Genomic DNA, 72,089 nt, shown 5'->3' with positions numbered 1-72,089 from the left:
AGCATTTCTTGTGATGCCTAAAGGGCTTCCTGGTCACTGACCACTCAGAGCCTCTGATTCTCACCCGCACAGCGGCGCCCTGCCTGCCTTCCTCTGTCCCCTGGCGCTGGCTGTGCTCTGCCACTCACAGGACCACAGGTTGGCCAGAACACAGCTCGACGGGCAGAAAAGCAAACCGGGCACGCCAGGTCCTCGCAGTGTGAATTCCCGGGGGGGCATGCGGGGACAATCATTTTTCTCCCCCTTGTTTATAGAGAAGCCAGACCCAGGAAAGCAGAGAAGAAAAAAGAAGGAAAACATGTATGTACAGAGGACCTTCTCTAGATGCAAGAATTAATTATTAGGGTCTTGTGCTGAGCACAGAAGTAGTTCCTTATTTCTATCATAGGGAAACTGAGGCTCAGAGAGACTAAGGAAAGGAGTGGCTAATGTCCGTCAAACCTGGCAGTGACAAGTGTTAGCCATTTATTACTCACCAGGCCCATCACAGAAGCACAGTGGTATCTGTTCTGTAGATGGGAAACCAAGACTGGAGACACCTGGGAACTAATCCATAGTTCTAAGCTAATCAACACTGGAGCCAGGACTGGAACTTAGAAATTTTGACTCCAAAGTCCGTGTATTTCACCGCCCTGCTGTGCTGACCTGCAGATCACGAAGTCAACAAACACAAGACTTCGAGTGCCCGTGTCTGTCCTCTGCTTACCTGGTCCTTAACAACCAAGGTCTGAGGCGAAATGGGTCCTCCCTCAGCCTGGGAGGATGCTCCAAACTGGCTGTGTCGGGAAAAAAAAAAGCATGATGCAGCTGCCAGCCACATGTGCAGCTGGCTCCTCAGTCTGGCCTCTGAGGAAGGTGTCCCCACTGTCCTTGGGCACCTGTCACTAACACTGGATCCGCACGTGGACAAGGGTGGTTTTTACCTTTCTCTGTCAGTGGGGCGACCTCAGGCTCCTGCCTACTGCCCAGGTTGCCCTGAGGGCTAGCTGATGAGCTTGACAAGTCACTCTTGGCCAAGAGAACCTTGGTTCTCCTGGGGGCCACCCCTCTGTCATCACCCCTCCTTGGCCAGATGGGGGCAGGCAGTGTCTCTGTGTGTAGAGGGAGGTGCCCCGTCAGCTTTTCTCCCAGATGGCAGGGCAGAAGGCCTGAGGAGCCAAACCCAAAGCAGAATAAAGGTGAACTAGACCACAGGGAGGGTGTGGAAAGTTAGGACAGATTCCTGAGAGAGCCTGAGGGTGCGGTAGGGGGACACTGGTCCAGGCTGATGCAGATCCAGCGTGCAATTCTGAGCAGAGAAAATTGGGTCCAGTTGAGACCAGAAAGTGCTAAGGTTGGAGAAAAAGACTTTTCTGTTCATCTTGAGTAGCTAAAATGCACTGCTGGTGAGGCAGAATTGCTAGTCAACACCTCAATATGCATTCCTATTTGTTATTAATTATTTATTTATTTACTGTTGACAGTATTACAGATGTCCCTCATTTCTTCCCCCTTTGCTCCCCTCCACCCAGCCCCTGCCCCACCCCAGGCCTTCGCCACACTATTGTCTGTGTCCATGGGTTATGCATATGTGCATATGTTCTTTGTAATCTCTTCCCGTCCCCTCCACCCCCACCCCCTCTGAGATCTATCAGTCTGTTCCATGTGTCCATGCCTCTGGACCTATTTTGTTTGTCAGTTTATTTTATTAGATTCCACATATAAGCCAGGTCATGTGATACTTGTCTTTCTCTGACTGGCTTAGTTCGCTTAGCATAATACTCTCCAGGTCCCTCTGTGCTGTCTCAAAGGGTAAGAGATCCTCCTTCTTTACAGCTACATAGTATTCCATGGGTTAAATGTCCCACAGCTTTTTTATCCACTCATCTGCTGATGGGCACTTGGGCTGTTTCCAGATCTTAGCTATTGTAAACTGCACTCCTATGAACATAGGGGTGCATATATTCTTTCTGGTTGATATTTTGGATTCTTAGGATATATTCCTGGAAGTGGGGATCACTGGGTCAAATGGCAGCTCCATTTTTAATTTTTGAGGGACCTCCACACTGTTTTCCATAGTGGCTGCCCCAGTCTGCATTCCCACCAGCAGCGTCTCAGGGCTCCCCTTTCTCCACACCCTCGCCAGCACATGTCGTTTGTTGATTTGTTGATGGAGCCATTCTGACAGGTGTGAAGTGATACCTCATTGTGGTTTTAATTTACATCTCTCTGATTAATGACTTTGAGCATTTTTTCATGTGTCCTTTGGCCATCTGTATATCCTCTTTAGAGAAGTGAAAATTCAGGTCCTTGGCCCATTTTTCAATTGGATTGCTTGTCTTCCTTTTGTTAAGTTGTGTGAGTTCTTTATATATTTTGGAAATTAACCCCTAATCAGATGTATCATTGGCAAATATGTTCTCCCATACAGTGGGTTCCCTTTGAATTTTGAAGGTGGTTCCTTTTGCTGTGCAGAAGCCTTTTATTTTGGTGTAGTTCCATTTGTTTATTTTTTTCCTTTGTTTCTCTTGCCCTAGATGATGTATCAGTGAAAATTCTGCTACGTGAGATGTCTGCGATTGTGCTGCCTATGGTTTCATGACTTACATTTAAGTGTTTTATCCATTTTGAGTTTATTCTTGTGTATGGTGTAAGTTGGTGGTCCAGTTTCCTTTTTTTTGGGCACGTACCTGTCCAATTTTCCCAGCACCATTTATTGAAGAGACTGTATTTTCTCCAGTGTATGCTCTTATCTCCTTTGTCATAGATTAATTGAGTATACTTTAAGTGACAAGCATGGCACTCCCGTCCAGGTCCATCTGGGCCGTGCTGTGTGAGGAGAAATTGGTCTCGGGGAGCCTGACCCCTCCAGGCATAGACGAAACAATCTCTCATGGTCAAGGGCCAAAGCAGGTCACCTCCCTCTGACAGCCATATGTGTCTCCTCCTGCTTTTCAGAGTGGTGGTCTTACCCCGTCTCTTCAGGTTAGCTTCTCTGAGAGACCCCCCTCCCTTAGAATAAATGTCTTTGTCTCGTTGCCCTTTGGTAAGTGGTAGCTACCTCTCTCCAGGACTTCTCTTTTCCTGATGAGTTCCTTCTACACCTGACCTTCCCCCCCATCCCCATGGGCTGCCAGTAACTAAACGGGCTGCACAGGGGGCTTTCCTTTCCCAGAGAACCTGAAAAATAGGTGGAAGCTTCCCAGTCACCCAGGGTTAGCACCATCAAGTCCAAGCCAAAGCCCTATTACCTTTTTTCTGCTTTCAATGTGGAATTTCCTGATCAAGCGAGGGTCAGGGTAGAAGGAGATCCCCACTGTCCCCTCCTCTGCCCATGTACAGAATGAGTGAGCAAAGGCTCATTATGCCACCAGCTTTGTCTCAACTCCCTCTTCTGTGAAACGGGGATAGTAAAACCCCTCCGGGCTGATTCTTGAGTTCCCTGCCATCTGAGGACTGCAGTTCTCTTGGCTTATTTACTTAGAAACAACCTCAAACTTCTACAGAAAAGTTGCATGTAGGGTAAAAGTATTTTTCCAGAGCCATTTGGGAATACATTGTTGACATGATGCCCCATGGCCCCTGAATGTTCCAGCGTGTATTTTCTACACACAAAAGCATTCTTCTGCGTGACCACAGCACAACCATCAAATCAAAAAGTTAATGCTGCTCCATTCCTACCATGCTATCACTGTCTCCTACTCAAGTTTCCTGTCTTCCCAATAGTGTCCTTTTTAGCAAAAGGAAACAGCTCAGAAATATGTATCCCATTTAGTTGTCATATCTCGTTAGTCTCCTTCAATCTGGGATGTGTTCCTGGGTCTTTTATTGACTGAAAGTTATTAATCTTAACAGTTTTGAGCATCTCGGACTCAGCTGTTAATAGAGTTTGAGTTTTCTGACACTGTGACTCTTTGGTGGGAGTAGCTCAGGCGTGGTGCTGTGCTCTCATTGGGTCTTCTCGGGCAGTGCAGGCTTCCCGTTGGTTCCATCGCTGATGTAACTGATCCCCTCATTAAGGCCTGTCTGCAGGTTCTGAAATGAAGCAAATTTTTGTTTGTAATTAAGTATTTTGTGGGGAGGTACTTTGAAACTCTGTGAATATACAGTTACTCATCAAATAAGGACAGTTGTTTAATTCCAAATATAATTGTAAATATAACTAATTAATATAATTAATCAATTAACATATGTGTGGACTTGTGTTTTCCTAGTTCATCCCATGAGTTATGACTCATTATTATCATTATTTATCTGATGCTCAAATTGTCCCAGGTTTAGTCAGTGGAGCCCATTCAAGCTGGCATCTGTGTCCTATCATTCTTTTAACATTTCCTGACTTTCTGGCACAAAAATATGTCCTAGACACATCTTGTAGTTTCCCTGCGCAAGTTCTGAAACTGGCCTCCTCTCAGGAGCCCTGGATCTTTTCAGTTGGGAACGAGGGGTGTGACTTCATCAGGCCCCTCCGGGCCTGGCTGGGCCCCCCTCTGCGCTGGCAGAATGCCGTTGGAGCAGGAACCCTGCTAAGGCAGTTTATCAAAAGCCTCCCCGCCCTTGGTATCTGACCACCTTGGCTACCTGATCAGATCCCTCCTCCCTTATTTCCTGGCTGCCTTCACAAGAACTCTATCGAGAGGGTCCAGCAGGAATGCCCCTTCCCCTGGTGTTTTCCATCCTCTGACCCCCGCCCTGCTCCCGGGTTCTAAACCCCCACCTGTCCTTGTTGGAGTCGGACTTGAGTACCATCTCTCTCCCATTTTATACATCTCCACTGTGGGAGCTCTCCTTGAATGCTCTGCCTGACCCTCCCTAACAAGTGTTGCGAATCATTTTTTCTTTCACAGTGGTATTCCGAAGCCAGGATCTGGGCGCCAAGTGTGCTCATGGATAGTGCAGTGTCAGTGGACTGAGCTTGGGAACATGCATTACACACATTTACGCTTATGTTTATTTCTACGTCTATCCATGTAGACTGAAAACCTTGAGTCTGAGTGTACATCAACATCTCCATTTCCAACCCAACACCAAAGGGTCCTTCTGGTTTCCTCCTTGCCGTGGTGTAGCCCCCTGCTCAGGTAGGGAAAAAGCTGCCTCCCACCATCCTTAATGTATTGACTTATTGGTCACTCCCTCTATAGGTGATTAACTTCTCATTTTGCTGCTCCCTCCTCCAGGAGGATGCCATCCCTACACCTGCTCTCTCCAGGCTGACACCCTGTCATAGGCCACCTGCCCCACAATAGCTCTCCTAACCCCCTTCCCCGCCAGGTACCGTGCCCCCAACCCCACGGATTCCTAAACTTCCTTCGCCCCCACTCATGGCTTTTAGTCAGTATTGTGAGGGAAGGGAGCTGGTGGAAGAGTCTATGAGAGCCTTGGATAGCACAGGATACTCCATCAGGGGTGACAGTGTTTGAAATCAGAAACCTGCGGTGACACCTCTCGCGGCTGTTCTCTGGGCCTGAGGCTTTCTGGCCGGTGCATCTGTGACCCTGCCTGTATTTCTGAAAAAGAAGAGCCTTGTACAGCATTCAGGAGAGGAATGAGCCCTTTTCTCCTTCTGTGCTTCCACTTTAGCTTCAGGTCTCGTGTGTGAGCTGGGTGGGTTACATTTTAAGGATCTGTCGGCTTCAGGCTGGTCAGGGAATCTTATTCCTCCTCTGAAAGCAGGCCTGGTGTGGTGGCTTCTGGTCTGAATCACCCAAGCCTCACTTTAGGACCCCCTCCACCCCCAGAAATCCAGATTCTAGCGCTGGTCTCCAGAGGGTGCTGAGGGCCGGTTGTTTTAGGATTTCCCTCAGATCCTCTTGCAGTTTACCCTTCTGGGATATAGTTTCTCTTTCCCAGAGGAGAGAGATAAAGCAGGTGCCAGAGCACAAGAAATGACTCCAGGAAGCCCTCGTGAAGATATTCGGAGACTGATGGAACCAACAGCCCTGGAGGTCACCAGGGCAGGGGCCCATTTACATGAGGCCAATGAAGCTTAAAATTCAGGGACCCTTGCTGGCATGGGCACTTCCAAAGCCTGTGCCATTAGGAGTCACCACTTTGTAGATTTTGTCTTAAGGAAGGGCCCCCCAAATTGTCTCAGCTGCAGGCCCCACAGTCTAGGCTGGCCCTGGACCTAATGCCATGGGAAGCATGACCCCCACTCCTGTGAGTCCCAGAGGGAAAGGACCGTGACAGGGCCCTGTCTGTGGGAAAGCAGCTTTGGTGTCACAGTTAAAGGCAAGATAGCTGGGGTTCAAATCTCAGCTCTGACATTTACCAGTGTGGGATTCTGGAAGTTACCCAACCTCTCGTGCCTCAGTTTCCATCGGTAAAGTGCCTACCTCACCTTACAGGGCTGATGTGAAGATTTAATTGGTTCATGTATATATATGAACTCTATCTATCTATCTATCTATCTATCTGTCTGTCTGTCTGTCTGTCTGTCTGTCTATCTATCATCATCCATCTATCTAATCTATCATCTACCTACCTACCTACCTACCTACCTACCTACCTACCTACCTACCTACCTATCACCCACCTGAAACGCCGAGGGGGCCGTGGAAAGCGCCCCGGGACCAGCCCTTAGACGGATCCTCTCTCCGCTCGGCTCCTAGGAAACGCGGCCGTGAAAGTCGCGCGTCCTGCAGCTCTCGCCCTTCCCCTCATTGCTCAAGGCCAGCGGCTGGCCCCGGCGTTCCAGGCCTTATTTAGGGAAGGTTTGGAGGACCCGTAAGGGTCTCAGAGTATTTCCCTTTCCGGCTCGTTTGCCCGGGCTCCTTTCCCAGGAGCAGTGGGGTCCGCCCGGCCCGCGCCCTCCCCGCTCGCTCCGCGGAGGGGCCCGCGGTTCCCTCCTCCGGGGGGGAAGGGCGAGGACGGCGGCTCGGCGGCCCAGGGTGCGGGTCGGGCCGGAGGATTCGGGCGTCCGCCGGCGGGCAGCGGTGGGTGTGAGCCGCTGTGAGAACCCCCGAGCCCCAGCCCAGGGGAGACTCTCGCCCCGAGGCGCTCTGGCCGGGGAATTGGGGGCCGCCTGCGGGGTGACCCTGTGAGAATCCGACCCCTCCGCCCTCTTCCTGTGGCCAGAGCTGAGTGCCCCGCACGCACTGCATGCGCGTTTCTGCCTTCTTCCAGGCCAGCCTTGGGACGCCAGGAATGAGTCACAGCCACCGCTGGGGGACACGGGCCCGCAAGCCCAGCTCCTCCCTGCGCAGACACCCTCCCTGGGTGCCGCCTGTGGCCCTCAGCGCCTTCTCCTTCCACCCCGCCCTCCCCGTGCTTGCCCTCCAGGCCCCCCCCCCCGTTTCCTCCCCCCTGCTCCTCCCCCCTTCACTACCCCCCCCTCCGATTCTCTGCCCCCCAATCATCTTCTCTTCCCCCACCCCTGCTTCAGACCCAGGGTCTGGGGAACCAGAAGGGCTGTGGCCCTTAAACTAGTAGGGGGAAGTCCTATAATTTTCATCCAAAATGAGGTACTTTTGGAAATAAAAGGGGCTGTGGACCTACAGGCACAGATGGGGACCATGCGGTCAAGCTAGGCTATCTGGTCACCCTGTCCAGCACCGATCATCCCATACTCCCCTGGCTCAGTTAATGCTCTTACTGGGCCTGCACTGTCTTTCTTCCTTTTCTTCTAGAATAACTGCAACACTTGCTTCCACTCAGCTCAGGCAGAGCTCCTGCCTTCCCTGACCCGTCCTGGTCACTTGAGCCAGGTTGTCCTGGCTGGCCAGACCCATTGTTAAATTTTCAGGAATTTTACAGGCCAGCTGTTCAACACAACCATAACCTTAAAATTAAATGAGACGAACTTATAATTAAATAAGGTAAAAAATGCTCTACATTCATCACTTCCTAATTCCATTGCTACTTTCATGTTCTTGATGTTATTTACTTATGTCCCCTGTATCTGTTCGGTGGAAATAGCATGGACTGATTGACTACTTATCTTCCCAACTCTGTGTTCAGTGACATCAGGGTGGTAGCTGGAAATTGGTCACAGCGAGAGTAGTTACATCACTAAAATTGGCAAATTTCCTGGACCTTGATTTGTTGTTCTGATGACTGTCTCTACATGTAAGATAGAGAATGTTAATAATGCAGATTCAACTTAAAAGCGTATTATTTCTGTAGCCATTACATTGTGAATAACATGAGCAAGGGAGGGAATATTTCCCCCCCTTTGAAACTGTTATCACATTCAACAACAAAGTTGTAAATGTTACTGACAAATGAGTTAAGTTCCAAATTATATACAATATGTAAAATATAATAAATTATATTTATTAAATGAAACCTCTTTTGGCTTTAGCAGTATGGAGGAGTGATGTCAGCCACTTTCAGATAAGGCCCTCCAGATGCCTCTCCCTTCCCTGCTGCTGCAGGGACACTGGAGGCCACATGTTCCTGGGAGTGTGGCCATATGATGGAGGAGAGGTGCCTGACCCACAAGGTGCCTTTGAGTAAAATAGGCTGTTATTTCATTAAGCCACTAAGATCATAGGGTTTACTTGTTACCTCAGCATAGCCTCATCTATCCTGACTAACTAAATGAGGAAACTGAGATGTGGGCCAGGTTGCATAGCTTGTTGGTAGCAGGGCCAGCCCAAGAGCCCATCTTCATTTTCCCTATACATACTGGCTCCCCCAACGCATTTCTTCCCTCCCAAACAGTTTTTCAGAAATAAAGTGTGAATCTGAGGTGGGTTTGGTTTAAAGCTGCATTTCAGAGATTAACTGGTTGGGCCCCACTCATGGTGAGGCCTTCAGAGTCACCAGCCAGCAGGCACACCCACCAAACATCCTCTTTCATTAGAAGATCAGCAAGTACAGCTGGTGTCCGGGATTAAATCTCCCATTAACTGTCATTAGCCTGGCTGCGGTTTCTCCCACAAGCACCCCTCCCTGGCCCTGTCATTTATCACTGCCCTCTCAGCTTATTGGGACAGGTCTGGTTCTTGGACAGAGAGAGACCAACCTTTGGAAATGACATTCTCAGAGCATAGCACTCGGGGCCTCTTTTAGAAAAACTCAGTTCTTTCCTCCCATGTCTCCCCTTTACTCTCACACACTACCACACTCACAACACCTGCTTGGTTTTCCCCACACCAAGCAACTCTGAGACAGCAGCTGGGTGTCCTACAATTTAACTCAATTCTGACACTTAGATCTACCTGGAGGCTGTGTCAGATCCCACAGATTAAGAAGGGCTCAGTCCAAGAGACTGCCCCCCATTTCAGATGCCCATAGAAGTAGTAGGGCCCCAGGCTACTCACAACTTCTGATTTGGCTACAAATTGGAGGTTTCTGTAGCCCCCTCCTTGGGTTTGATTAATTTGCTAGAGCAGCTCACAGAACTCAGGGAAACACGGTTACCAGTTTATTAAAGAACATGATAAAGGATACAGATGAACAGCCAGATGAAGAGAGACATAGGGTGAGGTCTGGGAGATGCTCCTAGCACTCTTATCACTTAGGAATTCATAAGGGTTTAGGCGTGCTGTGTCAGGGACAGGGTCAAAGAGCAAATTTTAGAACAAGAGATGCTCCTAGTGCTCTTTTTTGGGAACTCTCTGCCAGGAACCCAAATGCAGAGACCAATATATGTATTTTCTCTTCTGTCACAGGCTCCAAAGGCCAAGCAGAGGAGAGAGGGCCCCGTTCTCAGCTGGAGAAGCCTTAGCTCGGTTCTACAAACATTTATTAAGTGTGGATTGTGCGCCAGGCATAGGCTATTTTGTAGAGTATAGTATGTGTGGTATAATACGTATGGCATAATGTAGCACATAGTATATGTAGAGCTTAGTGAAGCACACATACTGCATGTACAGCGTCTTACAGTACATATAGTGTAAGCGTGTAGGATCGTATTAGTATAGTGTGGGAGTACAGTGTTAGTAGAGCGTAGTGTAGTGTGTGTATTATACTCATATAATACTGTGTACTAAGATAGTATTAGTTTAGCACAGCATCGCACTCTTTCTGTCTTGTTGCTTCCTGCCCCCAAACGTGGTGATTTCCCCTTTCTTTGATTGCAAACTCTGATGCTAGAACCCTATGGCCGAAGCCCTGAGTGGCGGGGTGACGTAAGGAGCGAGCCGGCCTGTTCCTGACTTCTCTCTGGTGATGACATGGCCTTCCCTGTCCTTGGCCCACCCATATTGCGTTTTGTTTGTACCCCTCTCCCAAGCACTGTTCTTAGCTTTGCTATTTGTTTCTGTCTTTGCCACTAGAATGTAAGCTCCTTAAGAGAGGAGTAAGCGTATTTGTCTTTGTTTCTGTTGTGCTGTATCCCAGTGTCTGGAAAGGAACCTGAGTGTTTGCTGAGTGACAGCTAGGCTCAGGCCGTGTGGGCGGGCACTGCACCCCTCGCGCGTGGTTCCGCCACTCCCGAGGTTTGGATCGGTGACTGCAGCTCACAGATGCAGCCCACCCTAACTGCCTTAGCTCAGACTTGTCTCTGGGTCTTTGCACAGGCGTACCGTCTGCCTAGAGCTCCCCTCACCCTCTAGTCCCATTAACTCCCGCGTACCCTTCAAGTCAACTTGGCCACCTTCTCTGCCCGCTTCCCCCTCCTCTGTGCCCCGCCTCTGTATTTCCCCTTACAGTAGTACTGTCGTGCCTTCTTGCGAATACATTATTTGTCTGTTTTGCCCCTTGGCCGCCAGCTTTGGAGGACGGGACCATGTATGCGCTGCTCACTGCTCTATCCTCAGTCCCCGGGGCACACATGACAGGTGCTCAAATATTCACAGGATGAATCAATGGGTGGCAGCCAGAGCTAACATGTAACCTCTTGATCCATTCAGGGAGACCCAGGTATGCAGCTGGGGATACGGGCCCTTGTCCTGTTGAGGGTTCCCCCGATCATCTCCCCCAGGACCAAAAAATGGCCCAAGTCAATTTTTTCTCTCTCCTCACCCCCTTCTTCAAATAGCATTATCTGCTTTCTAAATTATAAATGTAACGTTTATTCATTATAAGACTCCTGAGCTACTTTTTTCTTTTACTGTTGACACACCCATTTGGTGGAAGACCTATTAATTGAATACCTACTGTGTGCCAGATGCTGGGGAAGCAAAGGTAAGTAGGACCTGGTCCCTACCCTCCCGGATGTTACAGTGCAGCACCTATTCTGCATCTTAGGGTACTCTGCCTAGCTGTGTACCTTAGAAGAAAGGGTCTGTTTTCTGTTTACTATCCCCGGGCATGAGAATCACATGGAATATTTGTTAAACTGGATTCCTCAGTCACCTCCAGAGTTTTTCATTCCGTTGGATCTGGGGTGAGTCTGCTAATTTTCATTTCTACAAATTTCCTGATGATGTTTATTTTGCCAGCCAGGGGACCACACTATGAAAACCACTGCCCTAGACCCTACCTCTCTTTCCATTTTCAGAAGTTTTGCACACCCGTTGTCTCAGTCTCCAGATCTCTCACCAGAGCACCTTAAATGCACACAAGTGGCGAGAGCTAAGGTCAAACCTTAAGCCCAGGTTCCCATGGAACACTGTCCTCTGAGTGGTACCAGGTGGCCTCTGAATGGTCTCCCACCGTAGGGGTGCTGAGAAAGCTGGGATGGGTCCAGGTGGAGGAAGTGAAGGTTGCGTGGCAGAGGAAGGCTCTAGGAGGACATTTCTGGGGCGGGGGACAGGGCAGCAGAGCAGGGAGAGAGGGGGGCAGAGTCTGCTGCTCCATCCTGGAAGGAGAATTGTCTCTGGGCAATGCAGGCTGAGAAGCAGCCACTTGGAGGAAGAACAACTAAATCCCTCTATCTAGACCACAGAGGAGAGGAGGGTTATGATGCTGCAAAGGAAGGGGCAATGCTGGTGGACCTCCTGAGCAGGGCAGGTTTAACTGGGGCCTGGGTCATTCCACCTGCTTCTCAGAGGCCTCTCTGGGAGCTCTGGCTGCCAAGGCCACCCTCCTCCTCCAGGTCCTGCCCCAGCACCTCCCTCCCGGGGGCTGGCTGGGAGTGTGCTGGATGGGATGGAAAGTCTGAGGGCCTCAGCCTGGCCAGCCCAGCAACTCAAAATAAATACTTCCTCCTCGGCAGCCTCAAGGCGGCCAAGTGGCTCTGGCTGGACAATCCCCCAGTGTTCCCTGGAGCCTTTGGGGCGCTGGGCTGGGCTAGGCACTTCCTCATCTGGGAGGAGGCCTCGGGAGGGAGGGCCCAGCTCTGAGAGGAGAGAGGAAAGGAGACATGGAAAAGTGTGACTTGGATGGGGGAGTTCTCCGACGTTGTATATCTAAGCAGGAAGCCAGACCTGCCTAGCCTCAGGGAAGGAAAATAAGCTCTGAAGACCTATTTTTAGAAAGTGGCAAAACCCTGCTTCTCAGTAGGCAGTGGAACTTAAAACTAAAACTTACTTCTTTGCCAAAGTAATTGGAGTGACCACTGGACTGCACGTACGAACGGGGCCGTAGTGATCCGTGGTGCCTGATGAGGCTGTTAGGCTGGTGCCAGCTCACTCTCCACGCTGCTGGGCTCACGCAGGCCACCCCAGAAAGCTGGATAGGAATTATGGTGTCCTTGGTGGCGGCAATGATGCTGCTGATGGTGATAATGACGGTAATGATGACGCTGATGACCATGAGATGATGCTAGTGAAGGTGTGTGTCAGGCATACACTTGACATGTGTGGTCTCATTCAGTTCTTACCACTCCCTATGAGGCAAGTATGGTTTGTTCCCATTTTTTCAGATGAAGAAAGTGAGGCTCCAAGTCACACAACTAACAGTTGAAGGACTGGGATTCAAACTCAGGTCGGGATAACAACAGTGCCAGGTCTATAGGAACCCATGACCAAATCTCAGAATCGGAAGGGGTGACACTGAGTACAGTTCCTGCTGCTTTCCTCTCACAGAGCACTCACCGGTCTCTGCTTGTGCCCCCATGAGGGGAGATGGGAGCTTATGTTCCAGCGAGCAGCTCTTCCATTTTCAGCGAGCTCTAAATGCTATAAAATTTCACGTATGGAGCTGCAACCTCTCCACATCATCTCTGTGGCCACACAGAATTGTCTATTTATGACAGCCCTTTAAGCCTCTGGAGGTGGCTCTTGTAGCCTCTCAAACACTCTATTTGCAGGTTTGGCAAGCTCAGTCCTTTTGGCTGTCCCTGCTCCTTAAAAAGCATCTCAGGTTTCAGTGTGGAGTCTGGAATCTAGCAGACTACACTTAGAGCAAAATATAGCTTTGAAGGTGGATCTGGTTTCTAGAAAGAGCAAATGGTCATTTGGAATCAAGACTGTCTGAGTTGGATGATTGAGCTGAGAAAAAACTTAGTTTAAAAGATAAAATTGAGCCGAGCTGGTGTGGCTCAGCAGTTGAGCATTGACCTATGATCCAGGAGATTGTGGTTCGATTCCCCAGTCAAGGCCCATGCCCGGGTTGCGGGCTCGATCCCCAGAAGGGGGTGTGTAGGAAGCAGCCGATCAGTGACTCTCATCATTGATGTTTCTATCCCTATCTCTCCCTCTCCCTTCCTCTCTCTAAAATCAATGAAGGCATATTAAAAAAAAAAAGATAAAATTGAGCAATTTAAAAATCTTGCCCAAACTGGCACTGAAATTCCTTGAAGAAATTTTCAAAACCATAATTTAAACAATAGCAACATTAGTAGATGAAGTGTAGAGGCTTGCAAGGCAAGGAGATGCTCAGTTCCTTAGAAGCAGTAAAATGTAGACAAAAATTTTACTGTCCCAATAAAATGTAGACAAAAATTTCAATAGTGCCACTTACAAATATTGGCAGAGTTGTAATAAATTATGACATGATTGGAGAGGGAGCACCAGTTTACACTGCAATTGTGTCATGGTTGGAATGTGGCTCGAAATTTAAAATGGTGAAATCAAGTCTAGCCCCAGCACCCTCCTGAGGCATTCCCGCCCTGAGCTGGTGGCCTCTGCTGGAGGTGAGGCTGGGCCTGGCACTGGCAGTGGTGGCTCTACTTTGCCCTGCGCAGAGCACTCCTGCTCAGTGCAGCCGGGTCCTGGACTTCCCACTGAAGCTTGCTTGCCTTTCCAGTAACATGCACAGCTTCAAAGGACTGCCAAGGAGGAGATTGGGCAACTTCCCCCCTGAACTCATTAGCTGCGCTGTGCACTGGAATCTTGCACACGGGGCTGTTGGAAACCACAGCTTGTCTACACCAGATTCCAGAACCAAGGCCTGAGGAAACAAGAGGGATGGAGCCAAAGGAACAACTTCAAACTGGATCCCCCAAGGCAGAGGTCATGTGCAGCCGATTCAAGGAACCCCAGCCCAGCTGGCAGGGCCCTTCTGAGGCCTGGGACACAACCTGCTCCTTTCCCTTTCTAGTTCTGTGCCACCCACGGGAATGCACTTCCCACCAAGTCTGACTTTGCAAAGACAATCTTCACCTGTTTTTCCTTCTTGTCCTTAAAGACAAGTCCCCGGTCCCTATCAGCTGAATCCTAAGTACAAACAGGGAGGAGCTGTAGCGGTGGGGGGGGGGGGCAGAGCGTGAGGCCAGGACAGGAATGGCTCCATGGGAGACAAGAATGGCTCTGTGGAAGAGAGACAAGGTGGCAGTCTGGATGACGCAGAGGAGGGGTAACCCGCCTCACACACTCAGGAGAAGGGAGAGGTGGAAGGCATCAGCCTTGCCCAGCTGCTCAGAAGGCACGGGAAGCACAGAGTTTGCAGCCCCTGCAGCCAGGACCCGGACCCAGTAGCCCCAGGAGGTCCTTGTGAGGAGGAGAGAAGCTGCATTTTCTCACGGGTAAGTGGGGGTTACAGCCCCACCGGGTAGGCGGCCATGAGGAGTGAGCACCACTCACAGCAGATGGAAATGACGCAACAATGTGCCGAACGAATGAATAAATGTTGCCATATTGAGCTTCACCTTCTAAGCTTCACAAATGAAGACAAGTTTCAAACAGCTGTTTTACATTATAAACACTTATATTTACTTCATTTGGCCTTTAAGATTGGACTGAAAAATAAAAGGCTTTACTAGGTTTCACAAACTCCTGGGTTGTGAGGTTGGAAGAGCACGATCAAGGCCACCCGAGCTCCGAGTTTGGAAAGCAGGCCCCAGGAAGACGAGGTACCTGGGCCGTCAGGGCCCTCGGAGCGGCCACAGCGTTCCCGGCCGGGAGGGCAGGGGCCCTCTGAGCCTTCCTTCTCTTCGAAATGATCTTTACTTGACAGTTTTTTCCCTCAAATTCAAAGTGCTTAGACACCAAGTAAATGGCCAAGTAAAAGGACAAATTTGATCCTATTTCATGGACCAGGAAATTGTATAACAGGAGAGCTAGGTGGAAGCCCAAGAGAACCGTGTAGCATTGCCATCCCAGTAACTTGTCAGGGGTGTGGGTTCTACGAACAATTACCTAATTCTATAAAGGCCACAGAGACCTGGACGTGTCGTTAGTGACAAGGACAAGGCTTCTGCTGCAGGTCTCAATGGTCAGGGTGAGTATACAGCAAAAAATCAGAATGCCAAGGATGGAAACCAACCTGTCTCTGAAGGAGGAAGTGTGTAGGCACGTGCAAGCACGCACACACATGCAAGCACACACACATGCAAGCACACACACGTGCAGAGAGCTCCTTTTTCTCTGGAGCCCTTTACGCTTGACACATGGATTCCTTGTTCATTCAGCCCCACCCCTTAAAAGTATTTCCAGAACTTAGGTTACTCCCCTTGGCAGCTCTGCTTCACACACAAATACCTGAAGTTTATGAAGGGTGACCTGTTTATCAATGACTGAGCTCCATTAACCTCAGCTTCCACCCCTTTCAGGCCAGCACAGCTGTACTTTACTGGGGGCAGGAGGAAGTGGAGTGGGGGAGATCACTGAATCTGAACCTAAGCCACCAAGCTAGGAGCTCTAGCACCCAGAAAGGAGACCCCCAAGGCCCTCCTCCAAACGGGTGGGTTTCCCCCTTGAAATGCTCTACTGATCCTCTCTCAGCAGCCACGTTCTGCTGGGGAACTAGCTGGCCTGAAGGGTCTTGAAGAAGCCACGGGAGTCAAGAAAACCTACACTAAATTCAACCAGTGAGGCTCGGGATTCCTCCTGACTCGGCTCTGCTCCAGATCCCAGTGTGTCCAGAGCAAAGGGCCTGTGTGGGGCCATGGCAGACAGACCTAGGGGACTGCCGAGGAGCCAGTAGGTGAAAAGCATACTGGGAGGGTGTCCTAGGGTTGCTCAATTCTCTCGGAGCGGGTGGGCCCTGCTCCCACCTCCTGCTCCTTAGGGCAATTTTTGGACCCCCACTCACGTCAGAGAAATACTGCATTTGTCACTTAGGCTTTCCAGGTCCTTTCTGGAAACCACCACGTTCCCCCTTTTAGCTCATTGTTGAATAGAAAGTTCAGGCCGTTTACATGAGAAGCAAGCCTGAAGTAAATCTGTACCGAGCACGGTGGCCAGGGCTGAAGCGATGGCACCCTACGGGCAGGCTCCACCTGCTCCTGGCGTCATTGGTGGCCCCCTAGCAGGACAGTAACCAGGAGGGAGAGTGAGCCTGCCGGTGACAGCAGTGATGGGCATTTCTTAAATCCTATGAATTTGGAATGCGTAGGAAAGTTATCTTCTTTGAATAAAGAGACACAAAGTCTGGTTGTTTTTAAGCTAAAAAGTGTGGGGCAGGGAGTGCACTTCGGTTATCGTCCTTCCCTTGTGCAGACAGGCGGGTTTTACCCCCGCAGCCCCTTCACTCTCAGCGGAGGGCAGGAGGAAAGGCAGGAGCCGGGAGGGACTGGGGTCAGCGGCCGCGCCCAGGTCCTCTGTTTCCAGTTCAGTCACAGAGCTCCAGTTTTCCCAGGACAGGGCAGCACAGAGCTCAGCTTTCTCTTTTCTCAGATATCTGAAAGCAGGGCTTGTCCAGCGAGAAGATTAGAAAGGATATGGAACTTGTTCCCCATACTTTAAAGCAGGGAAAAAGCCTTGTTGTGAAGAGAAGAAACAAAACCTGTTTGGTGACTTGTCCTTTCAATGAAAACACGAGCCTTTCACAGGTGAGCATTCCCCACACGCCTCCCCTTCCCCCTGCCACCCAGGAGCTCGGGGATCACAGGCCACAGGTGGGGGCAGGAAGAAAAACAGAAAGCAAGCCCTGCTCCTTCAGAGAACACAAGGATTTGGTGCAAACATTTAAGACCCAAGGGAGCAATTTAGGGAAGGAAAGTTTATTAGGGTTGTCTTGTCAGGGTGATAAATACACTCAGAGAGAAACAGTGCCTCATTCCGCAGCCTCCATTAGGAAAATGGCATAGCAGTTACGAGGTTCTTGATAAGAGTAAATTGTTTTCGTATTTATCTTAGTTCTCTCTCTTCATTGCTCTTGAATAAACATAAAGAACTGATTTCTTAGATCCCTTGTACAATCACCGCCACCACCAAAGCCTCTGAAAGGTCAAATTTCACACAGCCAGCGCTGTGGGAATTTAATGAAGAGAATACATTTCTGATTTTTTACAAATAAAAAGGTCAGTCCTAAGGGCTCCATAAGGCCTTGCTTATCACCTCCGCGAAGCTCTTCATGAAAGCTCATTCCAAGTGGGGGGCCCACATGGGGAGTGCTCCCCTGCCCCCTGGGATTCTGAGGGAAGAACCAGAGATATGCAGCCCCAGGGCCACGACCTGCGCCGTTCTCCTCAACTAGCCTCACAAGGGGAGAATGTGGGCTGGGTGAGAACAGCAAAAATCAACATTTCTGCTAGTTTTATAAAGATAAGTGTACACACCAGGAACCAAACATAGGAGGGGGAAAAGGGGGAAGACAGACTGAACAGACCCCGTTACCCTGGCAACTGCAAAGTATTACAGTCTGCAGAGGAGACTCTAGTTGGGCCATTTGCACATGTCTTCCTAAAAGCAAAAGAATTTTTTCCCCTGACTTCACGATAGAGAGTTTCATAAAAATGGAGACTGACTTACAAATATCACTTAAAAAAAAACCTGGGCTCTTAAGATTCATCTTTCCTTTTCGTTACAATTTTGCTGTGAATTATGGTCCTTAAAATTCCTTTGAAGGTGACCCTTTAAGAGTGTCCTATCACATAGTATGGCAAGAAAACTAATGCCCTTCAGCAACTAGTTGATTTGTTAACACAATACATACACAAGTTACTTCAGTAGCAGCTGTAATTTGAACCTCATACAAAATGTATGGCTTTAATTTCTAGGGTTTGGGCACAAGAAATGTGGCCAGTAGGTAGAAGTAAGTAGTAGAAGAAATTATGAATAAATATAAGGAAAGGATATAACCATCTGAAAGAAAATAATTGAAAAGAAGTATAAAATGCAAAACCAAAGTTGTTTATATGTAAGATAAATCTCAATTTATTTTTCAAAACTGTCATTATGAAGGCAAATATACCACATATAGTCAAGGTTTTAACTTAATCACAATGACGTCATAGGATAAGATAAAAAGAAATCAGCCATATCAAGACCCTCTATTTTAAACACTGTGTAAGGCATCTCACTTTGTAAAAAGATAATACAGCCCTCAAGAATCCTTTAACCATATCCAATATAAACAGGAGTAAAATAAAAACTACTTTAAAAACCTATTTAAATTAAGACCATCAAGAATCCATGAGATTATGTCAGGTAGACAGGGCTGGCCAAGACACTAAGTACTGTAGTTCTAAGTTAAAAAAATTACAATCATTTTATGTAACTTACAAGGCAAATTGAATACTATGAAAAATGTCCTTCATGGTACATTTGAATTTAAGTAATACTCACCAGGAAAGAACCAGATTCTGTGACAGTGGCTGAGCCATAAGAACAAAGGGGTGTGATATCCAAGTGTGGCCCTTCCCAGTCTATTTTTAGAATTTTAAGATGCCAGCCTTAAATAGTTTTGATAATAATGTTTGTGGCTACAACTCAGCATGTAAGACACAGTCTGGGAGCAAACCAGTTTTTTTTATGCTGTGTCACCTAGTTTGCTATTTTTTCCCTTTTAAATTAATCCTGAGACCTTGCTCACAGAACACAGGGGATCTGAAGAATCTTTTGTTTCCTCCTGTTTAGTAGCTACTTTGGAAGATGCAGAACTAAAATTAGGTCATAAATTAAAATTATGTTAAAATTAGGTGATAAATTAAATCTCTGAAAATGTTCTTCACTAAAGAATGTTAAGAACTATCTTATCTGGAACCTTACTTGGAATATTACTTTAATTGGGAACAGAACACACATGGCGGAGGAAAAAGCACTTGGGTTCACCAAAATATCCTGGAGACATGTCCTTGAAAGATTTCCATGTCAGGAAGTAACAATTTCTGATACATCCGTCCCAATGAGACGGCTGTATTATCAAGAATATAGGGTTTTAAGAAGTTTATATATAAGTAATGAATGTGTATGTGCCCCCACAATGCCTATATATATGTTAACATATGTTTCTATAAACATATTATGTACATGTATATACACAATAGGTGCTCATACACATATCCCCCAACAACAAAGACCCTTCAGTGTGATGAGACTTGCTTTCTTTAAATTACCCTTTTCCACACTCAACCTTTCTGTTCCACTCCCATAACTCAAAATTATAGTACATCATACTCTAAAGAGGTTTCATTTTAATTTTTAATTAAAAAAACCCAAAAAATTAGGCAAACCAAATTATATCAAGAAACAAAGGCATATTTAGGGCTAACATACTGTCCTTTACCCTTCAAAACCAAAAAGCACAAATGAAAGACACTATGAAAATTTAACACTCAGTTTTAACGTTTTCTTAGAAAAGGAGAAGAAATCCCTATCTTAGAAAATTGAGTGTAAGAGACCTAAACTGGCCTTCATGTCCATTCGCTTGGGATGGAAGGCTAGATTAGAGACTCAAAAACAGCAAATCAATCTCCCTCCTCCTGAATCCACAAAACAGATGGCAGTTACAAATCACAGAAACCTATAGGTCTTCAAGGCTATTCTTTGAGTTCTTGGAAAAAGGAATATATAGTGCTAGCGCTTGTTTACAGAAGGAAATCCCAATTTAGTAGTGGGATAGGAGGGGCAGTCCTAACTGTTCTCATGCACCCCGCCTGGACTGCTAAGTCCTGGTACCTGTCATCACTTGTCCTCAGCAGGGCACAGCTGTTGGTGCTGTTGTGATTGCTCTTTACAACACACAGCCATTCTAGGCTAAACAAACCTGGCCATCCTCCTCCTCCAGCCCCCACTTGTTCTCTATTACGAGTTCTCCTTCAGCAGGCCAAGCTTCCGCAGGGCCTCCCGGCGAGCTTCCTCAGTGGAGCCTCGGCCAGCGAACTGGACGGTGATGCCCTGAGGTCTGAAGCCCACAGCCCTGGGCAGCGAACCTGACCGCTTCCTAGCATCCTGGCCACAGTCCGGCTGCCGGTGCTCGTACAAGCTCTTGCTGGCATTCTGGCGTGCAAGTTTACTTGTGAGAGCCGTGTCCGGACGGAAGGTGACAGTTTTCCCAGTAGAGAAAAAGGCACTGGGCTCACTCTTTAGGACATCGTGGATGCTCTGGAAGCCATTGGCCAGTGGTGAGGTCTGCTCTGTCTGCACGCCTCTGGACTGCTGGCTGCTGGTCTGCCCACCTGCCCGCGTGGACACAGCTTCATGGACTGGGCCTGGCTTGCTCTGGTCGCTTGTCCCCTGCTCTGAAGAGACGCTTCTCCTCTGCTCAGGGAGATCACCCTTTTGGGCCCGATCTTCTATTTCTCCCATGGAGAGGAAAGACACACCATTAATGTTGGCTAGGACCCGGGCTTTTCGCTCCTGCACGTTGACCGCTGCCTTGGAGATGGTCTTGTTGAACTCCTTCCCGGCGCTGTTGGTCACACTGATGTTGCTTGGAAAGCGGTGGATCTTGGGTGCAGGCTGTGCCGTATGTCTGTGCCACAACAAGTGGTCTCCATTTTGAGGGGCCGTAGAAGTCAGTGTCCTCCATTCTCCAGGCCTGCCCTCCTTGGAGGGGGAGGTGGGTGAAAGTGCTTCATTTCCTGCCAACCTCTCAGAAATTTTCTGGGCGATAACAAGTGGAGTAGGAACTGAGCGGGGCAGTTTTGGGTGCTCTGCTGGAGGAGAAGGAGAGAGCAGCTCTTTCCTGGGGTGGGCTGGTGCTGTGGTGACAGGCAGGGAAGGCGGCCGAGGAAGGGCCTCTGGAGCTGTGGACTCTGGCGGGGGAGAAGTCTCCATACCTTGTGTTTCAAATTCCAGGACAGGAATATCTTCCTTCCCAACAGGTCCAGACCCTGAGAAGTAGGGAGAATCCTCATAAGCTATGTAACCTTATGTAAAAATAAACACATTACATTTCCTTCCCACTAAATTGAAAAGGGTCTCTAAGGGACATTATGCCATCTTCAACACTACCTCCTGTAAACTGAAGCCCTGTCCCTGTTGCCTGGACTAATGAAAAAGATTAGAGTACATGGTTCTCATAATCACAGGATGAGAAGAATGAATTAGTGATGGTGAAAGACTGCCCAGGCAGAAATGGTCAGTGCCTGGGAAGCATATCGTGAAAGCAAGCTTCTGAGGAACCATCCTCCTGAGGCATTAATAAGAGGAAGTAGTAACCTGCCTTATCAGGGATTTTTACAAAGGGGAAATGGAAGCTGGAAGGTGGTGTGGCACACCAACTACTCTGTCACTTTCCTCTATGAAACAGAAATGTTTCCTAACAGTCCCAGGTGGGGTTTTAAATACCAGGCTTGGAGCCTTTACTATATTCTGAACATACACTGATTGCAGATCACCTAACACTAGGTTTACACACCTGTCTCCTGCTGCAAAACTGTAGGCTGTGTCTTATTTACCTTTGTATTGCAGAATCTCACACAATGCCTTCCACAGAGTAGGCACTTAAAACTGTTATAAAAAATCACGTTAGGGAATTGATGGGCAAGGTGGATTACTTTAAAAATGTGTTTTCCTTGGCACCATTATATGATTGGACATTTTTAAAGGAACAGCTGGTTCAAATTAATTTTAGGAACTGTACTTCAAAGAAGTGTGATAAAAATGGGGAATTCATATTAAGTCTCTTCTTTGAAGAGATGGCTGCAAACTAAGCTCCATCTTTGGAATCTATAACCGAAGCAGAAAAATTCTGCTTACAAATAAAAAGGAAAACATATTTCTAGAGGCCCATGACAAATGGCAGTGTTTTGTAGTTAGCATAGCAAAATTATTTTCCCTGCTATTTTTTCCTCATCATTACCAATACTTATCCCCTTGACCACATTTATTTCCAATATCTTTTCCAATTAGGAAGAAAAATGGAAGAAAATTTTCTCCTGTCCGCTCCTCTGGTTCTATCACAGGACTTGGTGGACCTCTCTTTTGATGCCATACTGAGTTAAGCAAATGTACAAAGAAGATGCTCAGCTGAATTTTTCTTCTGATCGTTTCCTGTGTTCCTGAACCAGTTGACTTTTCAGTTCAAATATTCCCACCTTGGCAACCATGCTATAGCTGTAGGGGTATAATCTTGCACAAAAATTCAGATTAAACTTCAAGGGCTAAAATATAAGCACTTTCTATAATGAATTGTTACCTAGAAGCCACTTCGAATTTTCTTTCTTTTTACTATATATATAAAATTTATCTCTACGCCCAATTAGTTTTATCCTTCATTCTAGCCCTTCTGGAATTTCCCTTCATGTGCTGTCATCCTAATATACTGAGAAAACATCTATGTAGTTGGACAAACTACCAAGATGATGCTTTTAACCCACAAAAATCTGGTAAGTCCCAAGAGCTCCAGACTGGTAGACACAGAAAGCAGTGCCTGTGTGTCGCAGAAAACACTAACAAAGCAGGCCAGGGGCTGGGGGCCAGTGCTTCACTCCTCACCTGCTGTTTCCGTGACATCCGGAAGGCGCTCAGGTTCCCCAGCTGCAGGTACTGGCTGCACTAAGTCAATGACATCTTCTGGCTCCGAGTGGCTGGAAGTACTCTCTCCCAGAGACCGTGGGGACTGGCAGTGTACCCCACTATCACACAGGATTTGCTCTTCAAAGTCGTCCTCCAGGGAATCAATAGTCTCTTCAAAAAACAGGATGACGTCCTTTTCCTCGTGTGTGAGGTACTTCAGGCTCTCGTCATCCTGCAGAGCAGGTGTGGGGTTGGGGATGGGAGAGAGAAACAACAGTGGTTTAACTGGAGAAGACCAGGACCAAGTCTGGATCAGTAGAGAGCCCGGGCAGGATTCACAGCACTCTAAAATTTCCCGCCTGGGGAGAGCCCGCCATTCAGGTAACCTCACTGACATACCTGTGCCTGTATGTCCCGCACCCTTTCACCTGTATGAAAAAGGCGGCTTTCAGAAAAGTACAGAAATAAAGGATCTTAGACCCCATTATTAACTCTAGTCCCGGGGTTCCTAGAGAGTTGATGACAAGAAAGCAGGTCTTCTTCAGTGCCTCCTTGGGGATGCTGTTTGCACTTACTGCTTTCAGACACACTTGCTTTTCCCATAATAGGAATGTGGGAAATCTCTGGTTGAAGATGGTGAACTCATATTTATTTCTCCCTCCAGAAACCTCACTAAAACAATAATGAGACTTATTTATTTATTTATTTATTTTTTAAATATATCTTTATTGATTTCAGACAGAGGAAAGGAGAGGGAGAGAGAGAGATAGAAACATCAATCATGAGAGAGTCATTGATCGAGCCCACAACCTGGGCATGTGCCCTGATCGGGAATCGAACCCTGATCGTCTGGATCCTACGTCGATGCTCAACCTCTGAGCCACGCCCGGCCAAGCGAGACTTATTTTCTTTAAAAAGGCACAAATCACAAAGACAAAAATAACAGGAAAAGAGTTGACAGCAATAAAACTTCCAAGTTATACAGCAGGAAAGGTGTAACTGACTGAGAAAGATGAATTTTAGTCAGCACCCGGGAAAGCCAATACTCAATCTGCTGAGTACTTGAGGGCTTCCCTCTGGAGCCCAGCTACTGGGGGTGCTGAGCAGTTCTGGAAGTATGACAAAGATGATGTTGTCAAGAGCAGAACAGGTTAAAAGGCTCTTTCAGAAGCAATTAGGTTATCCAGGAAGAAAACTAGACATTTTTAAAAAAAAAATATCTTTATTGATTTCAGAGAGAGGAAAGGAGAGGGAGAGAGAGAGATAGAAACATCAATGATGAGAGAGTCATTGATCGGCTGCAGCCCGCAACCCGGGCATGTGCCCTGACCGGGAACCGAACCCTGATCGCCCGGATCCTAGGTCGATGCTCAACTGCTGAGCCACGCCCAGCCGGGCAAGACATTTTTTCTTAAAGAAGATAAAAGAGAGATTTGAAGTGGGGAACTTCAGTGAAACAGAGCTGACGGTGAAGGACCGTACTGAAAATGGAGATTAAATGACGCCAAATTGATACTCTCTGCATAGAAGACTGCAAGAGTCTTCTTTGGGGATCTGAATGACCCAAGGGCCAAAAGACGCTGAGACCACAGGTCCCCAGTGAAATAGTTCAGCCAGATTGCTCTATAGTACAGATTAGTCAACAAAACCCAGTAGAGAATTTTTAATCAGGTTCTTAACATTCGACTCCTAAATATTTGCATACAGCTAATGATCAAGAAGCTGCAACAAACCTCTAACATGAGAGACAATATCAAAACAAAACAAAAAAATAAAGCAACTTACAAGAAACAAACTATGCAGATGATGAAAATTTCATAAAGATGATCATTAGTATTCTCAGAGAGATGAGATACTGAATCCATAAAAAATATGAAGCTATTAAAAAATAGAAAACATAAAAAGAGCTCTTAGAAATTAAAATTATGACAGCAGAAATGAAAAACTAAATAAAAGCCTATAAATTGGCCATACTGGAAAAGTGCTACAATAGTTAAAAAATAAAATAAAAATCTTTTTAAATAGAAAAGAAAACTAGAGGGTAAGTGTGAGAGAGCCAACATCTTAATAATGGGAGCTCCAGAAAAAGAAATCAGAAAAAAACAGAGGGGAAGGAATTATCAAAATAAATAAATAAAACAATACAAGAAAATGTCCCCGAACAGAAGGATCAAAAGGGGCCATCAGAATAACCTAATGAACAAGAATAGCATAGACTGTGACATATCAGTAAACTGAAGACCAACAAAGATCCTAAAAGCTTCTCAGTGAAAAAAGAGGCCACACAACACAAATCAAAAAGAGGTCACACAACAGAGATCAGGAAAGTTTCTCAGGAAAAAGGAGGCCACACAACAGAGATCAGGGATCAAAACAGCACTAGACTTCTTAACAGCAATATTGGAAACCAGAAGACAACAATGTGATTCCTTCAAAATTCTGAATGATCCACAGAGTTTCCAGTCAAGATGGCAGTGTAGGTAAACTTGGTACTCGTATTCTCCCACAATCACATCAAAATTACAACTAAACTACTGAACAACCATCATTCAGAACTGCCTGAAATCCAGCTGAACAGAATCCTGCAACTAAGGCTATAAAGACGCCATACTGAGGCTGGTAGGAGTGGAGACATGGAATGGGCTGGTCCCACACCCATGTGTGACTGATAAAAATAGGGAAAGATATCTTGGCTGGGGAGGTACCCGCTGAAGAGAGAGAGGTCCCAGCCCCACACCAGGCCCCCCAACCCAGAGTTCCAGTGCCAGGAAGAGAAGTTCCCCATAACTTCTGGCTGTAAAAACCAGCAGGAATTGAGGCTAAGTGAGAGGGAGGGCTGCTGGAGTCTGAGGAGTGCCTCTTTTTAAAAATTTTTTACTCTTTTTAATTTATTGGCTTTTTTAGAGGGGGGGAATAAGGGGGAAAGAGAGAGAGACAGAAACATCATTTTGTTGTTTCTCTTATTTATGCATTCATTGGTTGATCTTGTATGTGCGCTGACTGGGAATCAAACCTGCAACCCTGGCGTATCAGAATGATGCTCTAACCAATTGAGCTACCTGGCTAGGGCCCCAGGAGTTCCTTTTAAAGGGCCCATGCATGGACTTACTTGGACTCACTTGCTCTGAGCTCCAGTGCTGGGGCAAGCAGCTTGAAAGGCACCCGGGACATATGGGAAGGAACTGAAGTGTCTGGCATCAGGGTGAGAGCTGCAAGGGCAGCTTTCTCCCAGACAGAGGTGCTGGCAGAGGTCATTGTTCCTTTTCTGAGCCCTTTCCCCGCAGAGTTGGCAGGTGGGCACAATATCCGAGACTCCATCAACCTGGCTATCACTGTTCCACCCTGGTGATTCCCTGAGATCCTGTCCCACCCAACTTGTGGGCCCACCCAAGCTGTTTTCAGTGACTTTTCCATACAAATGGCTTATCTTGGTTCATGTTTAAGACTTTCCTGAAATCTCTCAAATAAGCAGCGTCTGGCCTCAGCGTGCTTTGTACCTCTCTCTAAGTGGCCCCAGGCATGGCACTTGTGGCAGCACGCCTTGGTTTGCTGACCTCTCCTGGGAACCTCTAAGCCCAGCACAAGTAACAGCCACCAGCAGATTGCTTTGTAGCTCATGCTGGGTGGCCCTGGGCAGAACACAGGTGGTAGCCGACCGTGGCTTGTACCTCCTGGGAGGCCCCAGAGCCAGCACACCTGGAGGACAGCTGCAGACCATGTCGATGTGTCACCACCCAACTACCTCCGCAAGCAAAACACTCAAGGGGGTACTCAGTAGGCACCAGAGTCCTGCTGAAGTAAGTCCTGCTCTGTGAGGTGGCCCCTGGACAGCTGATCCTCCACGGTTGTCAGTAGTCGCAGCCAGTGCTTGTAGTAGATGAGCCTGGGGGTAAATCCCTCCCATTGACAAGCTAACAACAATCAAGGCTGAACTACAACAGGAGGGTGTACACAGTCTATGGATGGGGGTGTGCATTTGGAGTACCCAGCTCAGGTGAACAGGGAGGCTGTGCCACTGGATCCTACAGGACACCTACTATGTTAGGCCACTCTGCCAAGCTCGAGAGATGTAGCAGCTCTACCTAACACATAGAAACAAACGCAGAAAGGATGCCAAAATGAGGAGACAAAGAAACATGCCCAAATGAAAGAACAGAGTAAAACTCCCGAAAAAGAACTAAACAAAATGGAGACAAGCAATCTACTAGATGCAGAGTTCAAAACACTGGTTATAAGGCAGCTCAAGGAACTTAGGGAAACAATAGATGAACTTAGAGAGAACTTCAACAGCATAAAAAAGGACATGGAAACCATAAATAAGAAACAGTCAGAAATGAAGGATACAGTAACTGAAATGAAGAATAATTTATAGGGAATCAACAGTAGAGTAGATGAAACAGAGGATAAAATCAACAATTTGGAAGATAAGGAAGCAGAAAACACTCAATTAGAACAGCAAAAAGAAAAAAAGAATCCAAAAAAATGAGGATAGCGTAAGGAGCCTCTGAGGGACAACTTCAAGTGTACCAACACTCTCATCACGGGGGTGCCAGAAGAGAAGAAAGCAAGATATTGAAAACTTATTTGAAAAAATAATGACAGAAAATTTCCCTAACTTGGTGAAAGAAATAGACATACAAGTACAGAAAGCACAGAAAGTCCCAAACAAGATGAAACCAAGAGGCCCACATCAAGACACATCATAATTAAAATGCAAAAGGTTAATGACAAAGAGAATCTTAAGAGCAGTAAGAAAAAAGCAGTTATCTACAAGGGAGCTCCCATAAGACTGTCAGCTGATTTCTCAACAGAAACTTCGCAGGCCAGAAGGAAGTGGCAAAGTGATGAAAAGCAAGTACCCAAAACCAAGGCTACTTAACCCAGCAAGGGCAAGGCTATAATTTAAAATTGAAATAAAGAGCTTCCCAGACAAGAAAAGGCTGAAGGGGTTCATCGCCACCAAACCAGTATTACATGAAATGTTAAAAGGTTTTCTTTAAGAGGGGGAAAAAAAGATTAAAAAATATGAACAATAAAATGTTAATAAATACATATCTATCAAAAATTGAATCTAAAAAACAAAATAAATGAACAAGCAGAACAGAAACAGACTCACAGATACAGAGAACATTTTGATAGTTTCCAGATGGGAGGGGGGTTGGGAGGATGGGCGAAAAAGGTGAAAGGATTAAGAAGTACAAATTGGTAATTACAAAATAGTCATGGGGATGTAGAGTACAGCATAATATTGTAATAACTATGTATGGTGTCAGACGGGTACAACATTTATCAGGATGATCACTTAGTAAGTTATGTAACGTTTAATCACTGGGGTGTATGCCTGAAACTAATATAATATTGTATGTTAACTGTAACTGATAAATAAAAAATGATTTAAAATTTTAAAAATTCTGAATGAATTCAGAGCTAGAATTTTATACCTAACCAAATTTAGGTTAGGTTCAAATGAATATGTTTTTAAGAAATGCCAGGTCTAAACAATGGATCTCCCACATCTGCCTTTGTCAGGAAGCTATTAGGGAAGTGGGGAGTTGGGTTGTTCCCCTAGACAAAGGAGAAAACCAAGGAAAAGATACAGGAGCCAGAGAAGGGGAGAATAAGAGGAATCCCAGGGCAATGGTGGTGTCCCCAGGATGTCATCCATGCAGTGAATGACCAGTCTAGTTCAGAGCAGGCCAGAGGGCTACACAAAACATGAAGAAAGCAAATAAAACTGAAATAATTATTAACCACAGAAAAAAAATAAAGCTATGAGAGAAAGCATATACCTATGAGTCAGTTTACCTGTAGCAATACACACACATGCACACACACAGATACATTAATTATATTAATATTTATAGTAGCAAGAAAACAAGAAAAACAAGAAACAACTAAAATGTCCAATAATAAGGGCATTATAATTAAATAAATCATGGCACATTCACAGATGGAATATTATATAGCCATTTAAAACGGTGTTTTCAAAAAAATATAATGCTTTTCCCCAAGAAAAGAATTTTCATGTTTCATTGTTCCCAAGTCCTTGTCCACATGCATACATATTTTACACAGATAACATGTACAAGCTACTATGTATTTTGCTTTTTACCTGTATAGTTATATTATAATTGTTTTTATATGTAGTCTTCTGCCAACAGCTACTGACTTTGATAGTTATATTTATTAACTGGCTTTTACAAATTCAAGGAATATAATGTTTAGTGAAAATAATGCATACAGAAAAACAGAGTTGTCTTGATGGTTTAATTTAAATGTATGCATACTAGGAGACAGCAAGATGGCGGCGTAGGTAACAGCGGTACCCACTACCTCCCACAACCACATCAAATTTACAACTAAAATACAGAACCACCATCATTCAAAACCACCTGAAACCTAGCTGAACAGAAGTCTTACCATGAGGGAACTGAAGAAGCAACAAGACCAGTAGGAGGGGTAGAGACGCGGGCAGATAGGGGCTGAATCGCAGAGAGGCGACTGTGGTCCCACACCCAGCGCCATGGTTTAAAACTGGGAGGGATATTTAGGTGGTGGAGGTTTCCCGGAGGACCTAGGGGTCCCAGCCCCGCATCAAGCTCCCCAGCCCAGGGTTCCAGTGCCAGGAAGATGTGTCCCCACAACTTTGGGCTGTAAAAACCAGTGGGGATTGTGGCTGAGTGACACACAGGTTGCAGGAGTCCCAGGCAGCTCCTTTTAAAGGGCTGGCTCACTCAGATGTGTTCCCTCAGAGCTCCAGTGCTGGGCAGTAGCTTGAAAGGAACCTGGGACATTCAGGGAGGAACTAACTTGCCTGGAAACAGGGAGAGAGCTGGAGGGGCAGCTTTCTCGCAGACAGAAGAGCTGGCAGAGGCCATTGCTTCTTTGGGAGCCCTCCCCCCACAGAGCTGGCAGGCAGGTGCCATATTTGAATCTCCAGCAACCTGACTCACACCTTTTGCCACACCCTGGTGATTCCTGGAGACCTTGCCCCTCCCTATTTGCAAGCTCACCCAAGCCATTTCCAGTGGCTTTTCCATGCAAGTGGCCTCTCTAGCCTCATGCTTAGGACTTTCCTGAAATCACTTAAACAAGCAGGAGCTGGCCTCAGCGTGCCCCATAGGGCTTGATAAGTAGCCCCAGGCCTGGCATTAGCAGCAGCCTGCATTGGTTCATACCTTGGCCTCTCATGGACACCTCCAAGCCCAGAACAAGTAGCAGCCAACTAGAGTTTGCTGTGTAGCTCACGCTGGGTGGTCCTGGGCAAGGCAAAGGCAGAGGCTGATTTTGCACATCCAGGAGGCCCCAGAGGCAGTGCACCTGGTGGTCAGCCTCAATCACACTGGATTACAACCCTACCACATGCACGAGTGACACAGTCAAGGGGTGCAATTGGTGAACACCAAAGCTCCAATGAAGTAAATCCTGCTCCATAGGGGTGTCTCCAGCACGGCAGTTCTTCAGTTGTAGCTGCAGCTGGTCCTCACAGCCCATTGTCCTGGGGGCCAAATCCTCTCAGTGACGCCAACAGCAACCAAGGCTCAACTACAACAGGACAGCGCACACAGCCCATACAGGGGACCACCTAGAAGGCCCAGCTTAGGTGACTGGGGAGGCTGGGCCACTGGACCCTACAGGACACCTACTACACAAAGCCACTCTACAAATTCCAAGAGACATAGCAGCTCTACCTAATACAGAGAAACAAACACCATGAAGCAGCCAAAATGTGGGGGCAAAGAAACATGTCACAAAGGAAAGAACAGAAGAAATATCCTGAAAAGGAAGGAAATGAAATAGAGCCAAGCAAGCTACTAGATACAGAGTTCAAAATAATGGTTATAAGGATGCTCAAGGATCTTAGTAAGACTCTTGAGGAAACTAGTGAGATCATCAATGACATAATAAAGTACCAATCAGAAATGAAGGCTACATGAACTGAAATGAAGAATAATTTACAGGGAATCAACAGTAGAGTACAGGATGCCGAGAATCAAATCAGCAACTTGTAATATAAGGAAACAAAAAACACCCAACCAGAAGAGCAAAAAAAAAAAAAGAACCCAGAAATATGAAGACAGTGTAAGGAGTCTCTGGGACAACTTCAAACAGCCCAACGTTGATATTATGGTGGTTCCAGAAGGAGAAGAAAGAGAGCAAGAAAATGAAAACGTATTTGAAAAAATAGTAACAGAAAAGTTCCCCTATCTGGTGAAAAAAATATACTTACAAGTTCAGGAAGCACGGAGAGTCCCAAAGAAGAGGAACTCAAGGAGGCCCACACCAAGACATATCATAATTAAAATGCCAAAGGTTAAAGACAAAGAGAGAATCTAAAGCAGCAAGAAAAAAGCAGTTAGTTACCTACAAGGGAGCACCCATACGACTGTCAGCTGATTTCTCAACAGAAACTTTGCAGGCCAGAAGGGAGTGACAAGAAATATTCAAAGTGATGAAAAACAAGAACCTACAACCAAGATTACTCTACCCAGCAAAGCTATCATTTAAAACTGAAGGTGAGATAAAGAGCTTCACAGATAAGAAAAACCTAAAAGAGTTCACCACCACCAAACCAGTATTATGTGAAATGTTGAAGGGTCTTCTTTAAGAAGAAGCTAATGAACAAAAGAATCTGACAGACAAAACAGACCCAGAGACATTGAAGCATGCAACAGACGGTCATATCTCAGAGGGAAGAGAGAAGGGTGTTGGGTGGTGGGAAGAGATTAACCAAAGAAGTTACATGCATATATGCATGACCCATGGAGAGACAATAATGGGGTGAAGGTCTGGGGAGGGGGTGGGATGAAGGTGGAGGGGGTGAATGGGGGGAAAAATGGTATCCCTGTAATACTTTCAACAATAAATATAAATTTTTTAAAAAAGGATGCATATTTAACTCATACACACATACAAAAAATACTTAGAGGATATACAGTCAAATTTTAATAATGGGGGAAAATGAAGGTAAATAACAAAGAAAACAGGTATGAATTAAAAGTTGTTGCTTAGGGTGAGTGGGAGATGGCAGAGGGACTCATGCAAGACTGATGCTTTTCATAAACCTTATAAAACTATCTGACTCTATACTGTGCTCATGAACTTCGATAAAACCGCAAACAATATGGTGGAAGCAAAGACGACTAAGAGCTGCTCCATCTGGTATAGAGTACTGCTTTACCTGCTGTGATCCAGAGGTACACTCACATGCCCTCCTACCCAAAGCATCTAACTTCCAGGTCCATGACAGGGCCTGTAGTCTCCAAAATGTGAGTGGCTTTTCTTTCATTTAAAGCATATACATATTTCTTTGGGGGATGATTAACACAAGAATACAGGCACATTTCTCAAAATAGCCTGGCCATATGAGCTGAAGAAATGATGACTTGGGAAACTCTGTACAGCATGGGTTGTTAGGTCAGAAGATATGAAGATTGTAGAGGGATATCTATAGCATGGAAGGAAGCAGGCTGACTGGAGAAATTTTTTTTTAAATTCCCTTTCTATATATAATGAACAAAATAAACTGATGAACAAAATACATCCAGAGGCACAGAAGCATGGAACAGACTGACGAATCTCAGAGGGAAGGCGGGGGTGGGGGAGTGGGTGGGGAGAGAGTAACCAAAGAACTTATATGCTTATATCAAAACCCATGAACACAGACAACAGTGTGGAGAAGGCCTGGGGGGGAGGGGGTAGCACGGATTCAGGGTGGAAGAGGTCAATGGGGTAAAAAGGGGACATCTGTAATACTTGCAACAATAAAGATAAATTTTTTAAAAATTCCCTTTCTATAAATGGTGTTTTTAATGCACCATTTTGGGCTGTGGAGTAAAAGGAAGTCCATTAAGGCTACAAATCTCCAGATGCTGAAAGAATTACATTGGAAACCATATTTTACCCATTCTGCCTGCCACGTTGACTTCAGGTAATGGCTACAAGTATTTAAGGGGAAAAGTGCATACATTTTGCCTAATATGTATGTTGTAAGAAATAATATCTACTATGTTCAAAGTAGAAAATTCAAAATGCTAAACCTACTAAAGGAACCATATGCATGCCATCCACGGCTTGATGAGAACGAAGTCCTGCTCCCGCTGGTGGCTGTGCACCCTGCACAGACAGGAGATAATGTCCCTGTCCCACTGGCACATTGAGGAACATCCAGATAAGGTGGATGACAAACCTTTACAATGAATGTTACCAACTGTTAGAAAACTCCAGTCCTACATACACCTGTGGGAGTATACATTTGGGACAGGAGTGTTCATTTTTAAAATACTCATACTAAACTAACCTTTACCTAAAAAAACTTAAGTGCTTAGGCTTCTTTCATTTTTCTTTTAAACAAAGAAATTTGGTTTTACTGCAGACTAAGACAATTGTGGCAGCTCCTTGTGAGGGAGAAAGCAGCAGAACTCATCTCTGTTCTAAACAAACAAATCATAAAAACGATTATGATGGCTAAAAATATTTCTTGAGATGAACCAAGATCTCTTAACCAGTAGTCTCCTAGGCAGGCAGCCTTGGGCATTTGTTTTGAAGGAGTTTGATTAACAATTTCTTCCTACAGACCCCAAAATAATCTCCCTGACACTTGAGCAAGGCTTTAGTGACTGAATAATCTATGCTGATGAAAGAACACCCTGCAGCTGAAAGAGAATAGGGGCTCAATGCAGAAAGTACAAGACAGCCTCTCTGCAGTTCCTCTCACAGCTTTAAATGCTCTGCTTACTCTGGCAACCTCATAAGAAAGACCCTGAGTGCATGTGGCATTACCCAGAGTTTCAGGATAGGGTTTAATTAGGGTTCTTTCTAACTAGTCATTGTTGTAATTTTTTACTGTGGCTAACTTAAACCTGTACTTCTGGCCGGAAAGAGACACAAACCAACCAGTAAGGAATGAGATATGTGTACAGTTTTTGATTATAGATCTAAGAATAATGGCTTTGCAGGATTACAGTTGGGCTCCGTGGCTGCCTTAAACTTTAAACTGACAATATCACAGAGAGGTCTTGACTGAGGTGGAGCTGCCATAGTGCGTGGCATCACACCTGCACCAGAGCCCGCAGAGGCTTGGGTCACACTGTCCTAGAGTTTCCCACGGCTATCTTGCCACTGAATTGTGAGTTCCTGAACAGATTAAACCTGGGTTTTATTCCATCATCTAGCAGTTCTTGTATGTAGTAAGCATTTACTAAATGTGTACTGAACTTTAATAAAAGCTATTTAAGCTCTATCTTAAAATGGCTGTTGTGACTAGCAAGTTTTTGGTTGAATCTGGGTAAGGAGGCAGAACTGAAAGACAGGGTCGCTACTGACCGGTATGCACCTCCTGTCTATGCCTGTTCTGTTTTCTCCCTTTGGGATCATCTAGCAACGAGAGTGTCAGGTTTCTAGTGTACTCCTTAGACGCCAGTCCAACCTGACCATGAAGAGAGTGTTCACCACTGCTGGCTTCACCTTCATATTCCATGCTTACGGGGTGTGGCCAAAAGACATCAAAGGCTCTAGAGAAGGAAGGGATTATTCAGGAGCTGACAACTGCTTTTGGATCACAGACTCATTATGTGACTTTCGGGCTATAACATTTGTCAGCTGAGTGAGAAGGAGGATTTCAAGACAGTTCATTGAATATTAAATCTCCAAAAACTCAATAATGAATTTGGGTCATTGTTTTTGCCCAAGTCAGAGATAAAAATGAACAGGAAATATGCTTGGGGGTTTGGGAAGCGCATATATTACTTAATTTCTTAAGAACTAAGCACAGTAAGAGCTTCCCAACTCTTCAACCAGACAAAGCATATTCTTTTCTAAAGGAGACTCCAGGTGCCTGCAGGGCAGAGCAAACTTCATTTAAGACCACATTCAGAATATGAGCCTAAGGACACTGGAAGCATTCCACTATGTATGACGCACCACATCTTTTTATCCACTCATCTACTGGTGGGCACTTGGGCTGTTTCCAGATCTTGGCTGTTGTAAATAATGCTGCTACGAACACAGGGGGTACAAAAAAAAAAAAGAAAAGAAAAAAAAGAACACTGGCAGGAGGCAGCATTCTGTCCCTGGCAGTGACGCCAGGGTGTTTATGAGATAAGTGTTTGAGATACTGGCCTTAAGAGGTTAAAAACATAGGTAACCTTACATGCAAAGCTTCCTTTGTCACCTTAAAGAGCTATCATTATGGTCTCTGAATCTTTCTTGAACCTCTTATTTTGGATCTGTATCATCTCTTGAGGTAGTAGGTTCTAGAACCACACTACCAACTTTGCAAAGACATACTGCCTTGTATTGTATGAAAACTGAAATTTCAAAGGAAAAAAACACATTCAAAAGGTATCTTCTAAGTCAAGTATTTCAGGATTTAGCCAGTTTGTTCTTGTTCTAACTATACCTTTCCTTAGAAAAGGTTCAGAGAAAGAATTCCTTATAAGAAAAGCAAAATAGCCCGGCCGGGCGTGGCTCAGCGGTTGAGCGTCGACCTAGGATCCAGGCGATCGGGGTTCGGTTCCCGGTCAGGGCACATGCCCAGTTGCGGGTTTGATCAATGACTCTCTCATCATTGATGTTTCTATCTCTCTCTCTCCCTGTCCCTTCCTCTCTCTGAAATCAATAAAGATATATTAAAAAAAAAAAGAAAAAAAAAGAAAAGCAAAATACATATACAAACACAACTAGCTTCTTGAGTGACAAAGGCTTCACACACTTCCCTATATGGATAGCCACGACAATCCTACTTAAGCAGCTATTTTAATTTTTAATTTGCTTTGGCTCAGGAGAAAAGTTCCTAACGAGCAAAGATCTGTTATATCGTAGACAACATTTCAACTAGTATTTAAAAACTTTAGGATACTCTCATGTAACATCAGGCATTAGTCTTTTATCTTCTTTTAAAAATAACTTTTGCTTAACTTGTAGTTGGAACTAGGTTATCTTTTACTTAAAGAGCCCTCCAAGAGGTGTACTTAATTCCATACAATTTAGCAGCCTAAAAACACTGTTACTAATCTTTTACGGGGTCAAGAATTAAAGGACAGCAAGTGGAGAAACTATTATGGTTGATTCTCACTCTAAAGAGACAAGTCATAAAAAGACCCAGTGATTTAAAATAAAATCATACAGCTCCTCTCCAAATTTAGACTCCCCAAAAAGTAGAGTATGAGGGTAAGAAAATTTTTTTAAGTTTATAAATTTTGTACCAGTGTAGATAGTTCACTGGTTCAGGTGCTTTGTAAAAGTCAAATGTTCCACAGTTGTTTGGAAAACTTTGGTTGCCATTTAAAATTAAATGTCAAATTTCCTCAGTGACCCTGTTCTATCTAAAGCAAATACACAACTGTGGTATAATAACCGATGACAACTAAAGTTAGCTCAATGACTTTCCATAAAGGAAAATACTTGAAAACAGTCAACAGGTCTAAGTAGAAGGAACTGGAAAAGCATTGGGATGTGTCTTCCATCAGACAGTGAGACACAGGTAGTCAAGTGGGGTATGAGGCAGAATTATGCAATCAAATACATATCATAAGAATATTATTTAATTATATGCTTCATAAAAGTAGAATCTGTAATGCTGTTTCCACTGTCCTACAAAATGATGAACACACAGATGAATCAAACACAACACAGTATTACTTTAAGATTTTACCAGATAGAAAAGAACTGTAGAGGATAGGCATTCTTTAATTTAAATTCAAAGTGATGCCCATAGTAAGACTGGCAGAATTAAGAAATTTGTGAGATATTGGGGGGAGGGATGTTTTCTTTTTACTATCTCATCTTTTCTGGTCAAAGGAAAAAATCCAGAAGACTACTGAATAAGAGACAGAGATATAACAGGGAAAAAGTGAATCCAAACCAGGTAATGAAGTGGAATTATGCTCTACCTGAAGCTATAGGGCACTCACAAGAGAGAAGCTGATATTATAAGCACTGATTAAATGCTAGACATTTAATCTTTACAATATACATGTATATATAACCCTTGAGAAAGAATTATCCCATTCACCCCCCTATAACTAATGAAGGGAATAACTAAGACTGATTAAATAACTTTTCTCAGGTTACAAAGAGAGGCAAATTTGAATTTGAACCCAGGCATGCCTTTAATACCCTTGTGTTTAATACAGTTCTGAGCTTATTTTCAGGATGCTGATTGGTTACTAAAGAAAAAAGCAACTTTAAAACTGCATAAGGATATTTTTTGGATTTAAGAAAAATTATAAGTATCTTGGGGCATGTCCTCTGATCCCTGCTAAACTCCACTATAAAACCTGTGCAGGCCAACACTGAAGGCTCAAAAAATCCTTCCACCCCAGGCGTCGAACGGCATAAGGCTGTTCTCACTTCACTCACCCTTACCTCCTAATATTTATAAATGTAAGAGACTGATAGTTTTTTCCATCTATGGACCTAATAATATTTCTAATATCTTATATTACCAAAAAATGCATCCATGATAAAGTTTCATAATAAGCAATTTCTCTTTGTGACTTTGGAGCTGAAATGTCAGACCTCCTTTCAAACAAGAGCTTTTGTCACCGAAGATGTACTCCTTTGTATGACATTTTGACAGAGTCATCATGATGCATATTTGCCACATTTGCCAGATGACAGACCTTAAGATCCCATTTGCCTGCATGTACATCCTATGAAGAGTTGTGTTTTTTATGGCAGAATCCTGTAAGCTACCTGATTCATTTTCCAGACTTGCTTCTTCCAGTTAAGATAGATTGCAGGCACTCTGGCAGCTTCAATCCTTCTAAGAGACCTCTTTTCATTTTCTGCTAAACCGTCGTGGCAGTCAGTGTGACACACTGCTCAGATCACCCATTGGAAACGAAGGAACTGTTCTCCTATCTGATGGGAATGCTGCTGGAAAGTGGCCCTCAGCTATCAGTCCTCTTTGGGAATTGTCTTAAACTGAAAGAAACTGTCTTGTCAAGGTCATGCCTCTTTCAAGAGGGGTCCTGCATCCAATGGCTGATCACTGAGTGGGTATAAAGGCTCCACTCTTGACCTAATGGGGACAACTGCAGGGCTATCCCAACCCTAGAGCTTTCCAAGCAACAATTAAGGCCTTTGTTGGGTCTACCTCACAGCTCAACTTCTCTCTCCACTGAGTCCTGCCTCCTCTCCTTCCAGATGTTGATCCCAAGAACAGTCCTAATAAGCCTCCTGCGCTCTAACCTCCTAAACTCCATTTCAGAATCTGCTGCTAGGGAGCCAATCTGCAACAACCTGAACTGTCATAATGGATCACAGTCACCAGAATGAAGGTTCCACTGTTGTGTCCTTAACACCTAGAACAGTGCTTTAACATTTGAGCAGATGTATAAATCACACACACGAAAGACACAGTAAGTCATATATAATAGTCAGTTAATGTCACACCTCAATGGATATGCTTGTAGAGATCAATCAGGTCCTATTTGGAGCATGTGAGTTTGAGCTACCACATAGGATTTAGTAAAAGTAGGCATTAATTGGTTAATATGAAGGATGGACCCTATAAGATTAGAACGGAGATACAAAAGTAGCAACATTCCTTCCCTACGTCCAAAGCACTGGACATACTTGGGATCACATTCTCTCCTAGTAGAAGACAGAGGGCAGGTATTATTTCAGTTCTCTGTCAAAAGAGGCCAGGACACATGAACATGAATGTGAAAGGCAAAAAAATTAAAATAATTCAAATACTCTGACTCCTAATGCACTACACCCATTTCCTTAGATACCATAGTCATCTGATGACCATTCTCAATTTTATTCCATTACCACACATACAAGATAGTCTTTTAGACTATTATACTTTAGTTAACCACATCAAACTCAGATATACCCTTCTATATCAGAACAGGACTGCTTCCTAACTATGCTTTAAAGAATATACTCCACCAGTTACTGGAGTATTAATCTGTATGTCTTTCCTACATATTCTTTAAAAAAAAATATTTTTATTGATATTTTGGAGAGACAGGAAGGGAGAGGGAGAGAGAGAGAAACATTGATGTGAGAGTGGAACATCAATCAGCAGCCTCCTGCACACCCCCTACTGAGAATCGAGCCCACAACCCAGGCATGTGCCCTGACTGGGAATCGAACGGAATCTCCTGGTTCATGGGTCAATGCTCAACCACTGAGCCATGTTGGCAGGGACCAAACTCTCCATTCTTAAGGATTTGTAGGTTCTCAGATTTTCAGAGTAATCTGTAATATATTTTTCTTTCAGTGAACCAACCAAACAATATGTATTACCTACTATCATGATGATTAAAAAAAAAAGAAAATAAGCAAGTAGGAATCCATTAAATTCCATCTTACTATTAAGTGCCCTCTATACTATATATATATATTATATATATGTATATATATATGTGTGTGTGTGTATATATATATATATTTCTTATATTCAGCATAATTGAGGTTAATTTTAGGGCTTGGAGTGTCTGAAGGAAAACTGGCTCCCACTAGAAGTCCGGAGTTAATTCTCTTCTGTCCTTCCCTCTGTGAATGTAAAGGTTTCAACCTTGAAAGATGAATATCGCGAAGGGTGGGGAGTACAGAAAGGTTATCTCTTAACTAAAACTAAAGACTGTTTTTATGAAAGTTCCCAAAGCTTGCTGATGATATGTAAGGATCTAGATTCTGGGAGAAAGGGATACAAAAGCATATATATTTGTAAAGGAGTCAAAAATCTGTTTTAAAGTGTATTTGTTTATACCCTGTGGGGAGTTTCTCTTCCTTCAGGTCTTTTGAACTGAAAGGCATCAGGTCCTGCCTAAGTTTGTTGCTGCCTTCAGTTAGGGACCTCCCTGGGTCTAAGCAGCCACTGTTACCGGCTACAGTGAGATTCCCTTCACTACTGTGGATAATGCTCTGTATTTGTGCAAAACTTAAGATGATTAAAAATTAAATGCCATTTCACAAAGCAAGTATTTCAAAACATCAAGCTAATTAACCCAAAAGAATTTGTTAATATCTTCCTTGAAGGGGAGGGAGTTGGGGCAAAGCCAGCCAACTGAAGCACATCAAAGCATTAAAGGAAACCATCACTCACCAAAGTGAGACTTCTGGAGCGAGAACTGCTACTTCGACTCTCCAAACTGCCCCCTCTGCTCAGGTCACTGAACCTGCAGCTGGGTGACAAATCAGAGTCCATTTCCAAAGAGTCTGATTTCTGGTGGTTTATAGGCATCCCCACAGAAACGATGGCCAACGGCTTGATCACAGGAAGAGGGGAAGGGGCCAGTTTTCCATTCTGAAGTCGTGGATTACTTCTAGAGAAATTAAGCACAAGCAACAAGGGTTAATGAGCTTAGAGAGTAAATGCCTTATCCCCCAAATGAAAGGCTCAGCATGAGTAAAAGTATTCCAGACACAGGACCTCGACTTTTTTTTTTTTTTTAAATATATCTTTATTGATTTCAGAGAGAGGAAAGGAGAAAGAGAGAGAGAGAGATAGAAACATCAATGATGAGAGAGTCATTGATCGAGCCCACAACCCAGGCATGTGCCCTGACTGGAAATCGAATCCCGATCCCCTGGATCCTAGGTCGATGCTCAACCGCTGAGCCACATCCTGCTGGGCAGGACCTCAACTATTAAGACAATTAGGAACCTTTCAGTCAACTAGTTTGGTGATCCTCATTTCCATTTCTCCTTTATATCCTTCTCCACTATCAAGATGCAAGAATTATTATTATTAATATATTTTTATTGATTTCAGAGAGAGAGGAAGGGAGAGGGAGACAGAGAGAGAAACATCAACAATGAGAGGGAGTCATTGATCAGCTGCCTCCTGCATGCCCCCTGCTGGGGATCGAGTGCGAAACCCAGGCATATGCCCTAACCTGCAATCGAACCGCAACCTCCTGGATCATAGGTCCATGCTCGACCGCTGAGCCATGCTGGCCGGGCAGAATTATTTTTAAGGAGAGAAAGATAAACTAAAATTACTTTGGTGCAGATGTATCGATAGAATAATGGTCTGGCACCTTCCTTTGCACTTAGGGTCTGTACTTTCATGCTCTTTCACGCTCAGACTCAGATTCTCCCTGTGTGGTTTATGAATTCTAGTCTTTTCTGCTTCAGACACCACAAAATCATGGCTCCTTTCCCAGTTTCATGACAGTTCAGAGTTTAGTTGAAGTGACAAGAGCTAATAAATTACTATGCAAATTTGTTTGACATCCCTGAGATTCTAGAGTCTTTGGAAGCTCTGATCCTACTGCATTTTCTACATAAAATATTAAGGTCCCATAATTTAATACTATCAGGAAGTTCATGTTTTTACTTTCAGGAAAAAAATACATTAAAACTGTCCCCTATAAGCCCCTCAATTTCATACAGTCCACTGAATCTTTTTTTAATTGAATTTATTGGGGTGAAATTGGTTAATAAAATTTTACAGGTTTCAGGTATACAATTCTACAACACATCATCTGTGTATTGTATTGTGTGTTTACCACCAAAAGGAAAGTCTCCTTCCGTTACCATTTATCCCCCACTTTACCTTCTTCCACCTCTCCCCCCCTTCCCTTTGGCAATTGCCATACTGTTATCTGTATCCATGAGTCTTTCTTTCTTTTTTTAAAAAAATAAAGCACAATCACATTGAAAGTTTGTTTTTGTTTTTTTTTTTTTTTAAAAAATTGATTTTAGAGAGCGGAAGGGGGAGAAAGAGAAACATCAATGTGAGAAACATAGATTGGTTGGTTGCCTCCTGCATCTGCCCCTGGGGATCAAACTGCAACCTGGGTTTGTTACCCGACCAGGAACTGAATCCACCACATTTTGGTGTATGGGACGACATGATGCTCCAACCAACTGAGCCACACTGGCCAGGGCCAGTCTTTTTCTTTGCTTAGTCCTTTCACTCTTCTCACCCAGCTCCCAATCCCTGCCCACCCCCCCACCACAGGTGTCTGTTGTCTGTATCCATGAGTCTATCTCCACTTTGTTTATTTTGTACATTAGATTCTACATACAAGTGAAATCATATGGTACTTGTCTTTCTCTGACTGGCTTATTTCACTTAGCATATTGTCCAGGTTCATCCACGCTGTCACAAAAGGTAAGATATCCTCCTTTTTTATGGCCAAGTAGTATTCCATGGTGTAAATGCACCACAGCTTTTTTATCCACTCATCTACTGATGGGCACTTGGGCTGCTTCAGATCTTAGCTATTGTAAATAACTCTGCAATGAACATATGGGTGCATATATTCTTTCCAATTAGAGTTTCAGGTTTCTTCGAATATAGTCCCAGAAGTAGAATCCCCGGGTCATAGGCAGTTCCATTTTTAATTTTCTGAGGAAACTCCAAACTGTTTTCCACAGTGGCTGCACCAATTTGCATTCCAACCAGTGCACAAGGGTTCTCTTTTCTCCACACCCTCACCAACACTTGTTGATTTGTTGATAGTAGCCATTCTGACAGGTGTGAGGTGATATCTCATTGTGGTTTTAACTTGCATTTCCCTGATGATTAGTGGCTTTGAGCATCCTTTCATATGTCTATTGGTCATCTGTATGTCCTCTTTGGAGAAGTGTCTATTCGGGTCACTTGCCCATTTCTTAATTGGATTATTTTGGGGGGGGGGTGTTGAGCTTTATAAGTTCCTTATAAATTTTGGATATTAAGTGCTTAACAGATATATCAGAAAATACGTTCTCCCATTCAGTGTGTTCTCTTTTCATTTTGTTGATGGTTTCCTTTGCTGTGCAGCAACTTTTTAATTTGATGTAGTTCCATTTGTTTATTTCTTCCTTTTGTTTCCCTTGCTCGAGGAGGTATATCAGAAAAAATATTGCTATGAGAAATGTCCAAGATTTTACTGTCTATGTTTTCTCCTAGGATTTTTATGGTTTCAAGTCTAACATTTAAGTCTTTAATGCATTTTGAGTTCATTCTTGTATATGGTATAAGAAGGTGGTCTAGTTTCATTTTTTTGCATATATCTGTCCAATTTTCCCAACACTATTTATCGAATAGTCCTCTGACTCTTTTGGTACTTTACTTCGGCCTCTGAACAGACAACTGAGTTCAACAAAATCTTACAGAAGGCCAAGAAAGACTAATAGAAAATAAGCCTCCTGTTGATTACCTGTGACCTGATATTTGGTAAGTGACTTGATAGATGCTCATATCCTTTCTAAACTGAAACTACTGCCAGGTTGCCTTACTACCCTCTTTAAGGATACTGAGGGGCAAGTGAGCTAAAATAACCATAGGTACAACTTGGTGTGTGTGCGAATGTATGTGTGCTCATATATGTATTCTTTTTTTTTTTTAATTTATCTTTATTGTTGAAGGTATTACAGGTGTCCCATTCCCCCCCCCCAATTGACCCCCTCCACCTCGCTCCCACCCCTTCTCCAGGCCTTCACTGCGTCATTGTCTGTGTCCATGGGTTATGCATATATGCATACAACTTCTTTGGTTAATCTCTTCCCACCCTCCACCCCTCTTCTCTCTTCCCTCTGAAATATGATCATCTGTTACATGCGTCACTGTCTCTGGATCTATTTAGTTCATCAGATTCTTTTGTTCATTAGCTTTTTGTTAAAGAAGACCCTTCAACATTTCCTGTAGTGCTGGTTTGGTGGTGATGAACTCCTTTAGCTTTTCCTTGTCTGAGAAGCTCTTTATCTGACCTTCAATTCTAAATGATAGCTTTCCTGGGTAGAGTAATCTTGATTGCAGTTCCATGTTTTTCATCACTTTAAATATTTCTTGCCATTCCCTTCTGACCTGCAAAGTTTCTGTTGAGAAATCAGCTGACAGTTGTATGGGTGCTCCCTTGTAGGTAATTAACTGCTTTTCTCTTGCTACTTTTAAGATTCTCTCTGTCTTTCCTTTGGCATTTTAATTATGATGTGTCTTGTTGTGGGCCTCTTTGGGTTCCTCTTGTTTGGGACCCTCTGTGCTTCCTGGACTTGTAAGTCTATTTCTTTCCCCAGGTAAGGTAACTTTTCTGTAATTATTTTTTCAAACAGGTTTTGAATTTCTTGCTCTCTTTCCTCTCCTTCTGACACCCCAATAATACGAATGTTGGGCCTCTTGAAGTTGTCCCAGAGGCTCCTTATGCTATCTTCATATTTCTGGATTCTTTTTTCTTTTTGCTCTTCTGGTTGGGTGTTTTTTGTTTCTTCATGTTCCAAATTGCTGATTTGATTCTCAGTGTCCTCCACTCTACTGTTGATTCCCTGTAAATTATTCATCGTTTCAGTTTGTGTACTTTTCATTTCAAATTGGTCCTTTCTTATGTCATTGATTTTCTCAATTATTTTCGTCATACTCTTACTAATATCCTTGAGCGTCCTTACAATCATTATTCTGAACTCTGTATCTGTTAGCTTGCTTGGATCTATTTCATTTAGTTCCTTTTCTAGAGATTTCTTCTGTTCTTTCCTTTGTGACATGTTTCTTTGCCTCCACATTTTGGCTGCTTCATGGTGTTTGTTTCTGTGTATTAGGTAGAGCTGCTATGTCTCCTGGAATTTGTAGAGTGGCTTTGTTTAGTAGGTGTCCTGTAGGGTTCAGTGGCTCAGTCTCCCCAGTCAACTGAGCTGGGCCTTCTAGGTGCTCCCCTGTATGGGCTGTGTGCACTGTCCTGTTGTAGTTGAGCCTTGGATGCTGTTGGCGTCACTGGGAGCAACTGACCCCCAGGCCAATGGGCTGTGAGGACCAGCTGCAACCACAGCCAAAGAGCTGCTGTGCTGGGGACACCCCTATGGAGCAGGATTTACTTCAGTGGCCTTTGGTGTTCACCAAGTGCGCCCCTTGAGTGTGTCACTTGTGGATGTGGTAGGGTTGTAATGCAGCGTAGTTGAGTTTGACCACCAGGTGCACTGTCTCTCGGACCTCCCAGGAGGTGCAAAGTCAGCCTGTGCCAGTGCCTTGCCCAGGGCCACCCAGCATGAGCTACTCAGCAAACTGCAGATGGCTGCTACTTGTGCTGGGCTTGGAGATGTCCAGCAGAGGCCAAGCTATGAGCCAATGCAGGCTGCCACTAGTGCCAGGCCTGGGGCCACTTATCACGCCCTATGGGGCACACCGCTGCTTGTTTGAGAGATTTTAGGAAAGTCCTAAGCATGAGGCTGGAGAGGCCACTTGCACAGAAAAGCCCTTGGAAACGGCCTGGATGAGCTTGAAGGTAGGGAGGGGCGGGACCTCCGGGAATCACCAGGGCAGGGCCAAAGGTGTGTCAGGTGCTGGAGATTCAAATATGGTGCCTGCCTGCCAGCTGTGTGCGGGGCAGACTCACCAAAGGAGCAATGGCCTCTGCCAGCTCTTAGGCCTGGGAGAAAGCTACCCCTCTACCTCTCGCCCAGATTTCAGGCAGCTTAGTTCCTCCCCAAGTTCCTTTCAAGATGCTGCCCCATGCTGGGGCTCAGAGGGAGTGCATCTGAGTGAGTCCATGCGCGGGCCCTTTAAGAGGAGCTGCTGGGGCTCCCGCAGCCTCCACAACCCTCAGAGACAGTCCCCGCTGGTCCCCCACCACCGAGATTCCCTTCTGGGTTTCGTGGCACTGGGTGTGGGCCTGCAGCCGCGTCCCCACCCTTCCTACCACTCTCGATGCTCCTTCAGTTCCCTGGTTGTAGGGCTTCTGTTCAGCCAGATTTCAGGAGGCTCTGAGTGATGGTGGTTCTGCATTTTAGTTGTAATTTTGATGTGGTTGCGGGAGGAGCTGTTACCTACACTGCCATCTTGTTCTCCTCTGTCCTGTATTCATTTTTAATAAAAATGTGACTAATTGTAGAGAAAGCCCATTTGGTACTGAACACCTTTAGGGGGACCTTGTCATTTAAGACTACTGTGAAATCTTCTCAGAGAAATCTGAAGACATTAGAACAGATTAAAGAAGAAGTTATTCCTTACCCCATTTTTCAGTTTTATCAGCATAAGTCGCATGGCAATTTAAGACAAGGCTAGGGAACAGAAGATTCTGAGCATATATATTTTCTGTAAGTTGCCACTATTCCCAATGGTGAAAAAAGACTTAAGAAAATGTTATAAGGTTAAAATTTGTTTAATAATAAGAGAGCCTAAGCAATAGACAGACTTTATATAAGCCATCTACACAGCCAATAATATGCAACTCAGAAGTTAAGGTATCCTTGGTGAAATTCTCCACAGTATTCAGTCTAGTAAGTTAAATGCCTAATGTGAATTTAGTATATACACACACAGTGGACATGTAAGTGTGCTGATGACAGTGGCTGGTGAAAAAGCAAGGCTAAGGCAGATGTGGATGTCACAGCTATCTTCCTGCAACCCGTGAGCAGCTGGGGCCCAAGAAAGGTGGAACAGGAAATGCAGAGAGGACAGACCAATGCTTGGATTCCTTTTGGTGTGTAGATTCCTGCCCACTGACTAAGTTCTAATTCATTCCTGAACTAAGTAAATCACTGCTTCAAGGAAGGTAGGGGGTTGAGGAGCAGTAAGTGTTTCCCCCACACAACGGTGAGATGAAAGGGAAGTGAACACCCATTCACCTACACCACGAAGGAACCCAGCGGAACCACCTAATGGGTGGGAAAGGGTTTGGAGTTTGGCTACGGGTCTGTGCAGTCGGAGCCACTATGGAGAGAGCAGAGTTTTCTGAAGCGGAAAGGCAAGGAAGCAGCTTTCTTATCTGCTCCACCCTGGAAAGGGAATGTGATGAGAACAAGGGGAGGGGACAAGAAGCAGATGGGTCAGACAGCAGTGACCACAGCTGTGAGTCTATGATGGTCATTACCACTTTAAATATTTAGTTTCGTTGTCCAAGCAAGGGATAACTTTTTGGGTTGCAAACAGTGCACACTCTAAAAAGTGAGACCAGGGTCAGACTAAGATAGACCCATAGATAAAGAAACTGACTTCTACCAGGAAAACAGAACAAGCATCACTAAGAAGTCATGACAAGCCTAACACAACAGGAGCAGAAATGTGAGCCTCATGTGTTTTTCTGTTTATTCTCTTATACTTCCTGTGTTTATTTTTCTTTATTTACCAGTAACATCTATTTTTGTTTGGAAAGTCTGGTTTATCCATTGAGCAAAGAGAACAAGGAGAAGGTTACAAGGGATCTACAGTCTTAGTTAAATCTACATCTGCCAAGCATGGCTGGTCAGGAGGCAGCAGCTATCTAAACTGAAGGTGCTGGAGGATCAGGTGGGGATGAAGTTAGTCTGACTGGTGAACCCTCTAAAGTGCATGCACTAGAGCCAAGAGAGCTCCTCTTCCTCATCTTCCCCTGGAGGTTCCAGAAAGACCTGGAATGACCTGGATGGTATGTGTAAAGCCCTCCTTCCACCATCACCTCACTCCATCTAAGTTCCAAATAGTCACAATCAGGTCTACAGAGCAGCCCAAGTAACTAAGTCTTTCCATTATTCACCTGAAAATTCTGGTTTCACCAAACCCCAAGGATGAATTATGCCAGTCTAAGACCTGTCCACAGGCACAGTGGCTGTCAGCTTCGTCACACACAAAGCCATCTTGGGCTCCTCCCTCTTCCCCGCCATTCACAATCAACCAGCTACCAAGCCCTGTTGCTTCTTCCTGTGCAATGCCAGTTGTATCCACTTCTTCTCTAGTCCCACCAGTCCAGTTCTGTTTTACCACATGCCTACATTACGGTGATAGCCATCTAGTTGTTCTCATGTTTTCACTCTTCTCTGTACTTTTCCTTTATTCTTCTCTGCTAGATTAATCTTGAAATACCACTTTGATGTCACCACTCTCCTAAAAGCAATCAACTTTCACCCACTCCCCATAGGCTTCAGAATCAGTTTCACGCAACCAATCAGTACTTGCTTCAACTTGAGCTCTAGCTTCCTTTCTAGACTAACCATATTCTTTTAATGTTTATTGTTTTCCTGCTTCACAATGAGTAGATTCTAGGTAAGTAATTCTGCCCCATGGCTCCAACTCTAATGGAAGATGAATGGGTAAACTGTATGCAGTGCCATCACAGGGACAATGGGAGCACAGAGGAAGGTGTGCAATACTTCCTGAGAGGGTTCAGAGACTTCACAGAAAGGTGACAACTAGGCTAAGCCTTACGAGATGTGTTAGGTTTAAGGAGACTGCTAATTAAACAAACCGATGGGCACTCCAAACAGATAAAAGGAATAAACAAAGGCAGGTTCCCTAGGCCTAGTTCCCAGGAACTGAAAATATAGAATTCCATGGGAGGTCCATTGTGGATAGAGCATTTTTGTGGTTTCACTTTTCATATTTAAATATCTGATCCAACTTGAATTTATCTCAGTGCAGAGACCTACTTCCCCATCCCTAAGCCAAAAAGGGTTCCTAATTACTCAAATGACAAGTATTGAAAAATTAATCTTTTCACTGTCTTGAAATACTGTATGTTATTTTATACTAAATATTTATATGTCTTAGATTCTATTTCTGAAATTTCCTGTTCTGCTCCATTGATTTTTCTATTTGTTAGAACTCAAAAATACAAATCATGCACTAGCAGGTTTGCCTCAGCGGTTAGAGATTCAGCACACGGACTGAAGGGTCATGGTTTGATTCTGGTCAAGGGCATGTACCTCAGTTGTAGGCTTGATCCCGAGGCCCCGATTGGGGCATGTGTGGCAGGCAACCAATCCATGTGTCTCTCTCACATCGATGTTTCTCTCTCTCTCTGTCTCTCCCCCTCCCTTCCACTCTTTCTAAAAAAATCAATGGAAAAAAGGATTAACAACAAAAAAATCATAAGGTGAAAATTTCAATGAATCTACCTATATAAAAATTAAGGAAGCCACAGACAATGTTAACAGAAAAGTGGCAGGTTGGTAGAAGGTGTTTACTATGGCTAGGAAAAGGCTAGGAAATATATGAAAAAAAACTCTTTAAAATCAACATGAAAGACAGGAAACTCATCCATCAGGGGAAAAAAAAAAAAAGAACAAGGACTATGATTAGAAAGTTTACAAGAGAGGAAACCCAAGTGACTAAGAAGTGTATGAGAGAGGTGCAGCCTTATTAGTAAACAAAAGAAGTCCAAGTTAAAACTAACATAAGACATTACTTACACCTACTGTATTGGCAAAAATTAGGCAATTAAAAACAACAAATATCAGCAAGGATGTGGGGAAACTGGAACCCACATGTACTATTTTTGGGAGTGTTAAACTAATACAACCATTCTGTAGACTAATCTGGCACTATTTAGTGAAATTACGTATGTTCTGTGAGCCCAAAATCCCACTGCTCAGTATACTCCAGAGGAAATCTCTCTCAGGAAAGGCGAGGAACACGTGCGAGGATGCTTATCATAGTGTTGCTTGCAGTATAGTAGTGCTGGTAGCAATCTAGGTTCATAACCCACTATGAACTCTAAGAACAAGTAGAAACCTGGGAAATGCTTTTACTGTGGAATACCGTGCATTAGTCTGGAGCAATCAAATGGACAATGGCATGCATACATCTTAAAATGTGTTGAATGAAAAGTTACAATAGTATTCTTAGCACAACTCCATTTATATAAATTGAAACCAGACACAACACTGTATTTTACATCCAGGAACATATGCCAATGGCAGGGATGAGTAGGTGAGTGGGGGGCACCACTTGATTGTACTATATGTAGTATCACTGTCATTCACTGAAGGCCTCTTGCTTGTCATGCAACCGGCTCCTACTGCTGGAAAACCGGAAAAGGATGATTTGGGTTTGAAGAATAATGACTTATCAGATCATTTTATCACTCGGGAACCTTCGAAAGGCCCAGTATCTAAGATGATGATACAGAACAGATGAGTTCTGATTTAATGAAGAAGAAGAGAAGACAATCTGGAAACTAGGGGTAATTTCGGAGGGAAGTGCTGACGATGGCATGGTTTTAATAGGAAGGAGAAAGAAACTCTGAAGATGAACTTTTCTTGGATCACAAGTGAGCTGAAAATTTACCAGGGAAAGGTTGACCTGATCCAATTTACAAAAGAATCTAGGCTGGAACTATAACTATATTAGGTTTCCTCACATTCAACTATTAGGCTTGGTACCTAGTAGGTGGAGGGAAGGAAATCATATCCTTAGATTGCCAACAGGAGGCTAAACAAAATCACAGGGGTGATTACTGTCTATGCTAGTTTTGAACATAAATAGGAAACTTATCTACCTCAGCCAAGTGATGTGGAACTAATTTTGCTTATCATGTCTGTAATACAGTTTAAAAGAGAACTGCTCCAACTCATTGCCAAGCTAAACTTTTCACAAAGGAGAAGATCCAGGTGGGGGTCCTAGGATTCTGAACCCCATGGCCCCATGATACAGGTTTATAGACTCTCATCCCTATCTAGTAATCCACTGTTTATGACAGTGCTCAGGTACCGGCAGCAGGCGCACAGCTTAGCGAGGAAAGGCACAGAAATGAGCTTCTTAAAAATCTCCCCCCTCTCCTTCCCACGTCAGGCTCTGCACGAGGGCAGGATCAATGCTCCACCTAAGCCTTGCTCTTTGATCATCTCATTCTCTCCTACTTCCATTCACAGGAATTTTATGAAGATTTGTTCCCAAATCTAGAAAAACCACCTTAGGACAGAAATTATCTTTAACTCTATACTGTGAGAAATCCTCTGATGATTTAACAACCAAGCCATTATAAAAAAAAAAAAAAATAGGTTTTTCTTGACCTTCAAGAACATTAAAAATGAAGTTTTATAGTGGGAACTGTTTCTGAGTCATAAATGGGCTTTTTCATATGGTTAAGCAGTGGGTGAAAATAAAGAGGATGACCATCTTTAGTGGAATGTACACACTCTTTGATGAAACAGTCAGTGAAAACAAAATAGCCATTGTTGGCCTTAATGTTAGTAGCTCTCGACAACATTTGTTCATTTCAACATGTATTGATGTGATAGGCACTTTGCTCTGATTTACTTGAACAAAGAAGATGGGAGTCCTACTTTTATAGTTTCTACCTGGTTCTGTGTTAATTCCTATAACATGTGTTAACAAAAATGAGTTTTATAACAAGAAGTTAACTAGGTGATGAAGCTATGAATGCTAAGACTCTTTTATATTGTTTTATTAACCCAATTCATAAGTTAAAAGGAAACTGAGTACTGAAATTCTTTCTTTTATATTATTCACCTTTGATTAGGGCTTTAAAACATCCTCGACTAAATTAACCATTTAATTTCTCCCCTAAAAACAATTTACAGACAAGCTCCATAAAAATGACTTTAGTTACCACAGTACATCTGATAATTCTGAGCACCACTCAGTTGTAGCTCCAGTTTTACACATTAAGTACTGTCTCTGTAACCTCCCATCCCTCACTGTTCCGAAGATGCGCATACAGCTGTGTGTACTCTACTAGCTGACCTAATAGAGAGATACAAGTAATTGTTGGTCCTATAGTTCATTTTCTCCTATTTTCTACTGTCCAAAACTTTGCTAAAAATAAAACAAATACTCAGTCCAACATTCACCAGTGAATTTCAAGTAGTACTTAAATCATCTTTTTAAAATCCTGGATTATTTTTGGTACCACAGGCCTGTCAGAGCTGGCACTTTTCATTTTCCTAATCTATGCTGCCAGGGAACCTATCTGTAAGAACAGAGGGCTTTAAGTGTCTCTTTAGAATCTGCCCTAACCTTATCTCTTCAACCTTCTTTTCTGCAATATAAACCCTTTATTTATAAACATTTAGGGTTTTCCACAATATAAACCCTAAATGTTCTGCTCAGCTGTGAGCCACATTTTGATTGCCTCCCCTGTCCCTCTCCTCTCAGTCTTCAAAGACTGGTTCATAAACTCCACCAGACCCTGCCAAACCTTCCTTCACAGTGCTACTCTTCACTGACCTCTGCACCTTCCACCCTCCATCCTTACTGTTTATAATCCACCATCTGTTAACTATGTAATGCCACTCTGTCATGCAGATACAATTGATCACATCAGGTTTTTTATGTAACTAATTCTTTTTTCCTCAATTAGACTATAAGCTCCTTGTAGGCAAAGTTCTCTCTCTCTTTTAATGTAGCCACAAAATATTTGTCGCAAAATATAGACTTAATATCCATCACTTAAAAAAAATTTGTATTTAAAAAAAATTTTTTTTTAAATATATCTTTATTGATTTCAGAGAGAGAGGAAAAGAGAGGGAGAGATAGAGATAGAAACATCAATGATGAGTCATTGATCGGCTGCCTCCTGCATGCCCCTGACTGGAGATCGAGCCCACAACCCAAGCATGTGCCCTGACCGGGAATTGAACCCTGATTGCCTGGATCCTAGGTCAATGCTCAACTGCTGAGCCACGCCCGGCCGGGCTGTATTTTAAAATTCTAAAACCATCTTATTTTTTGAAAAAAATTACAGTACTTAAAACAGACCTTTGATCTAAAAGAAAAGCTTATACACTAAGGAGTGTTTCAAACATGTTCATATTGTGGTGACCATCCTCCTGCACACCCCTCTACTGCACATAGAGGCCAAATCCTTCAAATTTAGGAGAAATTACTCTCATTCGACCTATAGCCTTTACTCAAGGGCAAGTGGGAAGCAGAAAGGGGGCAACTTTAAATACAGCCATAGAGGGGATGCTTCACTTAGCTTCACAAATAATATGTGAAAAATTGGCATCAATAAATACACCAGACCCACTAAACCAGTAATGCTTCCAAATGTTAACATGTAATAAATATCAATATGAATCCATGTACATGTACATCTGCAGATGCAACCCATGACTAAAATTAACTTCAAAAATGGATCTCCATACAAACAGGCTGGAGTAAAATAAACATGTAGTATCTTTTCTTTAGTTTGGGCTCTTTCTCAATGTTAAGAAAACAAGAACCTTGGAAAGAAAAGACTGCTTCCAAAAATATTCACTTGGCAAACTAGCAAAGTAGGACTGTCTTCCTGCACTGCAAATCAAAGGGAGATCCACCTCAGCTTGAGGCTGGTTGGTGCTGGGAGGGCTGGGAGTACAAAGTTAGTTGTATTCTGGAGTTTTCAAATGTTGATGTGCTCTGTGGTTTAGCATGTTTCATGCTGCCTTTTCTCTGATTGTTTTTTTTTCTCTTCTGAAATGTCTTCAGTAAGAATTTAGGACCTTAAGCTCTAATTGGCACTCAAGGGTATTAAATACAATTAAACATTTTAAAGGCTAGTAATTTTACTTCTCCAGAGCAATTACCATGCTTTCATTTAGGTTTTTTTTTTTTTTTTTTTTTTTTTTTAGAGCTCTTTCTGAACAATGTAGAAAAACAAGGTTGATTTCAGACTGTCTCAATTGTGAATAGTTTCAACTATTAATAGGAGGCAGTATTTTCCTCAGGGCTATACACCACATGAAAGTACTGATTCACCTACACAAGCAAACAAGTTCAGGATAGAGGCCTTGCCTAGGCAGGCTGGTCCACAGGCCCTGAGGGAAGAAGTCTGCTACTACGTTTGCTATCTATCATTGAACAGAAGATATGGAAATTAGATTTTCCTAAAGTAAAACGGTACTTGAAAACAACCTGGCTAGATTTCAGATTAGTTCATGGTGACAAAACATTATGACCCAGGAGCAAGCACACAGACAAATACTATCAAGGGGAAAACCTTGCAAGTGTTTGCAAAGATAGATCTTCAAAATTTTATTCTTAGCTCATTTAAAAAAAAATTGACATTCTATATGCCAATTGTATTTCTGGATTCTTTAGCAAATTAAAAAAAAAGAAGAAAATCCCAGTTTCAGTTCTTCTTTTGTTAAACAAGTTTAAGTGCTTTCTCTATTTATTCAGAACACCCATTGAGTGCTACTCTGGTGAGATAAAATGCAGTACTTCTTACTTGGAAGTAATAATTATACCTTATTGTTTCATAATGTTGTTTTTTCTAAGAAGCTCCAAATTCTTAGCTAAATTTTTCATTCATCTTCATAATAAAAACAGAGCTGACTTAGAGCATGTTCAGTTAGCACTGGAATTTATAACCCCTGGTTAAACTGGAAGCACCTATCTGACTTACGTATCTTATCTCAAATTGAACAGATTTAAATCCAAGCCAGGGGAATGCACAGATCACACAAGACCTTATGCTGGGTCAATCCACTGCATCAAACATTAACCCTATCCTCCAAAATGTCTTTGCTAGCCCTGTTCTGGGAAAGGGAATAAGAATAATTAACCTGTGGATGTGTATGCAGAGGCTCCCTTCTCCCCAGACTCTTCTAGTAACAAACTGCTCAAATCACTCATTTCAAATCCAGGCCTTTGGGTACAAACTCATATCCCAGTTTTAATACAGAGGAAGAGATAAGAGATTTTCAGCACTTTTTCAAGAAATGGGTACAACCAAATGTTTGTTGAAAAACTGGATGACTCCAACTAACAGTTAAGATGATACTAACATAAAAAAATTCAAGGACTGCCTGTTAACCTCTCTGGGAGAAAACAGAGCACCTTTAAGCAGCTCAACAGTAGAATCTGATAATTACTTAAGTCATGACAAAGGCCTCCTGGTAAACCTCACCACCTTGGAAAACCAAAACAAAACTAACATCCTGATGAAATGAGAATTAGCTGAGAAATACTATATTTAAAAACACTGTATTTTTATGTGAATTTTCAAGTTGACTATTTTTAAAAATCATGTTAAATTATAGTTGGCATACCATATTAGATTAGCTTTAGATATACAACACAGTGATTAGAGATTTATATATCTTACAAAAGTGATCACCACAATAAATCTAGTACCCATCAGACACCATACATAATTATATTATTGACTATATTCCCTATGCTATAGTTTACATCCCCATGACTAACTTTATAACTTGCAGTTTGTACTTAATCCCCTTCACCCCTTTTGCCCATTCTGATCCCCACCCCCCGCCAAATCTGGCAACCATCAGTTTTTTCTCTGTATCTAGGAGTTTGTTTCTTCTTGTTTGTTTCACATAAAAATAAAATTATATGGTATTTGTCTTTTTAAGTCTTATTTCACCTTAGCATAATACCCTTTTGGTCCATTCATGTTGTCACAAATTGAAAAATTTCATTCTACTTAATGGTTGAGTAATATTCCATTGTATATATGAACTACATCTTCTTTATTCATTAATCTATCAAGGGACTCTTACAGTTGCTTCCATACCTTGGCTATTGTAAACAACGCTGCAGTGAATATAGGGATGCATATATTTTTCAAATTAGTGTTATGGATTTCTTTGGATAAATACCCAGAAGTGGAACTGCTGGGTATAAGTAGTTCTATTTTTAATATTTTGAGGAACTGCCGCTGTTTTTCCACAGTGGCTGCACCAATTTACAATCCCACCAACAGTGTCCAAGGGTTTCCTTTTCTCCGTATCCTCGCCAATACTTGTTCTTTGTTGACTTTTTGATAATAGCCATTCTGACAGCTATGAGGTGATATCTCATTGTGGTTTTGATTTGTATTTCCCTGGTGATTAGTGATGTTGAGCATCTTTATATGCGCCGGTATGTCTTCTTTGGAAAAGTGTCTATTCAGGCCCTCTGCCCATTTTTTAATCAGATTGCTTGGTTTTTTGATGTTGAGATGTAGGAGTTCTTTATATACTTTGGATATTAATCTTTTATCAGATGTATCATTTGCTAGTATCTTCTCCCATTTAGTAAGTTGCCTTTCCGTTTTGTTGGTTTCCTTCACAATACAAAAGCTTAAGGGCCTGCAATTATTAGATTGAATCACATGAAGTTTTCATTAGTATAGTTCAAAAATAGTCGAATATCAGTAATTTTATATGGTTAACGTAATGTTTTTGGAATTGAACTGATAATTAATAATGTAAAAGAGTGAAGTATTTCTTGAAATGAAATTTTGGTTTAAGTATGGTTTTATTACATATTGATGCTAAAATGTTTTTCCTCAGAAGATACCTCTAAAATCACAATAGGGATCAACAGAAAAAAAATGTCTAATATACAACACATTTTCCTCACATACATTTTAAATACATATGATTTATAAAGTGAAGCTGCCTGCATTAGCAGGATGCTCAGTCAGCACATTCACTGGTTATCTAGCGTGTGTGCAGGACAAGTTAGCATATAAGGAAAGTGAGGTCCAAAGCCTGCAAGTTGATTTGGCAAGTCAGAAAGAGCTGGATCTAGGTCCTTAGCTCGCCACTCTAGAATAAGGCTTTCTAAAACTTTTTTGTACCAAAACTTCTACTTGACATTTGGCGTTTTTGGTGCCCTTCCCTTGTTTGCGCCATCGTATCTCTGTCTTCATCTTTCCATCCTCCTTCCTCAACCCTGAACATCCTGCTCAACTTCAAGTCGTTCCTTCAGTATACAAATGTCTACTGCACAGTAAAGCCAGAACACGGATCTGCCATCACAACCCTGCACATACACCTACAGTGGTAAGGCCCCAAAGTCAAGGCTGAACTCCTCCTGATCATCAAGGCCACAATCCTGCCCTTCTAATTTTCCACTATCCTCCCCTTGTGGCCCGCCCAGCTCCAATGTTACATTCTCCAGCAGATGTTCCGACACCCACGAAAGAAAGTATCTCTGTCCTCTGCTCCCAAAAGATTTGCAGGCCTCTGCTATCAACTCACATTTGACATCTATTTTCTCTCCTTTACTGGATCATAGTTTCTCAGGGTCACGGAACACGCCTTATTCATTTCTATATTCTCAGTCGTGCCTCGTATGGTAGGAACTTAAATGTTCATGAAAGCTCTTCAAATCTTCTGAATCTTTACAGAAAATATCATATGCACCATTTTGGAAGGCAGAAATCAACCAAACTTACCAGTTTAGTCTAGTATAAAAGAGCACAGGCATTTTTTTCCACACAAGATAATTCCTTTAAGTAGGTTGTGCAAAATAAACTATTTCAAATACACTCACTGAATTAGATTTGTAAAGGAAAGCTGTGGTGAATCATTAATTCATAATCTCCAGTTTCAAGGTCTGAGAGGGGCTAAGACACCACTTAGTCCTGCCCCAAATTTTACTGACGGAGAAACCAAGTTCCAGAAAGTTCCTTAGGATCACAAAGCTATTTGGTGATGACACCTGAGGTGGATCCCCTCACTTACGGTTTAGTACTGCTCTTTTTCCCAAAGCAAGGCCCTACTGACCTGTTACTTTAAAAAGATAAATTATAAGCTGCAAACATAAAAAACAGAAGCATAGGTCTAGCTGGTGTGGCTCAGCAGTTGAGTACTGACCTATGATCCAGGAGATCGAGGTTCGATTCCCAGTTGGGGCACATGCCCAGGTTGTGGGCTCGCAGTAGGCAGCCGGTCAATGACTCTCTCATCATTGGTGTTTCTATCTCTCTCTCTCCTTCTCCCTTCCTCTCTCTGAAATCAATAAAGACATTTAAAAACAACACAATAAAAAATGCACATAGAAGCATAGGAGAACTAATTTTGTGTCCTAACAGTCTTCAAATATCACTGAATGAATAGATGAACACTCCAGGCCTTTGGATCAACAACTAAAATAAGCAGAATATTAAATATTTCAAAGTACTAATCAGATGACTAGTCTCCTAGAAGGAACACAGAAGCCTGAAAGGGAAAATAGGGAAAAAAAAGCAAAACAACAGAGTGAATATTTGAGAAGGAAGATAATATACAAACCGAGCCCTATAAAAATAACTTAAGCTAATACAAAAGAGAATAAAGTGGCTGAACAGATATTTCTCCAAAGAAGATCTGTAAGTGGCTGACAAGCACATGAAAAGATGCTCAACATTACTGGTCATCAGGGAAATGCAAATTAAAACCAAAATGAGATACCACTGTATGTCCACCAGGATGGCAATTAAAAAACACACACACAACACCCTTTGAAAAGTCACAAGTGTTGGCAAAGACGTGGAGAAACTGGACTCTGCCTACATTGCTGGTGGGAATGTAAAATGGTGCAGCCACCATGGAAAACAGTTTGGTGATTCCTTAATAGGTTAAACATCAAATTACTATATTATTGAGGAATTCGCTCTTAGTTATAGACCCAAAAGAACTGAAAACAAGTGTTCAAACAAATGGTCATAGCAGAATTATTCACAATAGCCAAAAGAGGAAACAACCCAAATGTCTATGAACTGATGAATGGAAAAACAGATTGTGGTACACCCATCAATGGGATATCATTCAGTCATAAAAAATGAGGTACTGATACATGCTACGATAAGGATGAATCTTGAAAGTATTGTTAAATGCAACAAACCAGACACAAAAGGCCACATATTGTATGATTCCATTTATGTGAAATATCCAGAACAAACAAATTCATGAAGACAGAAAGCTGATTAGTGGTTGCCAGGGGCTGGAGTAGGGGCTGGAGTAGGGGGGAAATGAGGGAATGACCCCTTAATAGATACTGGTTTTCCTTTAGGGGCGATGAAACAGTTCTGGAACTAGATAGCAGTGATGGCTGCACAACACTGTGAATATACTTTTTATTACACTTTAAGTATGTGTTGTTTATTGAATGTTAATTATACCTCAGTAAAGATATTTAAAAAAAAATTAAAAGGGTGGGAAAAGATACATTAAACAAATATTAACAGCAGCATTGAAAAGATCACTTCTGGCTATATTACGTGAGGCAAAAATCCTCAGTAGTGATAAAAGTAACTATGTAATAACAAAAGTTCGTTTCCTATTAGACTTTGTATATCTAACAATATAAACTTACAAATGCATATTGTTAGATATTAAAATATAGTTGTATGCACTGGTAATCTCAGAGTACCAGATATTGTCAAATCTCCCATTATAGTGGGATCTTTCAATATAGCTCAGTTACTGACAAGTTAAGACACAAAGTTAGTGAGGAATAATGCAATTAATAAAGTTCATTTAAAGAATATCTGTAGACCTCTACAGAAAAGAAATAAACATATATAATGTGAATGTACTTAATGCCACTGATTTATACATTCTAACATGATAAATTTAATATTATATGTATTTTACTACAATAAAAAAAAGAGAGAGAGAAAAAATAAAGGCTTTATGGTGCTAGAGTCTTTGAAATATTCAGTCTGAAGATACACGTTCATAAAGAGCTATCACATCCCGCTCCAATAAGGCAAGGCAGAGTGTTCTGCCCGACATATTCCTTTACCTGACTGCATGGACTATAAACCCAGCACCTACTTTCTTAAAATAGGTTTCAAGATTAATGCTGCGAGTCCTGAGGAAGGACAGGGCATTATTGAGAGGTGCAGCTTCACTATAGTTCTCTACAGAAGCTGTTATCAGTGACTCCACTACATTTGACCTCACTGTGTTAGTGTGAACAGAGGCTTTTCTACAAGGGCCCCTGGACTCCCTCAAAGATCTAAGAAGGGAATGCTGCAGGATATCAGAGGGAGAGTTACAGAGCCCATCCTCCTTAGAGCACAGCTAGGAAGCCACCTCCACCATCACAAGAGCATGGAAACTGAAATGAAATGCTGCCCTTCATTCACCAGCAAAGGAAAGAGCTCAAGTTCTGGGATGCTCCTAGGATTCCCTGGCACCTACCTCCAAATGGCCTCCGTGCCACTGGCAGCTGTCCCACAACCATGCAGATAAGATGCACTTGAACTTTTTGTTCCAGAGGATCTCCTGTTCTCTGCTCCACTCAAGCCTTTCACCTCTCTCCCTTCAGGCTTCAAGGCTTCCACTCCACCTCTTGTAGTTATTTGAGATGATCTTTAGAATCAACACAGGGTGTCACAGGGTGACAACTATAGGCTCCTTAGGTGTCTGAGAACTTTGGAACCAGGGCCAGGTGTATCTTCAGCTCCTGAGGAATGCTTACTTGATCTGGTTTTAATCAGTTTGGGCCATATGGCTGTTATCTAGATATGTTTGTATGCTCAATGACTAGCTCAGTGCTAAACACACTATAGGTGCTCAAACAGTCTACAAATGTGACTGAATGAGTTAATGAACAGCAGGGACTGCACCCAAACAGGCAAATCCCCCCTGCCACAAAGAGGCCATCATGAAGTCAAACACACTGAAATTTTCTTAAAAGCATCTCCCCTCTTTCCAGCCTTCTCTAAACTAGCATTCTCACTTTGGCTTTCTGATCTCTAGTTAGGGAGAAAAATGTGTTACTTTTAAATGATCAGCATCCAAAATTTTCAGAGGAAAGCTCATTTAAAGTGGTATTACCAAGAACTATAAAATGGCTATTACTGGCCTGGGCAAGAAAATACACAAGATTCCATACATACGTTGTCAAGTTTGGCAAGAGAGATTTTAGACAACTTCCACCCTTCCCACCCAATCCCAAGTAAATAGGGCATTTGTTTGTATTTCCACATTGACCTCATGAAGGAAAATACCTCCTCCACCTAGAAAAACAATTTAACATTCAGACATGGAACTTTGAGGGCAAACGTTGTAGTGTATGCTAGAGCACTATGTAGAGCTTAAAAAAAAATAAAGGAGAAGAGTATCTTTAATAAAGGTTTCTCCTAAGAGCATTTTCCTCAAGTTTACATTTATACCTAGTTTAGTATTTCTATATTTTTCAGAAATACAGGTTAAAAGCATCTAGCCTTTTCTTTTTTTTAAGTTCTCCATGAGAGTTGTAGCTAGAAGGAGCCTTCTTCTTACCGTCTCCAGAAATAGACCTGAACGTTTCACTCTGTTTAGGGGACACACACACACACACACACACACACGTCATTTTCCTTAACTCGTTTTAAGTTTTTTGCTCTGCACCAACTCTTTTTAACTCTAGCAAAGAGTTAAAAGTTTTCTGAGGTTAGTTCCTGCGGTTGAAAAGAAGAAGAAGAAGAAAAAAAAAGGCTAGATGCTTAAATTTAGACCCCGTGAAACAATACTGGGAGAGTTTCAGAGCCTTGGAGAAATACTGGAGTTTATTTTATTGCCTTTTGTTACATTGCATCAAACGGACCACATTTTCTTCTCTCTTTAATCCCTCCCGCCCCAGCTCATTGGCAGATCCTACACGTGCCTGCGTGATTCACTTACCTGTTGGGGGTCAGGGGTTGTGGAGCAGGGTGGGGACGAAAATCTGTCCATTTTGAGTGGACCTAAGTTTAGCAGGTGGCTTTAGCCACCTCCTGCCAACTAGGCTCCCACCCTCCTCTCCTGATAAGGGACAAAGCGCCCAGGGGAGTTCGACGGCCACGGCGGCAAGTGGGCGACGACGCCCTCACAGGGCGCCAGGAAGGGCGGCTGGGGCAGAGGAGGGGTGTTAGGGACCCCGGGACCGCTCTGCGCCCAAAGCGAAACACGTATCACGCACCACCATCACCGCCCCGCAACAGGACAACCTCCGAGCAGGAAAACGCCGCGTCCTCCACACCGCCCACGACCAGAGAGCACCCGAACCCCTGAAATCCCCAAAGAGGGACCAGGCTTCCCTTGAGCGAGGCCACCGGGTTGACCACGGTCCTCGGATTGAGCCAGTCTTCCCCAACTTCCAAGACACGGGACAAGCGGTGTGGAGGAGAGGAAGAGCGCGCAAGAAGAGATCCACGCAGGACGGCACCGCCGGGAAGAGTGAGAAGCGCAGGCAGCGAGTCACAAGACAAGGGGGTCACCCTTCTCTAGCTGAAACCCACCCGACTGAACCTCCCTGGTCACACTCCAAATGCCGCCCGGCTCACCGACGTGCCAACGGAGGCGACCGGCTGCCAGGACGTAACCCCGCCGCTGTAACCCTGCCGGCGATAGAAAGGTGCCCGCTCACCTGGCAGGAGCCCTGTCCTCGGGGGCCGCCGCGTCCACCCAGACGGCCGCCGGGAGCCCTGGCGACGCGGGACAGCCGGTCGGCTCGCGCGCGTCTCGCCAACAGCCCCGGACCGCCCGCCCGCGCGCTCGCACCCCCGCCGCGCGCTTCCCTGGGGTGCGCGCGCTCCCACGCTGCCGTGCGCGCACTCGCCAGCTCCCCCGCCCCGCGCTCGCGCGCAGCGCACCGCCCGGCCGCGCGCGCCCCTCCGCGCCGTCCCCCAGCCTCCAGCGCTCGCTCGCTCCCGCGCGCCGCGCAGCCCTGCGGGCGCCCACCAGCCGGGGTCCCGAAGGGCGGACGCGGAGCCTGCGCCCGGGCTGTTTAAAGGGACAGGCCCCTCGCAGGAGCTGCCCGCGGCCGCCTCTCGCAGGGTCCTCTGTCTCCGAGTGAGGTTTGAGTTGGAGACCGCCTGAGGGAACCCCCACCCGTCATCTCCGAGTTACATAGACGGAGAAAAGCAACAGGGGCTTGAGCCTGAAGTTTTGAAGAAATGGGACATCCCCCCCCCCAGCCCCGTCAGCTTTGAGATATTATTTTTTTGGTTGCTGAACGATAATAACCATTATGTATCGAATACTTATTACCTTCGGACAAGGCACTTAACATACTCACATTATTTCATTTAATCCTCAGAACAAACCCCTGATTTCTTCTCCTCACTTTACAGAGGAGGAATCTGAGGAAAACAGCCTCAGAGAAGTGAAAAAACTCGTCCAAGGTTTTTTTGACCCCATTGCTTGGTGCTATTTTCTCCTTGACTCTATCACTGGAAATATCGACTGAGGTAATAGCCGGTTGTGGAAGGCTTTGTAAGGCGGTGGGAGTTAATGTTACCGGCGTTTCCATGGGGTGGCACAACTCTCTAGGGAGGGAGAAAGCAAGAGCTAGGTTTTATTAATTGTAGGATTTGTTATACACCCAAATGGCAGATGTTATAATCACCTGTATTCCCAAATGCTCTTTGTGTTTATCCCTGTTTCACAGAGAACTCAGGAAGGAAGTGGCTGGTTGCACAGAATGGCTGAGTCACTGGCAGCTCTCAGGGCTGAGCCCCAATTCCTGAGTCCTTACATCATTTCTGTGCCCTCCCCAGAAAGAGATACCTGATTAAAGGGAAGAAAACTTTTTCTCTAATAACACATTGGCCTCGTCTAACTCCCTGCATCTTTAATTAATGTTGGCAAAGCACTTTAATCTACCCAATGTGCTAGTTAATTAAGCAAGTATTATTATCCCCCTCTTTCTGGACCATATCCAGGAGAGAATCAATTCTGTCCACAATCCTTGATGAATAATGGCCTAAGCTTTCTGTTTATGTTCTCCCCCCCCCCCTTTAAGTTTTGTTCCCTATTGAGTTAAATACCAATGCATTTATCATGCATTGGCTAAGTAAAGGTTAAATAATGTTAAACGCCCTGGATGAGAGGTAACATAGGCAGCCCTGTCTTTCAGGAACTCAGATAAAGAAAAAAGACACTTTGATAAGTGCTTCCCAGAATTTTTTTTTAAATTTTTGTACTTTTTGCTTGGTTAAGCTTTTACTGTATAAACATATTTCGGCTTAGTTCTTTTTTAATTTAAAATTTTAATTTCTACATTTTTTGTGTAAAATTTTAATTATATACAATATCTTTTCTTACAGGTGGAGAAGAAGGAAGAAATTGAAGGATGATGAGATTAGGAAGGAAGAGGGCAAAAGAAAAAGGCAAAAAAGGGGGCAGCGAGTGAACAGGGAAGAAAATGAGGCTGGTGTTTCAACCAAGAGACAGCAGGGGAGATGAGGCCAGCCCCTGCTGGCGCACCCCAGATCTTTGCAGCAGTTACTAACAGCTGGCCCTTCCTCTGGGCTGGGGCAGACCTAGCCAGGGCCTGCGGTGACTGCCTGAGCACAGGCTGGCATCCAGTCCCCTCTGCGCCTCTGTCTAGGCCCCTTTGTGCTAACTGAACATACACAGAAGGACTAAAAGAGAGACAGGACATGAAGTGAAGTAAAAAACAAAAACAAAACAACAACCCACAAGAAATGGTTTAGAGGGTGAATTTAAAGATAATTATTCATGAAAGTACTTCGATAGTGTGGGGGAGGGGAGGATGGAAGAAACACTTGGAAGGTCTTTGTATGTGCTATTGTTACTACTTTAAAACCCGTGAAATTTATCAAATTTTGCTTTTACTCACTCAACTTTTTTTTTTAATGTTTTTATTGATTTGAGGGAGAGAGAGGAAGGGAGAGGGAGAGAGAGAGAAACATCGATTGGTTGCTGAACCAGCAACCTTTTGGTGATTAGGATGATGCTCAACCAACTGAGCCACACATGCCAGGGCTTCACTCAGCTTTTTATTAAATGTCTTCTGAGGGCTGGTCTTAGCTAAAAAAAATGCTGGAAATACTTTTATTAATGAACATAGACTAATACATATTAGTTTTTATATGAGACAATAAATGCCAATGTGCATAGCAGAGAATCTAGTTTATATCAAACACACAATAGATATTTGATAGATGATGGATGGAAGAGGAAACTGATGCACTTCAAGAATGACTTGCTGGTGGAATTTCTTGATTTTAAAAATGGAAATAATTATTCTCCTTCTACAGATGAGTATATTATGATCTGGAGGTTTTTTGGTGATGAATTTAGAGAATAACTTTTAAAAAACAATAAAGAAATTTGCCATACTTCCTGAAAGCAACCAGATGATGTGCTACCTTGTCTATATTCCAGGTCAGTATTTGAAGGAGAAACATATGTAGAAGAAACAAATATGGAAGAAAATGGTAAATAAGTTATCCCTAAAATTTAGTGATAAGAGTTCTGAAAAAGAAGCAAGACTCCAAAAGGTCCGTGGCAAACAAGTGCTGCTCATGCAAGCTTTAGGACCTGCCAAGTGACTGAGGTCCAAACAGGAAAAGAGGAAGTATAGTGCCCATTCATTCTTTATCCAGAAACTGTCTGTGGTCTCTTAGGTGCCAGGTGTTACTATGGGTAAGGTCTAGGAAATACAACTGTGGATGGCATACATAAGCTCCCTGTCTACACGGAATCTGTAGTTCAGGAGGAGTTGGAGGGATACAGACAAGAATCAGATTATAAACTGGTTAATCACTAATAATCTGTTAATCCCCAGGTAGAATATGAGTGATTCTGTAAATGAAAATAGTAAAATGGACTACATTCCACCAGAGATAAGCCTGAGGAGTAATTGGTGGTTAAAATTTGGCTGAAGATGATTTGTTTTGCTTCTGCTGACCTCTGGCTAGTTTGTGGTTTACAGATAAAGTATGCAAAGCTGACAGTGTTTTGGAAATGGCCTGGGGGAAAACCTACAGTTTCTGGGGTAATGGGATAACGTAGCTGCTGAGGGAGACAGAGACTTTTAAAGAACAGCCTTAGGAAGTTTCCTATGCAATTATCTTAACTCTCTCCATCTTCTCATCACTAACACCTTCATTCCTCCTGAGTGCTTTTAGAGTGAATTTTGCTTTCAGGAGATTTGAATATGGGCTGAAACTAGCCTTACGTGAGCGTCAGGTAAGAGCAGGACACAGTGAGACCCAGTCTCATTTTGTTACAGACACAGAAGGTAGCACGTTTGGAAGGAAAGGTGAGTACAGTGAGTGGAGTACATAACATGTAGTTTGTGTTACCTTTTTGCTATGCTGAATTCTTGTGAACCCACTTCAGTTAAAAGATTTCATGACACTATATTACTAAGTTTGAGAGCTGGCAATTTTTTTATACAATTCTGTTGTGACCCATGGCATAACTTCCTCTTTGATGTGACCCTGAACTTGAGGATTCCCTGAGTTTTGAGTGAGCACTTTACCTAGTGCTGCAACTCAGGAAACGAGGGCAAAGGAAGTCCAGTCTGCCCTCCAGCTTTACAAACCCTGATTCCTGGCAGGGCCACCTGGATGTCACCAGGCTCCCAGACACTGGGTCTTATTTGTATTTCCACTGCGGGGTGGGGTGTATGGGGAAAACCTTATTGGCAATTCTTTGATAAGCTTAAAATATTTATTTCAATTTCTAGGTTGTTAAATGGGTTTTTAAAAACTCTCCTACAGAAAATCACAACAGGAAAAGAAAAGGGAAATCACACCAGAAGCTACTACCATCCACTGTGAGGAATCAAATGTTGTGCGATTTTTTTCCTTCTTGTCCTAAAACTGCCACTGAGGACCAAAGGTACCATTTCTTACATTACACATCCACGAAATCACCAGGAACTAACCATCTCCTCAGGACATACTGACAGTTAACACATCTGAACTGGCCCTACCACCAGCTGCACCCCAACCCCATCCCCTTTTCTCAACTAAGAAGAGGCTTGAGGGTCTTAGGCTCTGTGGAGGTGCAGTTAGTACTTACTGGGGAATGGGAAGAAGAATATATTCCTTTTCTATCCACCCAGGATAATCTCCCTTCTAATTATTTCCAAGTCGGTTGTTTAGGGTCTTTATATCTACAAAATCCCTTTTGCCGCATAATATAACATAATCACAGAGGTGACATCCCATCCTATTCACAGGTTCCACTCACATTTAAGGGGCTAGAACATTGGGGGCCAGCTTAGAATTCTTCCTACCACAAAGGAGAAGGGTTTTCTTTCATCCCACAGCCAAGTAATGGGGGGAGTCCTAAGACAATCACTCATAAAGATTGGGGTTCAGCAAGCCAGTGATATTGGACTCTTGCTAAGGAACAGACCCCACAGTTACCCTCAGGCCACAAGGACCTAAGTGGGATGAGGGGGTCATAGCGAACATTCTGGGAGCCAAGGAACATGGCACAAAATCGCCTTCCCATTGAGGTTTGGTGGTAGATTGAAACACATGCTTGCTCCCAGGCTGTTTTCACAGAAGTATCTACTCCATCAAGGTTTGAAGGGTTGCAAGCACAGTGAGCCTGGAAAGAAGATGAGGTAGTTTTACTCACCCCAGATCTCCAAGTCCTTCCAAGCATATGGAAAGGGACCTGTTGGCTCCTGGAGCTCAGGATCGCGGCAGCTATCTGAGGGGCAGACCCAGCAAGTTACCGTGAGCTGATGGGCCAGGCAAATGAGTTTGAGGTGGAAGTTTTCAAATGCCTAGGACTGAACCTTAAAAAAAAATTTTTTTATTGTAGTAAGATATACGTAATATAAAATTTACCATATTAATGATTTTTAAATGTACAGTGGCATTGAGTACATTCACAGTGTTGTGCAACCACCACACCATCTATCTCTAGGACTTTTTCATTATCCAAAGCAGAAATTCTATTGCCATTAAACACTAACTCCCATTTCCTCTCTGACTAGCCCTTGGTAGGCACCGTTCTGCTTTCTCTCTCTATGAATTTTCCTATTCTGCATACTTCATATAAATTGAATCATCTAATATTTGTCCTTTTGTGTCTGGCTTCTCTCACTTAGCATAATGTCCTCAAGGTTAATCCATGTTATCAACATGTATTAGAATTTCCTTCCTTTTTAAGGCTGAATATTATTCCATTGTATATATAGGTCACATTTTCATTTTGTTTATCCTTTCTTTTGACAATGGACACTTAGGTGGCTTCTATCTTTTGGTTGTTGTGAGTAATGCTGCAGTGAACATGGGTACACAACTGAGTCCCTGCTTTCAGTGATTTGGGTGTATTTGCCCATAAGAGGAACTGCTGAATCATATGGTGATTCTGTTTAACTTTTTGAGGAACCACCATACTGTTTTCCACAGTGGCTGCATCATTTTACATTCCCACCAGCAGAGTATGAGAGGTCTCGTCTCTCCACATCCTTACTAGCACTTGTTATTTTTCTTTTTTAATAATTAGAACTGAATCTTAAATACAAAAATGAGACTGGCCCGGCCGGGCGTGGCTCAGCGGTTGAGCGTCAACCTAGGATCCAGGCGATCGGGGTTCGATTCCCGGTCAGGGCATATACCCTGGGTTGTGAGCTCGATCCCCAGTCGGGGGTGTGCAGGAGGCAGCGGATCAATGACTCTCTCATCACTGATGTTTCTATCTCTCTCTCTCTCTCTTTTCCTCTCTCTGAAATCAATAAAGATATATTTTTTAAAAAATGAGACTGGTCTAATAACCAAAAATGTTAGGAAAATTATTAAATCTGGCCAAGCTGATGTACTGGTACTCTGTGGGAAATGGGAATTCAACAGAAACAGCTGGAGGCAGATGCTGCCAGCAATAAAATCATTTCATGTTTACACACCAACCAGCTGAGAATCCTGAATAAAAAAGTCATAGGAATAAAGTTCTTTTTCTTAAAATGTTTACTGACTTTGAAAATGATTCACCTAAGAATGTAGCAGGTTATTTATTGCCTTCACCATTTCACCTATCATTCATTCCCTAAACTCCTGCTGTTTGGGGTTGTGAGGGAAGAAGAAACTCTTCGCTACCCTCACGGTTCTTTCCTCTGGTCTAATAATCAAATAGACATGAGACAGAGAGGGTTAGACCCCACATACATGAGAGGTTTAGACACAGAAAGGGAAATTGAAGCATATAAGACATTCTGAACTGGAGATGAGGTAATGCACCTTGGAGCTTCAGACATAATTATAGGGAGAACACATGTTTAGTAATTACTAGTTTGCCCTGCCATATGTAAAAAGTCATTTCTGGCGATAACTCTTATCATGGACTAGGCTCCTAATTTAAATTCTTCTAGATAGTTAAGGGTGGGGGAAGGGAGCAGAAGTTTCTCTTGAACCAGTGAGGTCTTGGTTGCCTTTAGCTCAAAATAATCTGCATACAACTAAGCACATCTTGGGACAACTCATTCTGAACCCCTCCAGGGTCTGTTCCCATATCATTTGGAAGCTGTATTCTCCTTGTTCTCGTACTAGTTTTCAGTCATCTGGCAGTTTGGACCATCCATTAAATATAAGTACATTTTCCAAAGTTGAGTCTTCAGCAGAATCACACTGCTCTCTGTGGGCAAAGGCATTCATCATCCTGACTTCAAACTTTACTTCTGTGGAGATGACCTGAAAAATCTCCACCTCTGGGCATTCATTTATCTAACAAGCTGAGTGCCTATTCTGGTTCTGGCTGGAACTCTTGATTTAGTCTGCCAGGCATCTCATTCATTAAATTTATTCACTCATTCATCACCTCTATATGGTTGTGAAAGGCAAGGCTCTCTTAGAATGCTTGAGATGGGAGAAGTATAGACTTTTTTTAAAAAGTCTATATTCAGCATGAAAAAGAAACAATTATTCCCTGACATCTCAAGAAGGGAATTGGGATCCTCAAGAAGGAAGTGGAGGGGTCTAGAGGGGTGGGATCATGGAGGGCTAGCTAGAAACATGATAAAAGTCCAGGCACTATGGAAGGACATGGATATAAACATTCTTTGGGTGGGAAACAATGGGACTTGAAGGGAGCAATGATGTCCGGTATGGCAACACCCTCTTCAACTCCCAAAATTGTAACACCAGCAGCTCTTGGGGGAATGGAGAAGGTCATATCCCATGATTTCAGGAAAGAAAGCAGGGAGAGCTAAAGTAGAGCTGGGAGTGATGGTTTGGAAACAGGACAGCAGAGAAATCAGTTACAGTGTAGATAAGAAAGCAAACCCCTGTGCTCTTGAATATATTGGAGAAGTAAGAGTGTTTTAGATTCTGCTATTAAGACTACTTAAGTCATTACATTTTTATTTAAATAATTTCTCTTTATTGTTGAAAGTATTACAGATGTCCTCCTTTTTTCCCTATTGATCCCCTCCACCCTGCACCCCCCAGGCCTTCACCACATTATTGTCTGTATCCATGGGTTATGCATATATCCATATAAGTTCTTAGAATAATCTCTCCCCACCCACACCCCAACCACTGCCTTCCCTCTGACATTTGTCAGTCTGTTCCATGCTTCTATGTCTCTGGATCTATTTTGTTCATCTGTTTATTTTGTTCTTTATATTCTACATATGAGTGAGATCATGTGATACTTGTCTTCCTCTGACTGGCTTATTCGCTTAGTTTAATACTCTCCAGGTCCCACCATGCTGTCTCAAAGGGTAAAAGATCCTTTTTTTTTTTTTTTTTTTTTACAGCTGCATAGTAGTCCTTGGTATAAATGTCTGATAAGATCCTTTATATGATTTCAATCTTCTTGAACTTGAAGAGACTTGTTTTGTGTCCTAACATGTGGTATATCTTTGAGAATACCCATGTGCACTTGAGAAGAATGTTAGATTTGGGATGAAATGTTCTGTAAATGTCAATTAAATCCATCGGATCTAGTGTGGCATTTAGAGTCACTGTTTCCTTGTTGATTTTTTTGTCTGGAAGATCTGTCCAGTGAAGTCAGTGGGGTGTTAAAATCGCCTACTATGACTGTACTGCTGTCGATCTCTCCCTTAAAGTCCTCCAGAAGATATTTATATATTTGATGCTCCTATATGGGCACATATAGGTTCACCAGGGTTGTATCCTCTTATTGAATGGATCCCTTGAGTATTAGGTAGTCACCCTTCTTGTCTCTTGTTATGGACTTCATTTTGAAGTCCATTTTGTCATATATGAGTAATGCTACCCCAGCTTTTTTTTTTCTCTCCTCATTTCCACTTGCATGAAAAATTCTTTTCATGAAAAATAATTTTACTCTCAGACTATGTGAGTCTTTTGTTCTGAGGTGGGTCTTTTACAGACAACATATATTTGGACCATGTTTTCTTACCCATTCAGCTACCCTATGCCTTTTGATTGGAGCATTTAATCCATTTATATTTAAGGTTATTACTGATAGGTACTTATCTATTGCCAATTTTTAAAACTTATTTTTATTGTTGAAAGTACTACAGGTGTACTATTTTCCCCCCATTAACCCCCTCCACTTCTCTCCCATCCCCTCCCCAGGCCTTCACCTCATTATTGTCTGTGTCCATGGGTTATGCATATATGCATATAACTTCTTTGGTTAATCTCTTCCACCCTCAACCCCTCTTCCCTCTTCCCTCTGAAATGTGACCCTCTGATGAATGCTCCAGTGTCTCTGGATCTATTTAGTTTCTTAGATATTTTTGTTCATTAGCTTCTTCTTAAAAAAGCCCCTTCAACATTTCATGTAGTACTGGTTTGATGGTGATGATCTCCTTTAGCTTTTTATTATCTGTGAAGCTCTTTATCTTACCTTCAGTTCTAAATGATAGTTTTGCTGGGTAGAGTAATCTTGGTTGTAGGTTCTGGCTTTTCATCACTTTGAATATTTCTTGTCACTCCCTTCTGGCCTGCAAAGTTTCTGTTGAGAAATCAGCTGACAGTCGTATGGGTGCCCCCTTGTAGGTAACTAACTGCTTTTCTCTTGCTGCTTTTAAGATTCTCTCTTTGTCTTTAACCTTTGGCATTTTAATTATGATATGTCTTGGTGTGGGCCTCCTTGAGTTCCTCTTCTTTGGGACCCTCTGTGCTTCCTGAACTTGTAAGTATATTTTTTTCACCAGATAGGGGAACTTTTCTGTCATTATTTTTTCAAATACGTTTTCATTTTCTTGCTCTCTTTCTTCTCCTTCTGGCATCACCATTATATGAATGTTGGGTTGCTTGAAGTTGTCCCAGAGGCTCCTTATACTATCTTCATATTTCTGGATTCTTTTTTCGTTTTGTTCTTCTGGTTGGGTGTTTTTTGCTTCCTCATATTCCAAATTGCTGATTTAATTCTCGGCGTCCTCTACTCTACTGTTGATTCCCTGTAAATTATTCTTCATTTCAGTTCATGTAGCCTTCATTTCTGGTTGGTACTTTATTATGTCATTGATGATCTCACTAGTTTCAAGAGTCTTGCTAAGATCCTTGAGCATCCTTATAACCATTATTTTGAACTCTGTATCTAGTAGCTTGCTTGACTCTATTTCACTTAGTTCCTTTTCTGGAGATTTCTTCTGTTCTTTCCTTTGTGACATGTTTCTTTGCCTCCACATTTTGGCTTCTTCCAGGTGTTTGTTTCTATGTATTAGGCAGAGCTGCTATGTATCCTGGAATTGGTAGAGTGGCTTTTGTGTAGTAGGTCTCCTGTAGGGTCCAGTGGCTCAACCTCCCCAGTCACCTTAGCTGGGCCTTCTAGGTGCTCCTCTCTGTGGGCTGTGTCCACTGTCTTGGTGTATTTGAGCCTTGGTTGCTGTTGGTGTCACTGGGAGGAATTGACCCCCAGGCCAATGGGCTGTGAGGATCAGCTGCAGCTGTAGCTGAAGAGCTGCTGTGCTGGAGACACCCCTATGGAGCAGGATTTACTTCAGTGGAGCCTGGGTGTTCACCAAGTGCACCCCTTGACTGTGTCACTCGTGCATGTGGTAGGGGTGTAATCCAGTGCGGTTGAGGCTATCCACCGGGTGCACTGTCTCTAGGGCCTCCTGGAGGTGCAAAGTCAGCCTCTGCCTTTGCCTTGCCCAGGGCCATCTAGCATGAGCTACACAGCAAACTGTAGATGGCTGCTACTTGTGCTGGTCTTGGAGGTGTCCAGGAGAGGCCAAGCTGTGAACCAATGCAGGCTGCTGCTAGTGCTAGGCCTGGGGCCACTTATTGAAACATATGG

General features: G+C 43.4%; 1 protein-coding gene across 1 annotated transcript; it reads right to left on the bottom strand.

Moving 5' to 3' along the window:
- Nucleotides 1-18,268: 18,268 nt before the first annotated feature.
- PROSER2 (proline and serine rich 2) lies at nucleotides 18,269-61,649 on the bottom strand. Its single transcript, XM_081161935.1, has 4 exons — nucleotides 61,510-61,649; nucleotides 39,883-40,102; nucleotides 22,797-23,049; nucleotides 18,269-21,190 (listed from the first exon to the last, which is right to left on the bottom strand). The coding sequence occupies exons 2-4, from the start codon at nucleotides 40,018-40,020 to the stop codon at nucleotides 20,160-20,162; spliced, it is 1,422 nt and encodes a 473-aa protein (XP_081018061.1). The 5' UTR covers nucleotides 40,021-40,102; nucleotides 61,510-61,649; the 3' UTR covers nucleotides 18,269-20,159.
- Between the last annotated feature and the right edge of the window lie 10,440 nt (nucleotides 61,650-72,089).

The sequence above is a fragment of the Miniopterus schreibersii genome, assembly GCF_964146895.1.
Source record: "Miniopterus schreibersii genome assembly, chromosome: 1".
NCBI classification, from domain to species: Eukaryota; Metazoa; Chordata; class Mammalia; order Chiroptera; family Miniopteridae; genus Miniopterus; species Miniopterus schreibersii.
The sequence above is the reverse complement of the archived record's forward strand: the minus strand, read 5'-3'. Positions and strand labels throughout refer to the sequence as shown.

What these genes read in the sequence shown, in the direction of transcription:
- PROSER2 (XM_081161935.1), bottom strand. Translation starts at nt 40,020, where the DNA reads ATGCCTATAAACCACCAGAAATCAGACTCTTTGGAAATGGACTCTGAT. An exon ending in GCTCCAGAAGTCTCACTTTG is followed by an intron (nt 23,050 to 39,882) that starts GTGAGTGATGGT and finishes CCTGCTCTGCAG; the next exon opens with GATGACGAGAGCCTGAAGTA. An exon ending in GGATGTCACGGAAACAGCAG is followed by an intron (nt 21,191 to 22,796) that starts GTGAGGAGTGAA and finishes CCTACTTCTCAG; the next exon opens with GGTCTGGACCTGTTGGGAAG.